The sequence below is a fragment of the Carcharodon carcharias genome, chromosome 7 (assembly GCF_017639515.1).
Source record: "Carcharodon carcharias isolate sCarCar2 chromosome 7, sCarCar2.pri, whole genome shotgun sequence".
Taxonomy (NCBI): domain Eukaryota; kingdom Metazoa; phylum Chordata; class Chondrichthyes; order Lamniformes; family Lamnidae; genus Carcharodon; species Carcharodon carcharias.
In genome coordinates this window covers 18217803-18289891 of record NC_054473.1, presented here as the reverse complement: position 1 = coordinate 18289891, position 72089 = coordinate 18217803, and the positions used below count along the sequence as shown (strand labels likewise).

General features: G+C 43.5%; 1 protein-coding gene and 2 long non-coding RNA genes across 6 annotated transcripts; 2 read left to right on the top strand and 1 right to left on the bottom strand.

Moving 5' to 3' along the window:
* Positions 1–17695: 17695 nt before the first annotated feature.
* On the top strand, positions 17696–19888 carry LOC121280294. The gene is made up of 4 exons (XR_005943584.1): positions 17696–17805; positions 18646–18860; positions 19101–19187; positions 19637–19888. It is a non-coding gene; the product is annotated as an uncharacterized LOC121280294 (long non-coding RNA).
* Positions 19889–23347: 3459 nt separating this feature from the next.
* Positions 23348–27165, bottom strand: LOC121279617. Its single transcript, XR_005943448.1, has 3 exons — positions 27082–27165; positions 25602–25939; positions 23348–23405 (listed from the first exon to the last, which is right to left on the bottom strand). It is a non-coding gene; the product is annotated as an uncharacterized LOC121279617 (long non-coding RNA).
* Positions 27166–39658: 12493 nt separating this feature from the next.
* mon1a (MON1 secretory trafficking family member A) lies at positions 39659–71620 on the top strand. Of its 4 annotated transcripts, XR_005943447.1 has the most exons (7): positions 39659–39924; positions 52978–53123; positions 62156–62608; positions 64372–65137; positions 67095–67242; positions 68937–69211; positions 70577–71620. XR_005943447.1 is itself a non-coding variant. In XM_041190778.1 (6 exons), the coding sequence occupies exons 2-6, from the start codon at positions 52997–52999 to the stop codon at positions 69075–69077; spliced, it is 1635 nt and encodes a 544-aa protein (XP_041046712.1). In that variant the 5' UTR covers positions 39659–39924; positions 52978–52996; the 3' UTR covers positions 69078–71620. The 4 variants fall into 4 exon arrangements, 3 of the variants coding, with proteins under 3 accessions (XP_041046712.1, XP_041046713.1, XP_041046714.1); XM_041190778.1 differs by having other exon boundaries at positions 68937–71620; XM_041190779.1 differs by having other exon boundaries at positions 52953–53123; positions 68937–71620.
* Positions 71621–72089: the final 469 nt, after the last annotated feature.

Genomic DNA, 72089 nt, shown 5'->3' with positions numbered 1-72089 from the left:
GAAAATCAAGGTGATACCTTTTATAAAGATCTCGCATTACAATAACAAGAACAACTTGTTTCTATGTAAGCACCTTTAATATACAGAAACATTGCAAGATACTCCACAAAGGCAGAATCAGTGAATGATGATAGAGCTAGAATAGAGGAAACATGAAAGAAAATAAACCCAAAAACAAAGAGATGATAACAGTCAGCATTTTGGTGGAGTCACTATATAGTGTCATTGGACTAGAGAAGGTGAAACATGGCTGTGATTCTTACTGATCACTTCATGGAAAACACATGTGTTTTGGACAATGGATTGGGTTCTAATGTGATTCTTCACTATATTTTATTCGTAACCAGGATGTGGCTGATAAGGGCAAGGCCACATTTATTTCCTATCCATACTTGCTTTGAGAAATTTGATGACCATCTTAATGCAGTCAATGAGTAACACACCACCAGACTCCCCAAAGCCTGTCCACCACCTACAAGGCACAAGTCAGGGGTGTGATGGAATATTCTTCATTTGCCTGGATAAGTGCAGCTCCAACAATACTCAAGAAGCTCAACAGCATCCAGGTCAAAGCAGCCCACTTGATCAGCACCCGTCCACCAACTCAAGAATTCACTCCCTCCACCATCATCACACAGTGGCAGCAGTGTGTACCATCTTCAAGATATGCTGCAGCAACTCACCAAGTTCCTTCAACAGCACCTTCCAAACCTGCAATCTCAACCACCTAGAAAGATATGGGCAGCAGACAAATATGTGAACACCATCACTTGCAAGTTCCATAAAATCATCCTAACGTAGAACTATATTATGTTTCCTTCCCTTTCACTAGATCAAAATCCTGGAACTCCCTTTCTTAACAGCAGTGTGCATGTACCTAGACCAGATGTACTGCAGCGGTTCAAGAAGGTGGCTCACTTCCACCTTCTCAAGGGCAATTAGGGATGGGCAATACTGGCCTTGCAAGCGACGGGCACATCCTGTGAAAGTATAAAAATATTACCTTGTCTGCCAGTCCCAATGATGGTGAAGGAACAGAGATATCAGGCCAAGTCAAGATGATGTGTGACTGGGAGGGGAACTTGATGTTGCTTTGACATTGCTTGTTTATTTTGGTGGTAGAGGTCACAGTAGAGGATGTTGCTACAGTGCATCCTACAGGTGATGCACACTTCATCCATAGAGTGCTGGTGATGGAGGGGGTTGGATATTTAACCACAAAGACATATAGGATCAGGAGAAAGCCACTCAATGTTTTGAACCTTTTATGCCATTCAATGGCTGCTCCATATCTTAACTCCAACTATCTACTTTTGTTCTGTATCCTTTAATACCTTTGCCTAACAGAAATCTATCAAAATAAAATAAAAGCAAAAAACTGCGGATGCTGGAAATCCAAAACAAAAATAAAAATAAAAATACCTGGAAAAACTCAGCAGTCTGCTAACATCTGCGGAGAGGAACACAGTTAACGTTTCAAATCCTATGACTTTTCAACAGAACTTCTGAAACGTTAACTGTGTTCCTCTCCACAGATGCTGTCAGACCTGCTGAGTTTTTCTAGAAATCTATCAAGTTCAGTTTTGACATTTTCAATTACCTGGCCTCAAATGCTTTTTATGAGAGTGTGTTCCAGATTTCCACTACCTGGAATACTGTGTACAGTTTCAGTCTCCTTATTTGAAAAAGGATACAATTGCATTAGAAGCAGTTCAGAGAATATACACTTACTCATTCCTTGGATGAAGGGCTTATTTTATGAAGAAAGGTTATACAGGTTGGGCCTATACCCCTCCCCAGTGGAGTTTAGAAGAATGAGAGGCAATCGTATTGAAACATATAAGGTAGCTTGATAGGGTGGATGCTGGGAAGATGTTTCCTCTTGTGCGGAAGACTAGAGCTAGGGGACAACATTTAAAAACCATTTAAGACAGATGAGGAGAAATATTTTCTCCCAGAGGGTTGTTTGAGGAATTCTCCTCCCTAGAAAGTAGTGACGGCTGGATCATTGAATTTATTCAAGGCTGAGTTAAATAGTTTTTTAATAGACAAGGGAGTCAAGGGTTATGGGGGACAGTCGAGAATGTGCAGTTGAGACCACAATCAGCTCAGCGATGATCATAATGAATGGCAGAGCAGGGTCAAAGAGCTGAAATAAAAACAAAAAACTGCAGATGCTGGAAATCCAAAACAAAAATAGAAACACCTGGAAAAACACAGCAGGTCTGGCAGCATCGGCGGAGAAGAGCAAAGTTGACATTTCGAGTCCTCATGACTCTTCAACAGAACTTCTGAAATGTTAACTGTGTTCCTCTCCGCAGATGCTGCCAGACCTGCTGAGTTTTTCCAGGTATTTCTATTTTTGTTTAGGCTCAATGTGCTGAATATGCTGAATGGCCTACTCCTGTTCCTAAGTCCTATGTTCCTATGAGAAGTTCTTCCAGATATTATTCCCAGTTGGCCTCTAATTTTAAAATTAGACATCTTTGCCCTGGACTTATCTTACCTAATAGCTCCTTACGTGACTCAGTGCCATATAATTTGGTTTACTATGCTCCTGTGAAACACCTTGATGTTTTATTACATTAAAAGCGGTATATAATTACAAGTTATTGTTGGAAAATGCCCCGATCTATCTTGCTTAGGTTCAAAGTGGATGACTGCACATCCCTCCTACACTGAGCTCTATTTATCACTGTTTTGCCCACTCACCTAATCTATCAATGTTACTTTGTAACTTTCTGATCCTATCTATATTATTTACTATGTTAGGAAATAGAGACAGTTTAAGTAAATTATATTTGTATTTGTGGGTGTTGGAATGAGTTTTAGCTTTAATGTTTAAATTTGATCTATATTTCTGTATCTCTGTGTTAAGATCAAATTGAGTTTTAGTTTCACTTTAAAAAAGTGCCTGCATTTCTAATGAGGTTTTTTTTTAACAACTATTGCAGCAAAGGTAAACAAACAAGGGTGGAAAAATTGGGCTGTTGCCTCAAAATAGGGGCCCAGAGAGGTAGGTCCGTCCCACAGATGCACACAGAAAAGCTAGAAACAGCAGTTTGTTTTAGAAGTTGTTGGATTTCAGCTGGTTTTGAAGATAGCTGCCAGAGGAGCAGCCTAGAAGGGACATATAGCCAGCTCCAAGCTAAAATTGATTGGAAAGTAGCTGCCAGAGAGAGACTGGAGCAAGAGAGGTCAGTTGGCTAGTCCTAAGCTAAAGAAAAACCCCAAGAATCCAGAGGAGATGGAAACAGGGGAAAGTCCCAAGCCGACCTTCTAGTCAAAGGAAGGACAGGAACCTGGAAAAGGTCCTGCTAAGTGAAGTTAAGAATGAAGGGCAGAGAGAAAGGATCCAAGCTTCAGATTTAAAGAGATAAAAGCTGCAGAAAGCAGGTTTAAAGCAAGAACAGCTTGAAAGAGGCAAGAAGGTCCAAAGAGATAGCTGAAAGTCTGTAACTCTTTGCTATGGGCATGTGACACAGTGGTGTACTATTAACACTGAGTTTGTAAAGAGAGAGTGCATGGAAGACAGCTTGAATGCACGTGGTGACCCAGGGGAGAGGAACATCAAAAGGGGAGTTCGAAACCCTGAATGGAAGGCATCTGAGTGAATGCACTGGTTTGAGAGAAGATTCCAAGGCAAAGTCTTAGAGAGTGGAGATTGGAAATCCTCAAGTGAAAGACGAAGTTTAGTGAGACTGATGGGCTCATGGTGTGACAAGTGTCTGGTGGAAGTTGAGGAGAGATCCATTGCATCTGGTTGAGGTGGAATCTGTCACTTGATTTCAGAGTGTGGTGTTTCTGACCACAGGGTGCCTATTGGTACATGGACTGTGTACTTAATGTGAACATTAGAGCATAAGGTAGCTTTTGTAGCTTATGTTATCCTTACAACTCTGTATATATCTGTAAAGGTACAGTTGTGGGTGAAGGAGTATTGTAATATAGTTCATCTTTTCTTGTTTAATAAATGTTTAATTATTTTGCTAAAAGTTCATTAGTTGACTCCTGTGACTTTGTTCAGTAACTACTCTCCACTTATCTACACAAACAAATAAAAATTAGGATCTATCAAGCTGGGTTCCACTCTGGGAACAGGCTTGTCCAGGGGTAACCTCAGCTGGGATTGGAACAACTGTAATAAAAACAAAAATACCTGGAAAAACTTAGCAGGTCTGACAGCATCTGAGGAGAGGAATACAGTTGATGTTTCGAGTCTGCATGACTCTTCATCAGAACTAAGCAAATAGAGAAATGAGGTGAAATATAAGCTGGTAGAGGGGGGTGGGACAGGTAGAGCTGGATAGGGCGCCAGTGATAGGTGGAAGTAAAGAAGAGTTTGCCAAAGATGTCATAGACAAAAGGTCAAAGGGGTGTTGATGGTGGTGATATTATCTAAGGAATGTGCTAATGGGGACATTAAGGGTAGCACGCAGAACAAGCTAGTGGCAGATGGCCCTAGTGGGCGTGGGGTGGGGGAAGGGATCGAAATGGGATAAAAGGTGGAGATAAAACAATAGATTGAAATAAGTTTAAAAATAGGTGGGAAAAGAAAAATATATTTTATTTAAAAATTATAAATTATTGGAAAAGGGGGTATTGGAAAGGAGGTGGGGATGGAGGAGAGATTTCTGATCTGAAATTGTTGAACTCAATATTAAGTACGGAAGGCTGTAAAATGCCTAGTAGGAAGATGAGGTGCTGTTCCTCCAGTTTGCGTTGAGCTTCACTGGAACAATGCAGCAGGCCAAGGACAGACATGTGGGCATGAAGGCAGGGTGGAGTGTTGAAATGGCAAGCGACAGGGAGGTCTGGGTAATGCTTGCGACAGACCGAAGGTGTTCTGCAAAGCGGTCATCCAGTCTGCGTTTGGTCTCTCCAATGTAGAGGAGACTGCATTGGGAGCAGCGAATGCAGTAGGCTAAATTGAGGGAAGTGCAAGTGAAGCGCTGCTTCACTTGAAAGGGGTGTTTGGGCCCTTGGACGGTGAGGGGGGAAGTAAAGGGGCAGGTGTTGCACCTTCTGCACTTGCATGGGAAGGTGCCATGGGAGGGGGTTGAGGTGTAGGGAGTGACGGAGGACTGGACCAGGGTGTCCCGGAGGGAATGATCCCTGCGGAAAGCTGCCAGGGGGGTGAAGGGAAGATGTGTTTGGTGGTGGCATCATGCTGGAGTTGGCGGAAATGGTGGAGGATGATCCTTTGAACGCAGAGGCTGGTGGGGTGATAAGTGAGGACAAGGGGGACCCTATCATGGTTCTGGGAGGGAGAGGAAGGTGTGAGGGCGAATGCCTGGGAGATGGGCCGGACACGGTTGAGGGCCCTGTCCACCACCGTGAGTGGAAAACCTCTGGAAGAAGGAAGACATGTCAGAGGAACTGTTTTGGAAAGTGGCATCATCAGAACAGATGCGACGGAGGCGAAGGAACTGAGAGAATGGGATGGAGTCCTTACGGGAAGTGGGGTGTGAGGAGCTGTAGTCGAGGTAGCTGTGGGAGTCGGTAGGCTTGTAATGAATATTGGTGGACAGTCTATCACCAGAAATTGAGACTGAGAAGTCAAGGAAGGGAAGGGAACTCTCAGTGATGGACCATGAGAAAATGATGGAGGGGTGGAAAATGGAAGCAAAATTAAAAAATTTTTCCAGATCCAGACGAGAGCATGAAGAAGCACCGAGGCAGTCATCGATGTACCAGAGAAAGAGTTGTGGGAGGGGGCAGGAGTAGGACTGGAACAAGGATTGTTCCACATACCTCATAAAGAAACAGGCATAACTGGAGCCCATGCGGGTACCCATAGCCATACCTTTTATTTGGAGGAAGTGAGAGGAGTTTAAGGAGAAATTGTTCAGTGTGAGAACAAGTTCAGCCAGACGGAGGAGAGTAGTGGTGGATGGGGATTGTTCGGGCCTCTGTTCGAGGAAGAAGCGGAGATCCTTCAGACCATCCCCGGGGGGGATGGAGGTGTAGCGGGATTGGACATCCATGGTGAAGAGGAGGTGATTGGGGCCAGGGAACTGGAAATTGTTGATATGATGTAGGGCGTGAGAGGAATCGCGGATGCATGTGGGAAGAAACTGGACAAGGGGAGAAAGAATGGAGTCAAGATAACAAGAAATGAATTCCATGGGGCAGGAACAGGCTGACATGGTTGGTCTGCCAGGACAGTCCTGTTTGTGGATTTTGGGTAGGAGGTCCAAGGTTGGGAGACTATGAGGTTGGAAGCTGTGGAGGGAAGATCTTCAGAGCAACTGAGGTCAGTGAGAGTCCTGGAAACAATGACTTGATGTTCAGTGGTGGAACAACTGTACCACCTAACTTGGCGTCATCAGCAAACTTTGATATACATCTCCCTAGTCCTTTATCCCGTTCATTTCTAAATATAACTGAGGCCTCATTAAAGATCCCTAAGAGACACCACCTACCACAGCCTGCCAATTTAAGTACATGCCCATTACTCTGCTCCTTCCTACCTCCTAAATAATTCTAATCTGTGACAATACCCATGTATGTACCAATGGTACTTATAGAAAATCCTAACTTTCGAATAAAATAGGATCTAAAAATGCCTTCACTGGAAAACAGGGTCATAGTATTTTCACTAACTTTAACATTAAAGCTCAACTAGAACTGTTGCTAAACCTAACATGGATTATTTTATAATAAACATACGATTATTATTACACAACAAATGTTGTGAGGGATAAAAACGCACTCTGACTCAATTGGTGGCACACTTGCCTATGAGTCAGAATTTGTATATTGAGCCCCTTGTTAGGAATTAGGAAGTTAATACTTTAGTACAATTCGAAAGGGCTGCTTTGTCACTAGAAATGGGATGAATGTTGACATGGTAACACACCAACTCTGAGTACAGATTATTTATCTCTCAAACCATCATGATGAAATATAACATGTCTCATTTTAGGGTATGTGCTATTCAAATTATGCCCATCACATTAAACTGTGTGCTTGGGTGTAAGGCATTTTGATAACTCTTTAATATCTCTTGTATTTCTGTTTGTAAGTAAAGCATAACTAGTCAAGCTCACCGGATGATAAGAACATAGAATGGGAAGGACATCGGGACGAAGGGAGAAGGATTCTGAACAAAGACATCATTGCTGTTCACTATTTAAAACTAAAGGTTTCAACTGAATAGACACACACACACAGACACGTCAGGGCTTGTCTTTAAGAGGGTGGCCCAGACTAATTGCACTACCAAAGACTCTGCCCACAACAGCTCTCAGAGATAATGGCCTCTCTGGATATGTATAAATGGCTTTCTTCCTACAAAGTGCAGATATTACACCCATTGCTGGCATGCACCTGGGGACACCTCCCACCTCGCACTGAGAGCAGGAAATGACCACATGCAAGTCATCTTGCATAGATATGGTAGTATTGATAAGGCACTGAAACCCAATTGGATGATTTGATTCCAAGTATTACCTTGTATGTCAAGGGATGAGGATCAGAAAGGGGTATAAAGCGACAGCCCACAAGGACATTGTTGCTGCAGTTATGGAAGCGTGGTCAGTCATGGGACTGAGTGTTGCAGACTGGCACATTCCAAGGTCCAGGACTACATGCTGAAGGATGCACTAAAGTTTCAGGCAGTCGCTGCAAAGGCGCAATGGGGAAAGATCGCTGTCTAAGACCTTTCAGCCATAGTGCACCGAGGGGCTGGGAATTGTATAGGCATCTCGGGCTGTATGACTCATTTTGAAAGTATGCATTGAATACTACATGTACCATAATTGTACTGAAGCGCCTCAGAGTGCAACATGATCTATGTCAGTAACTTGAATATCATTGCACTGACTGTCTGAAATGACCATGTTGAAATGTCTGTAATGTTAATTGACTGTTTGAAGCACCTCATGATCTATGTGGAAAACTTGAATATGATTGCACTTTTTTGATGGCCATTTTGAAATGTTTTGTAATGTTCCAGATATTTTATGAATAAAGTATGTTTTTCCAAAAAAAATTGTGCAGAAGAATTCGTTCGGCAGACCAACCACTAGGAACAAGCTCCTGTATGCAGATCTTACTAAGCAACTGGTATTGTAAGTACATACTATTGCTTAGTGGGTTGATAAAGGTTTTCCATATCAAGTGGAAATCGTATCCAAAGTTGTTTTGTATCGTTGAAATCTGCAGTACTGGCTCCGGACCTTAGAAGGAAGTGAGACCCCCTGTTTAAGAAACAAAAACAGAAAATGCTGGAAAGACTCAGCAGGTCTGGCAATATTTGTGGAGAGAGAACATTTCAAGTCCATATGACTCTTCTTAAGAGCTAAAGAGAAGTAGAAATGTGATGAAATTATCCTAAGAGTCTTATATGGATACATAATCATGATATTTGTAAAGTTATTATTTTGCTCTTATCAGTCAAGTTTGTCAGTAAATTTTGGCAACTGGCAACATGCTGTCCTTTGTGCATGATTGCTCGAATGTTAACATTTTAACAGAATGTTGTAGTACTACTTAAGTCCTCTGTGTCGGCTGTACACCATTGGTAGCAATCTCGTCTTTGAAGTGACACACCGGGAATTTGAGCACAAAATCTAAGCAGTCAGTCTGAGGAAAGAATCATCTTCAAGGTGAACTGGTAAACAAAGGTCCCTTCTGTCCTCTCAGCTAGGAGTAAAAGATCCCCAGGCACTGTTTCAAAGAACAAGGGAATATTCCCCAGTCCACTGTCCAATATTTAGCCCTCACCCAACGTCACTAAAACAGATTATCTGGTCATTATCACATTGCTGTTTGTGAAGCTTGTTCTGTTTCTAACTTTATAATGGTGAATACACTTCAAAGGTGCTACATCAGCTGTGAGGTCCTTTGGGAAGTCCTGTGGTCATGAAAGGTGCTGTATGAATGCAAGTCCTTTTTTTTATCTGTATTGCCTTGTGCAGATTTGCTGTATCACAGAAATGAATGATAAAATAACCTAGGCAGTCTGCAGTTCCCTAGGGCTCCGCGAGATCATCTCAGGGTGTCCTTTAGTTTGGTTTGTGCCATTGTCATCAATAATCTTTCCTGTATGTTGAGACAAGTAGAAGAGTCTCCTCAAAGATTGTGCATGTACAGTCAATTCAAGGTTCTTCCTGTTGGACATCTTTTGCATGTCATTTCAGAAACTGAGCTCCACATCATTGACAACTCCTTTTCTGAAGCATATGAAAAAATGGGCATTTCACTAAACACCTGGAAAACTAAGGTCCTCTTCCATTTCCCATATCTTGAGAACCTCCTTTTGACAAAGGAAGACATAGATGGCAAAATTCATTATTGCTTCCAATATGCCAGCTCAGTCTTCAGCCAACTGATGAAAAGAGTATTTGGGGACCAGAGTTTCAAACCTGACACCAATGTCATGGTTTACCTGGCAGCAGTGATTCTCACAATCCTATATATGCATTGGAGACTTGAAGAACTTGCAGCAGGCACCTCAAAGCACTGGAGAGGTACCACCGGTAATGCCTTCGCAAGATCCTCCAAATTCAGTGACAAGAAAGGCGATCCAACTTCTGCATCCTCTCATGCCCAACATTGAGGCACTAGTCACTAAAAACCAACTCTGCCGTATGCCTGACACCAAGACTCCTGAAACGACTGCTCTACCTTGACCCTCCCAAAGGCACGGCAAAAACACTTTAGGGATGGTCTTTAAACCATCCCTGAAGAGACCAAACATCCCCACCACCTCATTTGGGGGTCCCTGGCTCGTGGCTGACAAAAATGGAGATGGTTTATTTGGGAAGGCAATAAACACATTGACAGACTTTGCTGGGAACACACAGAGTTGATGCCAAGGCCTGGAGAGAGCACACAAACCTTCCAACAAAACTCACCTACTTGACAATTCAAGCACCACCTGCCCAACATGTGGTAGAGTCTGCAGATCGTACATTGGATTTATCAGCCAGCTCAGACCCCACCGAATCGGAGTGGAAGCAACTCGTCCTCACTCAATCCTGAGGGTCTGCCTATAAGAAGTCTTAGACTTTTAAGTTTTCTTTTGATCCGGCCTTAATCATTTGCACATTGATAAATCACGTATTCACCACTTTTATTGATGAAATTAAATAGTGGGAGTTATACCTCCTCTTCTGGGGTCTTTAAAACCTGAGTTGGTGGAGGGAGCTGCACGGAGAAATCTACAAGTTAGTCTGGCATTGCATGGACCGAGAGAGCGCAATTTTTCCTCTCAAGCCTTTTCTTCCTCTTGCGTGGAGTTGTGTTGGTTGGAAGCCTTGACACCAACTGATTGGTGACAATTTCCAATGCTGGTGGGGGGTAAAGTCACCCAGAACCCTGTTTATTTCTCCACTTCTCTCATGTGCCATCAAGCATAGCCATTACTAGCGCTGTTAATTCAAGTCCCTGGCTTTTGTTGCCATGTTGGGGTTTGGTATTGAGAGAACAGGGAAGTTCTGTTTTTGAAATGAAGGATCTGGACTTGGAATTTTAGTCCAGTTTGATCAAGTGTGTACAGAACAAGCCTGTAGTGAGCTTGCTGCTCCTACTTCATTTCCTGTTCAGTAAATGGTTGATGGGAGGTGACCTTGGACATAAAACTAGCAAAATATATAAATTTAGGACTCATAAATTTTTCTTTACCTAAGATGTAATAGAGCTATTTCAGCCGAGGCAAGATAAATTACCAACAAGCAAAAAATAAATTGTTTTAAATGCATACAATAAAAACTAGATATGGACAGTTTTTTAGTGCCTCCATCAACTTCAAAATAGCAGAAAGATGATTCAGACGTTCCTTTATGAAGTTCAACTGTCAGGGCTGAAGAGATAAGCTAGTAAAGTTGTTATTAAACTTACTAAACTAAGGAAAATGAAGACAGCTACTTGAATTTCCACTTTATTTGCACTGGAAGTGGAGATAAACCTCAAACAGGGTGTGTAATTTGTGCACATGTACTGCCTCATGAACCTTTGAAACTTTCCAAATTACAGAGACATTTCATTACCAAGCATGAAGTATATAAGGACAAACAACATTTGTTTTTTGAGTCCACTCAAAAAAAGGCCTCTCACCTTAAGTCCAATGTGCTATCTGCAGATATCCACAGTAGGTGGTGCTTGAAGGGCAGGGTACTTGGGGCGTTTGGAGGTTTGTGCGCTAGCTCTCTATGATGCCTGGACTTTGCCTCTGCATGTTCCAAACAAAGTCTCTAGATGCCTTTGTTGCTTTCTTGAATGAATCTTCTCTGTGTTTGTCAATCACAAAGGGACTCCCATATGTCTGCAGGGATGCTTGACTTCTTCCCAACAAGTGGTTCAATTCTACAAATTTATGACGCCAGGCAAGAGTGTCACTGAATGAGTCATGGAGTTGATCCTTCACACCATTTATTGTGTAATAATAATTGCATGTTTATTGTAAAATAACCCATGTTAGGTTTAGCAGCAATTCAAGCTGAGCTTTTGTGTTAAAGTTAGGAGTAGTGAAAATACTCATGAACATATTTTCCAATTTAGAGCCTATTTTACTCAAAAATTATGATTTATTATAATACCATATAGGACAACTTGATACTTTCATGTGTCATGGATTAGAATTGTTTAGCAGGTATGAAGGAAAAGAGTAGCAATAAAGGGCATGTACTTAAATTGGCAGGCTGTGGTGATGATATTACGAAGCACTTCTTCACACAAAGGGTAGTGCAAATCTGGAACACACTCCCATAAAAAGCAGTTAAGGCCAGGTCAATTGAAAATGTCAAACTGAGATTGATAGGTTTTTATGAGGCAAAGGTATTAAAGGATACAGCACAGAAGTAGATAGGTGGAGTTAGGATGCAGAACTACCATGCAATGGCAGAACAGGCTCAAAGAGCTCAATGGCCTTCTCCTGTTCCTTTGCCTTTGTGGCTAAATATTCACCCCTTCCATCATCAACATTCTATGAATAACGTGTGTACACCTGTAGGATGCACTGTAGCAACATCCTCCACTGTGACCTCTACCACAATGAAGAATAAGCAATGTCATAGGAACATTATCATCTTCATACACTTCTCCTCCCAGTCACACATCTTGACCTGGCCTTATATCATTGTTCCGTCACCATCCTTGGGGCTGCTGCCATCAGACAAGGCCATATTTTTATTCTTTCACGGGATGTGCTCATTGCTAGCAAGGCCAGCATTTATTGCCCATCCCTAATTGCATTTGGGAAGTTGGCAGTAAACTACCTCCTTGAACCGCTGATGTTCAACTGGCGCAGGCGGGCCCACTGTGATGTTAGGGAGGGAGTTCCAGGATTTTAACCCAGCGACAGTGAATGAACAGCGATATACTTCCAAATCAGGGTGGTGAGCGGCTTGGAGGGGAATTTCCAGGTGGTGGTGTTCCCACGAGTCTGCTGCCCTTATCTTTCTGGATGGCAGCAGTCGTGGGTTTGGAAGGTGCTTTCTAAGGAGCCTTGTTGAGTTCCTGCAATACATCTTGTAGATGGTACACACTGCTGCCACTGTGCATCAGTGGTGGATGATGCTTGTGGACGGGATGCCAATCAAGCAGGCTGCTTTGTCTCAGATGGTGTGAAGCTTCTTGAGTGTTGTGGGAGCTGCACTCATCCAGGCAAGTGGGGAGTATTCCATTACACTCCTGACTTGTGCCTTGTAGATGGTAGACAGGCTTTGGGGAATCTGGTGGTGTGTTAGTTATTGACTGCATTAAACTGGTCCATCAAATTTTTCCAAGCAACTATAGTTAGAAAATAAATGTGGTCTTTATCAGCCACATCCTGGTTACCAAAAAAATCAGTGAAGACATCACCATAGAACTCAATCCTACTGCCAGATGTGGTCCATTTTTCCTGTGACGTTATCAGTAAGAAGAATCATTGCCACATTTTACCTTCCCTAGCAAAACAACACTATATAGTGACTCCACTAAAATGCTGACTGCCACTCATTGCTTTTTTTAATGTTTATTTTCTTTCATCTTTCCTCTACTCTAGCTCTATCATCATTCACTGATTCTGCCTTTCTGGAGTACCTTGTAATCTTTCTGTATATTAACGGTGCTTACATAGATACAAGTTGTTCTTGTTATTGTATTGTGAAATCTTTGCGAAAGGTATTTCCTTGATTTTCTATCTCACTGTGTCAAGTATCTTTGATTATAAACTCACATACTCCACTCCACATTAAAATGATTTGGAGCATCAATTAGTACTTGCAAATTCGTTTTAACTGTTTCAATGTGACATTTTACCTGCTAACAGAGAAAGAAACATTTATTAAATCTAACAATGACACCAGCAACAAGTTGTACTTAATGCAATAAAATGTCCCAGGCACTTCACAGCAGTGATAGAAAATAAATGTAAATACCAAGTCACATATGGAGATATTAAGGCCAATGACGAAAAGGTTGGTCAAAGGGGTAGGTTTTAACCAGCATCTTAAAGGAGGAGAGAAAGCGAAGCAAATAAAATTAGGGAGGGAATTCCAGAGCTTAGGGTCTAGGCAACTGAAGGCCCACAAGCACCAGTTGTCCAGTAAACTGAGGATGCGCAAGAAGCCAGAATTAGAGGAGTGCAGATAACTTGGAGGGGTATGGAGCTAGAGGAGATTTCAGAGATAGGGATGGATGTGGCCATGGAGGGATTTGAAAACAAGAACAGGGATTTTAAAATCAAAGTGCTGCTTAACTGGGAGCCTATGCCTTAGTGCCTCATATCATTCTCATAAAATTATATTGGTTTATACAGTCTCACTGTGATCTCAGACAATACTGAAATAATTCTATTCCAAAAGATTTTCTAAAATGGGCAGATTGCTGGTATGACAACTTCAAAAATTATCTGTCAATTAATTTTAATGCATTTGTAACTTTTTAAATGGTTTTCTCTAATTGGAAATCATAACAATGAAAGAGCTGGTAGAAAAATGGTTTTTAAAAGATTTAATCTGATGCAATATTAAAACAATTAAACATTGGTTGAAAATAAAAAGAAAAAAAAGGACTGCAAGGAGCGCAGCAGGGAGATTAACATCTGCAAACAAAAGACAGGTTAGCATATTGGATGGAACCCTTCCTCAGAGCTTCAAACACTACGTGGATTTATCACAGTTTGGATGAGAACCCTGTATTATTATTGATTATTTTATTTTAGTTACTTTCATTAGTTTGTCTCAAAAACCAGTTTGGTTGAACCATCTGTTCTGGAAATTTTAATTATGTTGCACTTGTGGCCTGAAACTATAATCTCACCATCTGACTTTAAGTTAGGATTTTTGCTCTAGATCAGGGGAAGGGTAAATCAGGCATGCCAACTCTTGCGCATCCATCACAAGGGACGCAATTTCTAAGGGAAATTGGGCCTCACCCATATTCTTGTGAGAAGGCTCTATAATCTGGAGATTTTTGACTGATGAGTATATCAGCCCCTCTGAGCACTCCTGAGATCTGGAACAGCCTGGGTCCTGGCCCTGGGCTATTCCTGACCTCAAACCTCTCTCTACACAGCTAGCCAGGCTCCCCCAAGTGGGGGGACACTCCAGATGGAGCTGGCACTGTGTCAGTGCTGGGACCAGTATCTGGTCCATGGTTAGGTCTCCATACGTGTTTTTCATTCCAGCTCCAGCTCTGGATGCCTCTGTTACCTCCATGGCTGGCCAGTGAACGCTTTACTGCCACTGATGCCTGATGTTGCAAGTACAAGTAGTTACTATTGTTGTATCACAAACAGCCAGAGTGAGCGAGCTGGGATTTGAAATAACAGAGAAATAAGCAAATTATCTTCAAAAACAAGACAGAGATACAAACAAATTCAAAAAATAATTGAGATACTGACAAATACATTGCTAACTAATGAAAGATCAAATAGCATTTAGGACTGACAGAGATATGCAAATGCACTAATCAATAGGACAGAACAATATATTTATAAACACAGATAAAATTAAATACAGATAAATACAATTGAATTTATAAATAACTGAGACAATGGATTTTTTTTATATTTTGGGGAATATTGTGTTATTCTGTAAAGATGGCTGGGTGTCTGTGTGTGTGATTTAATTGAGCTGGGCAGAGGTTGATAGGAGTCAGGCTGTCTGGGTGTTTGGAAGCATGAAAAGGTTAAAGGTACGTAAATAGATTAGATCTAACCTTTGCATTTTTATATAAGTTGGGAGGTTGTTTTAATTTCAAAGGAGAGTCTGAGGCGATAAGGAAAATGTTTGCATCTTGCGGGTGTTCATAGGTAAATAGTAGTGGGGATATTATATTTTTATTGACCCAAAAGCAAAGACAAGATGGAAACATAAAAGATCTTATATTTGGATGGGTTTGAGTTTCAAAGGGGTGTCAGAACAGTGGCACTAAGAGAAAAGGGAAAAAATGTATACTAAAGTTACTGTCGATAGCTGGTTGGGGTAGCTATTGAACTGGATAGTTGTCGAGCCATTAAGCTGAAGATGGCAGGAGATAGCTGGAGCTGTCTGAGCAGTTGAGAAGTCTTGGGCTGCAGCAAGCAGTTTTATTCTGAAGTGAATTCCATAGCAAAGTGGAAAAGGGTAAAGATCATGTGGTACACCTTTATTGATATTACTGAATTTCATATTTAAATATCTATAAGGGAGTGCTGCCTGGAAAGTGTTTTTTAATTCATTCATGGGATATGGGCTTCGCTGGTTGGTCCAGCATTTATTGCACATCCCTAGTTGCCCTTGAGGTGGTGGTGAGCTGCCTTCTTGAACCACTGATGTCCATGTGGTGTAGGTACACCCACAGTGCTGTTAGGGAGAGGGGTTCTAGGGTTTACTTACGGATTTGATCAAGTAGAGAGTTTTGGGAGAATGTTTTGTAAGACTTAACTTAATTGTGTAACTGTAAACTTGTGTGCTTAGTTTTCTTTTGCTAAGTTTTCTTTTGGTTAATAAAACTTTTACTTTTAATTTTTAAAAACCCAAAAGGTGTTACTGGACCTCTTACTGCTGAGATTGGTGTGTCTTCTTCTCGCTATTAGAATACAAAAAAACGTTGTGGTCCTTAAGCCAAGGTTCCCTCTGGGATTTGGTTTGTGCAGCAAGTAACACTAGCTGTGGTTATAACAAAACACACAGATGTAAGTACATTGATAATTATCAAATAAGTCCTTGTAAAGGCATTAAAAAGTTACAGCCCACTTCATTAAAGCCTAAAAGAGATGCATCAATCTAAACAGACTGATATATATAAATGCATTAATATGATGAAGCACCCTCTGATCTCCCTGCCCAGCATACAGCAGCTGAGGCCTGAGTTCTGCAATTACCAAAAATTCTGACAGGGAATAAGTTCTAGATTTTTGACACAAAGACAGTGAAGAAACAATGATATATTTCCCAGTGGTGCCCTTGTTCAGCTAGATGGTAAAAGTTGTGTGTTTCGAAGCAACAAGGAAAACAACTTATGATTTGTGAACAGAATCTCTTGATTTTTAAGAGTTTGTGTCTCGAATTATGAGTGAGAATTACTGGGGTATATGCAACAAACATTTTTCTCTTTATGGCTGCTAAAGGGTTTTCGTAGAAACTCTGATATAGTTGAATGATAAAGAGGTATCAAGATAAGATCTATTGGACATGTTGTTCATATGTCTGACACCAGAAACAACTTTCTACTCAGAACTTGGCCATGGCAGGAGGCTCACAGGACAACAGAAAAACACTTTATGGATGTCCTCAAAACATCCCTGAGGACATGAAACATGCCTGTCAACTTGTGGGAATCCCTGGCTAATTGTGACCGACTGAAGACTCAGAGTACATCAAGAGCCTTTATTGGGAGAAGACAGAGGTGAAGTTGAGGCGTCAGAGTGTAAAAACCTCCAAGTACTTCATCTGCCCAGCCCGTCAAGCACAACCTGTATGTGGCAGTTGGTGCACTGGACTTTCAGCCATCTCAGAACCCACCAAACTGTGGAGGGAAGTCATCCTCAATCCTGAGGGGCTGCCTAAGAAGGAGGTCCACACAAGTGGTAAAATATTCCAGACTTTGTTCCACTCCAATGCACCAAAATTTTAAGATATCTGGGAATTCTCCTTCAGGAAAATAATTATGGACTTAATTTGGAAAGGACTTGCAGACAATGGTGGAGGCAACAATCATTTGAGGAAGGACCTTGCTGCAACAAGGGCAGGCTGGAGGGTTTTCTCAATGCTTGAATTGCTGTGAAGCGGCAGCATTGTGACCCTCAAACACAGGACAACAACTGCCACCAACTTGACCCAAATCATTCCCAGCCAGCCATTTTCTTTTCTCAGCCCTGAAGGGGGGTCATACAGACTCGAAACGTTAATTCTGTTTCTCCCTCCACAGATGCTGTCTGAACTACTGAGTTGTTCCAGCATTTTCTGTTTTCAAGCCGTTTTCTTCTTCGGGACACTCAAATATGCAGGCTTCCCCTCCACCTCCTCTTCCCACGTGCAGCGCGTTGACCGGAAACGGGCTGACCTTCCCTCTCCCGGCAGGCAGCGCGTCGCCCTCACCGCCCACCGAGCGTCGAAGGGAATGGGCGGACATCCACGCTTCCCGGCGTGCAGCGCGTCGCCCTCACCGCCCACCGCGCGTCGAAGGGAATGGGCGGACCTCCTCTCTTCCCGGCGTGCAGCGCGGCGCCCTCGCCGCCCGTCGAAGAGAAATGGGCGGGACCTCCTTTCTCCCGGCGTGCAGCGCGGCGGCTTTGGTTGCGATCGGACGCGGAGCCGGCGCCATTTTGTCGGTGTTAGCTGCGGAAAGAGGCCAAGCGGGAGGTAGAGGCGCTTTCTAGGTAATTGGGTAAGTCTCGATCGTTGTGGCGCCGCTTCGAAGAATTATAGCCACCGATTGCGTCCCCCAGCGTCTGTGGTTTAGAGTTTCGCGGAAAAAAGCGAGTGTTCAGCGGGACCGGGAGCTCGCCAGTACATTGGGGCTGTAATGTTGGGAGGATTGAAATCCCGGCCAAGACATAAAGCCTCAGCCACTGGGCACTGCCACACACACCATCTTGCAGCGTATCGTAGCGCAGTGGCAAACTTGTTGGTCTTCCAGTGCAAAGAGTTGTCCCTGACCGAATGTTGCAGACTGGCACATTCCAAGGTCCAGGACTAGGTGCTGAGGGACGCACTAAAGCTTGGGGCAGGTGGAGCAAAGGCGCAATGGGGAAAGGTCGCTGTCTAAGACCTTTCTGTCACCGTGCACTGAGGGACTGGGAACTGTTTAGACCCCTCGGGCTGTAAGGCTCACAGTGAATGTATGCGTTGAATACTAATTGTATTGAAGCACCTCAGAGTACAACATGATGTATGTTGGTAACTCCAATACCATTGCGCTGTCTGATTGCCTGCAATGACCATATTGAAATGATTGTAATATTCATTGATTGCATTGAAGCACCTCGTGATCCATGTGTAAAAGTTGTATCTGATTGTACCTTTTGTGATGGCGATTTAGAAGTGCTTTGTAATGTTCTTCCAGATTCTTTTATGAATAAAGTATATTTTTCAAAAAAAAATCTCAACCAGCTAGCTTGGATTCAAATCTACTTCTATTAAGCGTGAGGGGATTGTTTAAGAGCACACGTCTGCATTGTGTATTTTCTAAAGTACTCAAACTTATTCTGCAATCTGTTCTTTACAGGTGAAGCCATACCACTCTACCCAGCTCCAGATATGCCAAGGTTTAATAAGCCGTGTCAGGTGGCTATGGTGAAGCACACTCGGCCCTCGGAGCACGGGGTGAAGCAGAAAGGCTGAGATTGGAGAACAAATTTCTACGTGCAGAATTTCGGAGACATCAGGTCTATGTGAACTGCATAGCCAAGTGAAGAACATGTCAGTTGAATAACAAACTAGGTAAGGAATTCTCTGTTCCGTGCTGCACTCCACAAGTCAGTGGCCTCCACTACTGACTGTGATTGTTGTAGTCCTGCAAATTATGATGTGTTGTGTTAACTTGTCATTAGCTATCCCTAACCTGAGAAAAAATAAAAAACGCATCATTAATACTGTGTTTCCCCCACACCTTCTGAATTTCTAGCTCTGGCTTACAGCTAAATGATCAAAGTAATGTATGATTTTCTCTTTCCATTGTAGTTCTTACTACTCAAATGTTGCAGTTCCTGCAGGATCTTGTTGCTTTCTTGGAGGATAATGATGACACAGAGCAGGAGTGAAACCAAGGTAAGTACGTATAGAACCACCTCTCCCTCTCTGATGTAAACATGGGTCTCACTGAAATGATACAACATCAAGGCTATTCAAGCTGTAAATATTTGTTTACCAGTAATCAGGCATATAAAAGCAAGTACCTTTATTGCATGTAGAGAATACCTACAGCTAGGTGGTGAAATAAACACACAGTTTTGGGACTGAGCAGTTGAGGTATCAACAAAACTCTAAGCATTGCTAAAATTATGATGAAGGACAGGACATCCAACACACTTGAGAGAGCTTGTAAGGCCTGGAATTTCAGCATTATATGTATTTTCCCATGATTGCATTCACCATAAAATGTAGTCAGCCGCTAGTGAGCTTGCTTTAAAACCTTTCAACCCAATGTTATGCTCATTCAAAGATGAACTCCAATCTCTTGTAATTTTACCAAGTAACTGCATGTGTTATCTTTCCAGGGTTCGTGAGACAGCGCCATTGGACAAATGGAGTGCCAGATTGAACGAATCTGAGCTCAATCACCCCAAAGCTGATGCACAAATACGAGCCACTCAAAAAAAGGGACAAATGGGAACAGTATATAATTGGTTCACATAGCTCCAATGCAAGTTGACTAAGAACTGATGGGGATTTGGGTTTTTATCGTTTTAAGCTGGTGTTGTGGAAAAATCTTTTGGACAATTTTTTAATAAAATTCAGATATTATTTAAGTAATTCTTTTCCTGGTATTTTTCAATGCATTGCATTGCTGATCGAGAAAGATTCCAAGAAGAAAACTTATGGTCCGTTTAGGGACCGGTAACTTTTTTTGCCAAAGTAGATGAATTTTGAAATGCTGTTTACTTCCTAAGAGAATAAAGCCACAAAATTTGAGATTTCAAACAAACAGAATTTTTAATGTACAAGAGGCCACCTACGGCCACAGATGGATGAATGGTCAGCCTATGTCAGTAACTGCTTATAATTTTTATAAAATATACTCAAAAGAGGTCCAATGATTTACTGAAGTCACTACCGATCATTGCTTGGCATGCTGTTGAAACTTTTCATTTTGCACTAATCAGGGCAGCTTGGCAGTTAACTGTTTTGTGGTGAATTCTCCATGGCAACACCTCTACCAATCAGTCCACTTGCCAACCAATCAGCATACTTCTGATGGAGCATAAATTGTTGTTCCCCTTACAATTGGTACTCTTGTGAATCTGTCCTGATGAGTGCAAGACAAAAAGCTTTGACAGCATGTCTCATTTTTCAACACTACTCAGTACAGATTGTCAGGATTCGTGTTGCTAAGTTTGCAGGTTTGCCCCATGCTGCTGGTGGAGTTCGTGGGCCTTTTGGCTTTGGAGCACTGTTCAGTTTGCAGGTTTGCCCCATGCTGCTGGTGGAGCTCGTGGGCCTTTTGGCTTTGGAACACGCTCATTAAATTCTGCAAAAGAAAAAAAATAATAAAAATTACTTAAAAAAATTTATCCTGTGATTTGGATACAGATTTTCTTGCTTCAAACTTCAAAGAGCCTTAGCCTGGCCTCTGGATTACTATTCAGTGACATTACCACTATGCCATAGTCTCCCCATGAAATGGTCTACCAAGTCATTCAGCTGTATTCAAGATAATGGCTAATTACCACCTCCTTGAATGCAGTTAGGGATGAGCAATAAATGCTGGTCTTATCAGCAAGCCCACATACTGTGAAGAATAAAAAAAACTTCAGCGAGGACAGGATTAGTCTCGGCTGTGATAACTTCACGTGATCTAAACCTATGCTTCCCGTGCTCAGGCTTCCATGTGGAGAGTATCAACTTGGGCATGGTCTTAGGAAGGTACCTGATACCTAAGGGGAACTTCTAAAAAAAATTGCTTCAATACTTGCCAGCAGGTTTCCTTCTGGCCTGTAGCAGCTGATTGATTATCTGGAAAAGAAGTAGTGGACAAAATGTGAATACCTTTTGTTTCTGAGACATGAATCCATGATCCAATTGTCTCTGGATTGCTGATGTATATATTTTGGATCACATGAGCCACAGGTAATCAAGCAGATCTCCATTTATTAAATTACATCCCTCACATGCATGTGCTGTGTGTCCGAGTTGCCCATCTGCACATTTCAGTTTGATTGTCACAGGCACAAGGTGAGATCCTGCAGTTTGATCAGGCTGGTTGAATGGGAGAATTCCTCACCTGTCTCATTGGCTGCCATCTGTCTTGGTTGTGCCTATGCGAGTGCAAGATTCTCCCACATAGTAAGTTCCCACTTTTGTTCCTCCTATTGCAGAGAATGAGATGAGAGGGAATCCCTCCTCAGCTACTTATTTGGGCTTAGAAAAAGGATCGGTATTAATTGAGATGTTGGGGTGCAATACTTGGATTTGGAGAAGGGGCAGTATATAGAGAAGAGGAAAATATATTGAAAATTATTTTTAGAAAACTACTGCATGGCGTAGTATCTAAACCAACTTCTGCTTAGGTAATAGCAAAGGCTCTGATCTTGAGTGATTTTGGGCTGGGGAAATGTGCACAAGAGCTTTCATTAAAGATGCTATACAAATCTGGTGAAATGTCCTGAGGTGCTTCACAGAGGCATCATAAAACAAAATGAGACCGAGCCACATAAGATGTTAGGTTATGACCAAAGCTTGGTCAAAGAAGTGGATTTTAAGGCATGTCTTGAAGGAAGCATGGGAGGTAGGGAGGGAATTTCAAAGTTTAGAACCTAGGCAACTGAAGGCATGGCTACCAATAGTGGAGTGATTAAAATTGGGGATGCTGAAACGGTCCGAATTAGGAGAGCACAGTTTAAGACTAAGAGACGTGAGGACATAGAGGGATTTGAAAGCAAGATTGCGAATTTTAAAATCAGGATGTTGCTGGACTGAAAGCCAACGTAGATCAGCGAACACAAGTGATTGGCCAATGGGACTCGGTGCAATTTAGGACACTGGCAGCATGATCTCAAATTTGCCAAGGGTAGAATGCGGGAGACCAGTCTGGAGTTTGTTGGAATAGTCAAATCTTGAGATCACAAAGACATGTGAGAGTTTCAGCACCAGGTGAGCTGAGGCAGGAGCAAAGTAAGGCGATGTTACCAAGGCGGATAAAGGCAACTTTAATGATGGTGCATCTCTGGGTCAAATATGGCACCAAACTTGTGAACAGAATGTTTTAGCCTCTGACAGTTGCCAAGAAGAGGGAACAGTCAGTAGCTAGGGAATGGAGTTTGGAGCCGCAATTCAAAACAATGGCTTCAGTCTTAATATTTAGTTGGAAGCGATTTGATAATTTAGCAACAGCAGAGGAGTCGTGAGAGGTGGTGTTGAGGTGGAGCTGGGTATTGTCAACATACATGTGAAAACAGTGTATATGTCAAGTGAAGCCAAAATTGGGCTTAATATGTATCTGATATTTGTAGAGCCTACTGACACCAACTGTCCTGATACACACACACACACACACGTGCGCGTGCGCACGCACAAGGAAAACTTGGTTGAAAAGCTACAAGCAAAGAAAAATATAGCACATTTATATAGTACTTTCATGACCTCAGGATGCTACTACAAGCTTTAGGAATATGGTACCTTTGAAGTGTTGTAATGCAGGAAACCGGGCTAATTTCTGCACAGTAAGGTTCCACAAACAACAATAATGTGATAATGATCAGCTAATCTGCTTTAATTATATTGGCTGAAGGACAATTGGGAAAACCTATCTGTTCTTCGAGTAGTGCCTTGGGGTCTTTTATGTCCACTTGAGAGGGCAAGATGGGGTTTAATATAACAAAAGACAGCACCTCTGACGGTCTAGTGCTCGTTCATCGCTGCACCGATACTTCAGTCTAGGTTATGTGCTGAATTGGGACTTAAATCAATAAACTACTGACTCAAAATTGAGAATTTCACTGAGACTATCTTAGTAATTAGCATCTGAGGCACCCATTGAATATACAGCAGAATGAGTCAGAAAAGGCGAGCAATGGCAGAAAAATCAGATGCAAGTTGGTGATGGGTGGGAAGTTTAATCTCAAATAAATAAACTCCAATTTATTGTAGGCACCAAAATCTGCTGCACTATATATGGAGAAGCATAGGATGAACAGGGCACGTATTCTTTACATTTGCTGTGAAATCAAGGAAGATAACAGATACTCACAAATCTAAAATTGTTCATGGATGTGCTTTCCATTCCCCCTTCATCAATTGAATTTGAAATGCATCTTGATCTTGGGAGACCTGGAAGCAAGAAAATTCAAAAGCACCAGTAAATGAGAGTGCACCAAAGCTCAAGGACCGGGGAAAATAGGATGGCATCTTTGAGGGTTTTAAGAACAGGAGTGTAATGCATTGTGTAGTAGCTGAAGCCTGATTCTAAGTTTAGAAGTAATCTTTTCTACCTGATATTGAACAGTAATATTTATTAATACATTTTTTTTATGTGCAATGGAATTAAGGAGAAAAAGACACCTTTCCACAATAAACTGAGACAGCCCAAGCCCCTACCTTATAAAGTTCATAAATACTCTGTAGTGTGTAAATGATTAAAAATTTAATGAACTCAACCTGACAACACATGACCTATGGACTTTAATACAAAATGCAGAGTGCAGTAGACCTTTCATTTCGATTATGTAAATTAAGGAGACCTGCATTTTGCAACATATTGTAAGTATTTGTATGCTGATATCATAATTGTGCAATGTTTAATTGTTTTATTTATTTTGAATTATGATTACTTATGTTATTTGTATTGTCATCACAATTCGGCATCTGCCGCCATGATGATTTTTCAATAAAGCAATTATCTACACACCTACCTACCCACCAACCTATCTACCTACCTATGTATCTACCTACCCCTCAACACATTTACCTATGTACCTGCCTACCTATGTATCTACCTACAATCCACCCACCTATCTATCTACATACACGCCCCATACACCTACCTGCCTACATACCTACTCACACACCTACCTTACCTATCTATCTGCAAACCAACCAACCAACTATTTATATTTTCTCCACACTTCCCTGGGAAATTATCCCACATTGTGCACCTTCACTGACAAAGAAGAAAATCTACAGGTCAGCTTTGGGTGATTAACTTTTGAAATGTGCTGCCCTTGCTGTGGTGATATGTTTGATCCCCCATTTGATATGTCCACAGACTGCAAGTGCCAGTATGCCCTAAGGTCTCCTTTCCCCAGTTCTGTGATGGAATAAGGTCTGATTGCTTTCAAATCCTAAGAGTTTCAATACCATAATAATGAATTGAAAAGTGGTCAGGCTGCATTACCACCCTGGGACCCTCTCTGCCTGCTTCCTTTCTCTGTGCAACATCAAGGCAATCCAATGTACCAAGGCACAAGAACAGAAAAATCTGCCCCATTGGTGTCATTGAAGTCTCGCTCAAAAAACAGCTCTGTATCCAGAGATCAGCCGGGAATACACAACAACAACTCACACAAATGGCACCTTAGAGGCCAAAAATTGTCTCAAGGCACTTCGTAGCTGTGTAATGAGAGAAAGTAGCCACTGAGCCAAACAAGAGATATTAGTAAAGGTGATCAAAAGCTTGGTCAAAGAGGTGGGTATGAAAGAGAGTCTTGAATGAAGAGTGGCAGGTGAAGAGATAGGGGCTAGGAGGGGATTCCAGACTGTGGGTTCTAGACAGCTGATTGGTTTCCTTCTGTGACTCTAGACTTAATGGAGCAGGAAAATAAGCATTTTACATTTATCTCAGCTGCTGAACAGTCTTATCTGTTGATAGGTTTTATATGTATCTAGAAATAAATGTGCAGACTTACACATTATAATTTCAAAACATTTTGTGATATTCATAAGCGAAATCCTTGTTGATGAGAATGGCAGGCAGAGTGGCCAGGATAAAAAAATTTTAAATGGTCAAAAACAGTAGAAAATAAAACACCGTCTGTGTTTTTCTTCAGGAGTGAATGAAATGTTTTTCTGGGGTTTTGGGGAGGGTGTCAGAAACCTAATTCTACCCCTGGCACCACATTGTGTCCTTGATGCCGAATACTGCCTCTGTATGAGGACATGATGCCAAGTCCTATGGTCACAGAATGCCACGGTGTGAGCATAATGCCACAAATCAGCAAAATAAGAACACGGTGCCAACCACCACCCAACCACTTTGTGTGCTGTAAAGCTAAAAGAAACTGAATGCAATATTTATCCAATGGTTTCCTGAGATGTATCCTCTGTTACTACATGGTCAAGGAGGGGCACTGGAGAATGGCTAGGCTCATACCAGCCGATTGTATGGCGGCACTGGCAGATACCTAGGAGCAAGCATTTCATCTACACTTGTCGTCTTGGTATATAGCACAGAGCAGGACTACCTGTGGAAAACTAAAATGAAAGAAGGATAATGAGAATTAGTACAAATGCAAAAAAAAACATCTTTACCCAAATTATCCACATTCTGCAGTAACTGTGTTCTTCCAGGTACAGTGACAACATCCGAAGTAGGTTTTATTAAGCTGATGTCTGTCAGGCATTTGTGTGGCTGAATGGGAGCAGCAGGATTTTCTTTCAAATCTACGTGCTCTACCCTTTTGGTGCCTCCCTGTATGTTTGAGTAAACTGGTTCTCCTTCATTCGCGCTCCCAGCGACAACATTGCTCTTTGTCTCTGGTTGTGATATATCTCCAAGATTAGGATTTGACATGGTTTGATTATCAGACTTTTGAACACAGAGGCTGTTACCTCACGATCTTATGGCTGTCAGTTGGCTTCTGCGAAATCTGTGACAAATGGACATTTATAAGTTATATTCTGCTTTTCTCTCTGTTAATCCCCTCAATGTCCTCCCAAAACATACCTGTTGTACCTTTTTTACTGCGTTAAGTGTTCCCTGGCCTTCGCCAATTTTACTCTAACTAAACACCTGGATGTGTTCAATATTATGAGGAAGAGATGCTTAAACACATTTCCTGATAGCAGACAACAACAACTTGCATTTATACGCATCTGCACTGTGCAAGGGTGTTATCAAACAAAATTTGACATCCAGCCACATAAAGAGATATGATGACAGATGGTCTCTAATGGGCCCTACTCTTTCCCTAGTTATCCTCTTGTCCTTAACATATTTATAAAATGTCATGGGATTTTCATTTACCTTGCCAGCCAGTGTTTTTTCATGCCCCCTTTCGCTCTCCTAATTGTAGGTATCCACTTACACTTTCTATAGTCCCTGTTTTCAGCCCTCTGTATCTGCCATAAGCCTCCTTTTTTTCCCCTTATTTAATCCTCTTTATCCCTTGACATCCAGGATTCCCTGGACTTGTTGATCCTGCCCTTAACCTTTACGGGAACATGTTGGTCCTGAACTGTCACTATCTCCTTTTTGAATGATTCCCGCTGGTCTGATGTAGACTTTCCTACCAGGAGTGTGTTAAAGGAGGAAAGAGAGGTGTCGATGTTCAGCGAGGGAATTCCAGAGCTCAGGGGCCTAGGCTACTGAAGGCACACCAACCCATAGTGGAGCAATTAAAATTGGGGGTGCTCAAGAGGCCAGAATTGGAGGAGATCCCGGAGGGTTGTAGGATTGGAAGAGATTATAGAGCTAGGGAATGGCAAGGCCATGGAGAGACTTGAATACGTGGGGAGAATAATGGCACTGTGTGACAAGATAAGCCACATCAATGTATGGGACTCAATATTTAAACATGTAATATTGCTTATTGGACGGCACAAGCAGGAACCTAGGACAGAGCTGCCTGTCATCTTTATCAGAGAGGCAACATGAGAAAGGGAAAGCTTTAAATATTAAGGGAAAGAAATAACAAATTTTAAAAAATAAATAATGTAAAAACAACTTCTCCCTTCACACAGACTCAGTGTGAATTTCTACAACACCAATACTTACTCGTACAGTACTCACCAAAGCGTGTTCTCTTCAAAAGCTGATAGTTATAAAGCATCAATTTGATGATTTCTCCTCACAGTTTTCTGAACAGTTCTGTCCGGCTGCTATTTTAATTTGTTTCTTTGTCTTATTATAAGCATTAATGACGCCCATGACAAATGCAAATTAACCTTTCGGCTGTAACAATCAAACTTTTGTTCAGAACAACATAACATACAAGCACTCAGGCAAGCGCAGAATATTAATAAAAAACATTGTACTGTAATTATACATGGAACAATGGATCTTGGGGAGTCAGTTGCAAACTCCAGCTTAATTAAAGAGTTGAGAAGGTTTGCGTATTAAAGAGGAGACATCAGGAATGGTTACAGGGCCGTATTCCATTTGACGGGTTCAAGTGATTCAGAGCTGAAAGGTAAAAACAGTTTGGATTGGTCTTCATCTCCATCATCTCTCCTGTATAAAATGTGACTACACACTTAATTCGTGGCTATGGTGTAAAGTGAAGTGCTTTATAAATGCAAGTTTTTCCTTTCTCAAAACATGGTTTGATGAGGAATATAAAGCTAATAATCACTGAAAGATTGACAGGGCACAAAAAGAGTAATTGGGATGAGGCAGCAGATACCTCTCCGTATTGTGCTGGGATGCACCTTTTAAGTAGGCAGCCAGGGATAAATCTGATTGTGGGAGCTTGTTGTAGCTTGTTTCTACAAGTATTTTTTTTTTCTTTCTCTCTCTCTCTCTCTCTCTCCCACTCTCTTTCTCTTTGTACACTGTTTGGCACAATGTAGGAAAAGAGACTGGATATAATTTTTGTAACACATTATTTAAATAAATGTTTGTTGTAGAAATCCTCAAAATCACATTCAAGAACTCTACACCCTACCAGCAAATGCTCGGTGAACAGCAGCAATACACCAAACAACTCCCCTGTTCACCGTACCCAACAATTCTCGAGTCCATCAAAATGTTCCAAAATACAGTTAGCAACATCCAGCATGTGCCAACAATGTCATCATGGCATTGCCTCTTCATCACCGGTTCAAGTGATTGGCTGGCTGTTCCGCCAATCACACGCAGGAAAATCATCTTCATTGAGCAAGGAAACAGTCCAAGTGAAAGTCAGGGGAATTTGAGTTCTAAGATAAACAAAACACTAAAGGGTGAATGTTCCCCTTATGTGCCCGTGATTTGGAGTTTTGCCTGCTTGGGACAGTGTACTGAGGAACTGTTGGACACAGCCTTCCAAACTTACAGTTTGTGGATAATAGCTGCTTGTGTGTGATTTCCTGGTTTGTGCTACCAGTGGGCAAGCTTCTGTATGGGGAACACACAAGCAGAAAATTTACCCTCAAGTCGGGGGGCAAACCTCCACCTCTTGTATAACTGTAATGTCCTTTATGTTGGCATTGAAGCCACTCTCATGAATTCCTGACTGTTTAATGTAGTTGGCAGATTACTTGATATTTTCAAATTGTAGAGGTAGGAATTTATAAGTATATGTTAGCTTAGAATAATTACGGAGGATACTGAAGTTATTGATGGTTTGGTCTATGTTAAACTCCAGAAAGCTAATTGGTGAGGGATGAAACAAAAGCCAATATTTACTCTGTTTAGATTTATTCATAGAATGAAATCTGACAAATATACACCTCCTAACTCAACCAGACTACAGTGTCAGCAAGTGTCTCTTTATATGTGCTCAAGTAACAACCCATTCAATTCTCTCCATATTTAACCACAATTTACACACAATTAACAGCCTGGCTTATGTGTCAGTAATATTGGCTACCCACTGGCCATGGAACAAGAGGAACATAGCAAAATTAGGTACAGAAAGCCATTCAGCCACTCAGATCTGCTCCACCATTTAATGAAATCTTGGCTGGTTTGCAGCTCAACTTCATTTGCCCACCTTTAGATTGTAGAATGGTTACAGCACAGAAGGAGACCATTTGGCCTGTCAAACGCATGCTGGTTCTCTACAAGAACAATTTTAAAAAATCTTTCACAGGATATGGACATCGATGGCTAGGCCAGCATTTATTGTCCATCCCTAATTGCCCTTGAGAAGTTGGTGGTGAACTGTCTTCTTGAACTGCTGCAGTCCAAGTGATGTAGGTACACCCACAGTGCTGTTCGGGAGGGAGTTCCAGGATTTTGATCCAGTGACAGTGAAGGAATGGGGAAATAGTTCCAAAATAGGATGACCTGTGCCTTGGAGAAGAACTTGCAGATGGTGGTGTTCCCATGCATCTGCTGCTTTTGTCGTTCTAGGTGGTAGAGGTCGTGGGTTTGGAAGGTGGTGTTGAAGGAGCCTTGGTGAGTTGCTGCAGTGCATCTTGTAGATGTTACACACTGCTGCCACTGTGCATCAGTGGTGCAGGGAATGGTTGTTGAAGGTAGTGGATGGGGTGTTAATCAAGCAGGCTGCTTTATCTTGCATGGTGTCAAACTTCTTGAGTGCTGTGGGAGCTGCACTCATCCAGGCAAGTGGAAATTATTCCATCACACTCCTGACTTGTGTCTTGTAGATGGTGGAAAGCTCTGCAGAGTCAGGAGGAGAGTTACTCTCTGCAGAATTCCCAGCCTCTGACCTCTTGTAACCGCAGTATTTATATGGCTAGTCCAGTTCAGTTTCTGGTCAATGGTAACCCACAGCATGTTGATAGTGGGGGATTTGGTGATGATAATGCCATTGAATGTTAATGGGAGATAGTTGGATTATCTCTCGTTGGAGATGGCCATTGCCCGGTGTGAATGTTACTTGCCACTTGTCAGCCTAAGCCTGAATTTTGTCCAGATCTTGCTGCATATGAGCATGGACTGCTTCAGTGTCTGCGGGGTCGGGAATGGTGCTGAACATTGTGTGATCATCAGCGAACATCCCCACTTCTGACCTTATAATGGAGGGAAGGTCATTGATGAAGTAGCTGACGATGGTTGGGCCTAGGGTCTGGGGTTTAGTGCTGCCACTCTGGCACCTCCAACCAGGGTCTGGGAAAGGGGGTTGCGGACGTTTCCAAATACCGGGGCCGGAGGGGCAGTGGGGGTACTATGGGGGCCCAGGCTTGATGTTTTAAACGGACGTCTCATCTTCCACATGGAGCAGCCAGAGCTCAGGACCTGACAGACCGGCTTTAAAAAAAATCTGGGCTGAGAGCTCCGGTTTTTTGAAGCCGGTCTGTCAGGTCAGTTTCACTTGTTGCTGCGCTGTTGCAGAGGAGGCTGGGGAGTTTGGGGAGCAGGGAAGGGTGAAGGTGTTGGCCGGTGTGGAGGGGGTGGTGGGGGGTAGTGAGTGGGGGTGGGAGGGGCAATGGTGTGTCTAAACTGAGTTTTGCAGCTTCTGCCAGGGAGAAATTGACGCAATGGCTTTCACAGGAGCATTGGCGGAGCTTTAAAAAAACTCCGACAGCAGATCACAAAGTTTAAATAGGATTCGGTCAGGTATGGGGATGAAATGGGGGGTGGGTTGAAGCGGGACTTGGGCTGGGTATTGGCAACTGAAGGGGAACCAGGCTGGGGTGGGCGAACAAAGTTCTTTCACGACAAACCCTTGAAGACTGGCTGAACTAGTGCAGCTTTCGGATATAGCTCGAGGTTGAAACTTTGAGCAGCAGTGAGTACCGGCTTTCCAAAGTTTGGGGTTTATCCAGATCACTCACTGGAAAACCTGTTGCCCAGCTTTTGCTGCTTCTCCGGGCTCTTCCCACAGATTGAAAAACCAGTAAAATCTGGGAAATAAGAATACTGGCACGAACTGGTCTTATATACCTTGAAATGGAACACCAGTAAAAACCAGGAACTAAGGGTACTGGTCCGAACTGTTTTTTTACCCACTCCCTCTCTTGCCATTTGATAAACTCATCCCTTTCTCCTTTCAGAGTTTCCTCTCTGTTGCCCTCAGCAGAATCATGGTGAGAAATGTTAAAAGCTGCCTGATGTGTTAGATTGAACTGACCTCCATGTTGTCAAACATTACACGAGTGGGGGCGCTGTCACCAAGTCCAAATGGGGCTGGACTGTGGCATGCTCCTCCCTCCCTCAGTTTTATGGCCATACCAGAGGCTACCTTTATATAAAAAAAAGGGCATTTCTATTAGCACTGTTCACAATCCCAGGATGTCCCAAAGCACTCGATATGTTCCTTTAGAGTATAGTCACTGTTGTAAATGCGGATAATAGATTGGAGATTTCACATTGACAAATTTTAGAACAAAGATTGGAATGATATGGGTGGAGAGGGGCTGGGGAGAAGGGCATAGGGGGTGTTGGGGATGTTGGGGTCAGGGGTGGGAAGGAGGTTGGAGCGGGTTGGTGTGGAAGGGGTAGTTGGGGTAATTCTCAGTGAAATCCACTCCATTAATTATCTGACTGGACATTCAACCTGTAAGATTGGTGTTGATTTTAATCCTCACTTATGCCTCCAATATTGAAGCTACTTGTTTCCAGGAGTAATACATGCAGAGGGATTTGGCTTATTGATGGCAACAACCAGAACTGGAGACAAATCCTCTTGTAACCACATGGGAGTGCGTGACTTGTGACACAGAGGCGGCCGGAGCAAGGACCATGTTGAGTGAGTTTGAGCTGCATTATTATGTGGGTGTGCAAGGGCAAGTTTGGCCACAAGTTTCTCAAGTTTGAGTTCAGGCCTGAAAAAAATTACAGACCTTACAACCCCTTGCACACAGCTCTCTCATAAACAGGCGTTTCAGGGTCTTTGAAGATCAAGGTTCCTGGGATCTAAAACAGCATCAATATCCCCAAACACCCTGCGGCTTTTGCCTACTGAACATTAATTCCTTGGCTGTGGTGGCCTGGTGATGTGAAACACAGTATAATGTTTGTATTCCTTGCTGGCAGCTTTACACGGAATTTATAGCACAGAAACAGGCCATTTGGCCCACCTCATCTATGTTGCTGTTTATTTTCCACACAAGCCTCTTCCCACTTTTCTTGATTACACTATCACTTCAGCTTCTTTCTTCCTCCTGTGTTTATCACGTTTTATTGAATGTACCTAAACTGCAATCATAGAATTGTTACAGCACAGAAGGAGGCTATTCAGCACATTGTCTCTGTGTCAGTTCTCTGCAATAGCAAATCAGCTAGTCCCACTCCTCCACCTTTTCCCTGTAGCCCTGTAAAATCTTTTCTCTTCAGAAAATTATCCAGTTCCCTTTTGAAAACCACATTTGAATCTGTCTCCAGGCTCAGGCAGTGCATTCCGGATCCAAACCACTTGTTGCATAAAGAAGTTTTTCCTCATGTCATCTCTGGTTCTTTTGTTCATCATCTTAGGGTCCTTGACCTTACGCTGATGGGAACAGTTTCTCCCCATTTACTCTATCCAGACCCCTCATGATTTTGAACACATCTAACGAACCGCTCAACCTTTTTTTATTCAAAGAGAACCGACCCATCTTCACCAATCTATCCACATAATTGAAGTCTCTCATCCTTAGAATCATTCTCGTAAATCTTTTCTGCACCCTTTCTAAAACCTTCATACCCTTCCAGTTGAGGCTGAGCCAGTGTTTTATGAAGGTTCATAATTTACTTGCTTCTGTACTTGGTGTCCCTATTTATAAAACCCAGGATTCAGTATCATTTATTAACTGCTTTTTCAACTTGCCCTGCCACCTTTAATAATTTATGCCCATACACATCCTGGTCCCTCTGCTCCTGCAATTCCTTTAGATTTGTATCCTTTATTTTCTGTCACCTCTTTTCAATCTTCTGACCAAAATGTATCACTTCACACTTATCTACATTAAACTTCACCTGCCGTGTGTCAGCCCAGCCTGTCTATATCCTCTTGAAGTCTATTGCTATCCTCCTCACAGTTCACAATACTTCCAAGTGCAGCTTCATCTTCAAATTTTGAAATTGTGCACGTACACCCAGGTGTAGGTTATTAATATAAATCAATAAAAGCAGTGGTCCCTCTATATACTATCCCCCAGTCAGAAACAAGTAAAGCTTTCTGTAATTCATGTTTTTAATAGGCTTGAATGAAATAATCAAACTGTTGCATAATGAAATTCTAGCTATGCTAAAGACTAATGATTCAAAATACCACATGGTTCAAAATAAAATGCCTACCTACACTAATATTTTCACTTAAAAAGCAGAGCTTTACTGATATTTGGGGAAGCAAATGATTAATACATAGGAAGACAATGTAATAATAGATTTAGAAATGATATGGCCAACACATTTTCTTAGAGCTCCTGCTCCTCAAAATTTCGCATTACACTTCTGCCCTGCCTAGGACACGACCCTGAGGAACTCCTGCAGTGATGTCCTGGGACTGAGATGATTGACCACCAACAACCACAGCCATCTTCCTTGTGCTAGGTATGTCTCCAACCAGCAGAGATTATTCCCCCTGATTCCCATTGACTCCAGTTTTGCTGGGGCTCTTTGATGTTGTCTTGGTGTCAGGGACAGTCAGTCTCACTTCACCACTTGAGTTCAGCTCTTTTGTCATTGCTTGGACTAAGGCTGTATGAGGTCAGGAGCTGAATGACCCTGGTGGAACCCAAACTGAGTGTCAGTGAGCAGGGTATTGCTGAGTAAGTGCCGCTTGATAACATTGTTGATGACCCCATCCATCACTTTTCTGATGATCGAGAGTAGAATAATGGGGTGGTAATTGGCTGGATTGGATTTGTCCTGCTTTTTGTGTACAGGACATACCTGGGCAATTTTCCACATTGCCGGCTGGATGTCAGTGTTATATCTTTACTGGAACAGCTTGGCTTAGGGCACAGCTAGTTCTGGAGCACAAGACTTCAGTACTTGCCAGAATATTGTCATGGCCCATAGCCTTTACAGTATCCAGTGCCTTCAGCCATTTCTTGATATCATGTGGAGCGAATTGAATTGGCTGAAGACTGGTATCTGTGATACTGGGGACCTCCGGAGGAGACCAAGATGGATCATCCACTCGGCACTGCTGGCTGAAAATTGTTGCAAAAGCTTCAACCTTATCTTTTGCACTGATTATGCTGGGCTCCCCCATCATTGAGGATGGGGATATTTGTGGAGCCTCCTCCACCACCATTCAAGGCTCAATGTGGCAGGACTGCAGAGCTTAGATCTGATCCGTGACTATGGGATCGCTTACCTCTATCAAAGCCTACATGCTGCTTTCGCTGTTTGGCATGCAAGTAGTTCTGTGCTGTAGCTTCACCAGGCTGACACCTCATTTTTAGGTATGCTCGGTGCTGCTCCTGGCATGCCCCCCTGCACTCTTCATTGAACCAGGTTTGATCCCCTACCTTGATGGTTATTGGAGAGAGGAAGATATGCTGGGAGTTGAAGTTATAGATTGTGGTTGTATACAGTCCTGCAGTTGCTGCAGGCCCACAGTGGCCAGTTTTGAGTCACTAGATCTATTTGAAATCTATCCATTAAGCATGGCAGTAGTGTCACACAACACGATGGGGAGTATCCTGAATGTGAAGATGGGACTTTATCTCCACAAGGACTGTGCTGTGGTGACTCCACCATGGACAGATGTGTCTGCGACAGGTAGATTGGGAAAGAATAGGTCAAGTGTGTTTTTCTGTCTTGTTGGTTCCCTCACCACCTGCTGCAGACCCAGTCTATGACTGGGCCAGCCCAGTCAGTAGTTGTGCTACCAAGCCACTCTTGGTGATGGGCATTGAAGTCCTCACTCAGAGTACATTCTGTGCCCTTACCACCCTCAGTGCTTCCCCCAAGTGATGTTCAACACGGTGCAGTACTGATTCATAGCTGAGGGTTTGGGGGGAGAGTTGGGCAGAGGGCAGTGCATTGGCAGACAGCAACCAGCAGGAGGTTTCCTTGCCCATGTTTGATCTGATGCCATGAGACTTCATGGGGTCCAGAGTCAATGTTGAGGATTCCCAGGGCAACTTCCTCCCAACTGTATGCCACCTCTGCTGGGTCCATCTTGCTGGTGGGACAGGATATACCTAGGGATGGTGATGGTGGTGTTTGGGGCTTTGTCTGTAAGGTATAATTCCATGAGTATGATTGTGTCAGGGTGTTCCTTGACTAGTCTGTGGGACAACTCTCCTAACTTTGGCACAAGCCAAATGTTGGTGAGGACTTTGCAGGGTCAACAGGGTGAATTTGCCATTGTCGTTTCCAGTGCCTAGGTCCATGCATCTGGTTTTTTTGTAGGCTTTGATATGACTGGTAGGCCATTTCAGAGGGCCTTTGAAGAGTCAGCAACATTCTTGGAGGCACATGTAGGCTCAGTAGGGACAGCAGGTTACTAGTGAACCAACTGGGTTTTATACAATAATTGACAATGGTTTCATGGTCACTATTACAGGGACTAGCTTTTTAATTACAGATTTATTTCCTGAATTTAAATTCCTCCAGCTGCTGTGGTGGGGTTTGAACCCATGCCCCCAGAGCATTAGTGTGAATTACTAGTCTGATGACATTATCACCTCACTAGCAAGCTGGCTAGTCTCACTCCCTTGGCCTTTCCCTTAGGCCTGTTATTTTATTTTTCTCTTCAATAATTCTCCAAATCCGCTTTGAAAGCCATGATAGATTCTGCCTCCACCGCCCTTTCAGGTAGTACATTTCAGGTCCTGATCACTCACTGCAGAATAAAGTTTTTCCTCATGCAGTCTTCGATTTTTTTTGTTTTTACGTTAAATTGGGGTCCTCTAGTTCTTGACCCTTCTGTCAATGCGAACAATTTCTCTCTATCTGCCTAGACCCCTCATGAACACTTCTATCAAAATTCCTCAGGGCAGAGTCCTAGGCCCAGCCATCTTTAGCTGCTTCTTCATAAGGCCAGAATTGTTTGCTGATGATTGCACAATGTTCAGCACTTTGTAACTCCTCAAGAACTGAAGCAATCTATGTGCAAATGCAGCAAGACCTGGACAATATCCAGGCTTGAACTGACAAGTGGCAAGTAATATTCGTGCCACACAAGTGCCAGGTAATGACCATCTCCAACAAGAAAGAATCAAACCAGCACCCCTTGACATTCAATGGCATTACCATCGCAAAACCCCAACATCAATATCCTGGGGAGTTACCATTGACCAGAAACTGAACTGGACCAGCCATATAAATACTGTGGCTACAACAGCAGGTCAGCGGCTAGGAATTCTGCAGAGAGTAACTCACCTCCCGACTCCCCAAAGCCTGTCCATCATCTCCAAAGCACAAGTCAGGAGTCTGATGGAATACTTCCCACTTACCTGGGTTAGTGCAGCTCCAACAAAACTTAAGAAGCTTGATACCATCCAGGACAATGCAGGCCACTTGATTGGCACCCCATCCACAAACATTCACTTCCCCACTACCAGTGCACTGTGGCAGCAGTGTGTACCATCTAAAAGATGCATTGCAGGAATTCACCAAGGCTCCTTTGTCAGCAAATTCCAAACCCATGACTGCTACCATCTAGAAGGACAAGGGCAGCAGACACATGGGAACACCACCACCTAGAAGTTCCCCTCCAAGCCACCATCCTGACTTGGAAATGTATCGATGTTCCTTCACTGTTGCTGGGTCAGAATCCTGGAACTCCCTCCCTAACAGCACTTTGGGTATACCTACACCAGATGGACTGCAGCAGTTCAAGAAGGCATCTCACTACCATCTTCCCAAGGGCAATTACGGATAGGCAATAAATACTGGCCTAGCCAGCGACATCCACATCCACATCCATGAATGAATAAAAAATCTACTCAACCTACTCTTCTCCAGGGAGATCAACCCCAACTTACCCAATCCATGTACGTAACTGAAGTCTCTCATCCCTGGAACCATTCTCAATTTTTTCCCGCACTCCCTTTAATGCCTTCACATCCTTCCTAAAGTGTGGTGCCCAGAATTGGACACAATGCTCCAGCTGAGGCTGAACCAGTGTTGTCTAAAGGTCCACCATAACTTCCTTGCTTTTGTATTTAGGGTTGCCAATCATCCAGGATTGGCCTGGAGGCTCCAGGAATTGAAGATCAATTTCCAGGACACTGCTGTGTAAAACCCTGGGGAAAAAAATCATCGAAATTTTGAAAAAGATTGCTACTTTTGGCATGTTCTTTAAATGTTTCTCTTTACCAGATGTAAAAATATTGAAAATTGAAGGAAAAATGACTGTTTGGCTGACAGTCAAGCATCATCCAATAGGGTAATGAGCCTTTTTTGCTTTTTAATTGGTGTAGGAAAGCAGTGATTCACAAGGATGGATGTGTTGGCCAATTAATGGCTGGAGCATGGGGGGAAAGTCTTGCAATGAAACCTCCAGGAATACATTGAATCACAGTAGGCAACCCCATTTGTACTCCATGCTTTTATAAGACATTTGATAAGGTTATTGCAGAAAATATACGCCAATGGTATAGGGGGTAACATATTTGTATGGGTAGAAATTGGCAAGCTAGCAGGAAACGGCAGGATGTAATGAATGGTGTGCCACTGGGATCAGAACTGCAGCCTCAACTTTTTACATAAATGACTTGGATGAAGCGATAGTTGGCATGGTTGCTAAATTTGCTGATGACACAAAGATAGGTAGGAAAGTAAGTTGTGAAGAGGTCGTAAGGAGGCTGCAATGTGGCATAGATAGGTTAAGCGAATGGGCAAAGATCTGACAAAAGGAGTATAATGTGGGCAAATGTGAAATTGTCCGTTTTGGCAAGAAGAATAAAAAAGAAGCACATTATCTAAATGGCACGAGATTGCAGAGCTCTGAGATTCAGCTGTCCTAGTGCATGAATCACAAAAGGCTAATGTGCAGGTACAGCAGATAATCAGGAAAGCTAATAGAATGTTATCGTTTATTGTGAGGGGAATTGATTGCAAAAGTAGGGAGGTTATGCTTCAGTTAAACAGGGCACTGGTGAGACCACATCTGGAGTACTGTGTACAGTATTGGTCTCCTTATTTAAGGAAAGATGTAAATGCGTTAGAAACAGTTCAGAGGAGCTTCACTGGACTAACACTAGAAATGGTTTTATGAGGAAAAGTTGGACGGTTTAGGCTTGTATCTGTTGGAGTTTAGAGGAGTTAGCGGTGACTTGATCAAAACCTTTAAGATCCTGAGGGATCTTGACAGAGTGGATGTTTCCTCTTATGGGAGAATCTAGAACTAGGATCACAATTTAAAAATAAGGGGTTGCTCATTTAAGATGAAGATGAGGTGAAACTTTTTCTCTCAGAGAGTTGTGCGTCTTTGGAACTCTCTTCCTCAAATGGTGGTGGAAGCAGGGTCTTTGAATATTTTTTTTAAGGCAAAACTAGATAGATTCTTGATTGACAAGGGACATGAAAGGTTATTGAGGGTAGACGGGAGGTTACAATCAGATCAGCCATGATCTTATTGAATGGTGGAGCTAGGCTTGAGACGCCAAGGGGCCTACTCCTGCCCTGCCCTATGTTCGTAGGGCACCATATTAGGTTCATTCTCAACCTGTCCTGCTAGCTTCAACAATTTGTGCACATACACCCTATATATGGGGCATTATATCTCTTGAATCCTTAGTTCACAGAATTGTTATGGTACAGAAGGAGGTCATTCGGCCCATCGTGTCTGCACCTGCTCTCTGAACATTTTAACTTGGTGCCAATCTCCTGCCTTTTCCCTGTAACCCTGCACATTATTTCTTTTTAAATAATCATTGCCTCAGTTGAACCTGCCTCCATCACACTTCCAGGTAGTGCATTCCAAACCCTAACTACTTGCTGTGTGAAAAAGCCTTTTCTCACCTCACATTTGCTTCTTTTGCAAAATACTTTAAAACTGTACCCTCTGGCTCTCCATCCGTTTACGAGTGGGAACAGTTTCTCCCTATTTACTCTGTCCAGACCCCTCATGATTTTGAAAACTACTATCAAGTCTCCTCTCAGCCTCCTCCTCTCCAAGGAAAACATTCCTAACTTCTCCAATCTTTCATCATATTTAGGGGAAGTGATGGTGTAGTGGTATTGTTGCTGGCCTAGTAATCTAGATGACCCAGGTTCAATTCCTGCTATAGCAGATGGTGAAATTTGAATTAAATAAAAATCTGCAATTAAAAAGTCTAATGATGAAACCCATCTGTGGTTCACTAATTCCCTTTTGGGAAGGAAATACACTGGCCTACATGTGACTCCAGACCCACAGCAATGTGGTTGACTCTTAAATGCCCCCTCTGAACAAGGGCAATTAGGAATGGGCAATAAATGCTGGCCTAGCCAGCGATGCTCATGTCCCACGAATGAATTAAAACAAAACTGAAGCGTCTCACCCCTGGAACCACAGCTAAGAGAACAATCTATCAGTCTCAGTGTTGAAATAAACTCTGCCTTTTGGGGCAAAAGATTCCAAATTTCTAAACCCTTTGTCCCCTAATGTCCCTCTCAAATGGACTAGCTCTAAGTTTAAGACCACAGGCGAGTTCTCTGGAGCGGAGAGGAAAAGGGATTGGCTGCTGGAAAAAGTTGGGTCAATGAGTCAATCCCCTGCTGGTTCTGGGTTGACGGCGTGTGAGCTGTGAACTACAATTCCCAGCAAGCTGCTGCAGAAAGGGGAGGGAGACTGACTCTTACTCATTGCGAAGGTTGGCTTTGACCTTTATGATGCAAGGGGTAGGTTTCCGAGAGGCATGGGGCGTCCTTCTGGACCCTGGGCACATCGCAAAGGAGATACAGGGACACGCAGACACGCACAGACACGCTGCAGGGGAAAGGGAGATAAGAGAACCCAAAACGAAACAGCGAGGAACTGGAGGGAAAGCAACCACAGCGCCAGAGAAAAATAGCCAGCAGCATTTCTATCTATCTCCATATAAAACTCAGCCCTTCCTGTCAGAACCTGCAAAAGAAAAAGGCTTGAAGATTAAGCAGGTTTGTGACAGTAGAAAATCGACTGCATTGTCTCAGTGAATGGTATCATCGGGGATTCATGATCAGCAAGGTGGAAGAAAGTTTCTTTTAAATATTTATCCTGTGGGATCTGTCGTTGTTCAGCACTGTCGATTGGACAGGATGGTACAGGGACAAATCCCAGGTACAATTATTGCGTTAGCCTCAGTGTTACATTGTAGATATTTTCTTGCATTAGCGGATACAATAAGAGCCTATTGTAATCCGCCTGAGTGCTCTGTGACTGAGAAGGTAGAGTGAGAAGGTGCAGATCAACAATAGATGGTTGGGACTGTCCCACCCCCCACCCCCTTTAAACCAGCTTATTCCTCTTTTCTATTTTCTATTTTCTATTTTACTTAGTTCTGTTGAAGAGTCATAGGGATTCGAAACGTTAACTGTGTTCCTCTCCGCAGATGCTGCCAGACCTGCTGAGTTTTTCCAGGTATTTTTATTTCTGTTATAGAGGGTTGGGACTGTGCTGGGTGAAGTGATCAGTTTGTTGATGGTCTGCAATCACAACGATTCATCTGGGCAGGGGAGTCAGGAGGTTAAATCATCTGTGTGTGGAACTTTTGATTCAAAGTAATCGAACCATATGGTGCTTGCCTTAGCTGCCTGTTGTGTGCTGGAAGAGGAACTGAGCTGATTACCCTCATCTGCATGGTCTCAGTGGCAGGACCAGAGCTGCTTGGGAGCTAAGGTCGGAAAGGTGCAGTCTCCTTCTTCCCGTTCAATTATTTAATTATTTAGCGTTTGTTCACCCTCTTGATGCCCAGCTGAAAGCTTGGGCAGTGTAATGTTGCCTGCAACTAGCAGCTTCAGATGTGCGTGGGTGATTTGCCTTCTGAGTTATATTTTTAGTCGACCAACTTCCTCATTGTGAGGGAAGCACCTGAACTCTATTTGGCAGTACCACAAGATCAGATTAGTAACTTGGTCCATGCCAAGCTGCTACTGTGAAGTGATCACTTCTGCTGGTTCTGGAGGGTGGCCTCACACAAACTGCCTACAGATAGTTTTTTTTATCTTTACCTGCTCTGGCCGATAATCTGAAAATTTCTTCAGCTCCAGATAGAACTTTGATTATTTGAGGGCCGCCAAACCACGGTGACTACAGGGCAGGGTGAGGAGGCAGGCCCCAAGTTACCTCAGCCGGACCAGGGATTGAACCCCCCCCCCCCCCCCCCCCCCCCCCCCCCACCCCCCACCATGCTGCTGGTGCTATTTTGAACCACCCACTAACTGTCGAGCTAACCAGCCCCCCTAACCTGGATACTGGGCCTTCAGCAAAATTGCCTGGTTTTCACTCCGTGGTTCTCTGCTCTGACAGATTGCTACCCAGGAAGCAAGGGCAAAGATCTACCCTGTCATCTTTTCAGCTCGTAGGATTGTACAGCATGGAAGAGGCCATTCAGCTCATCATTGGCTCTTTGAAAGAGCTATCCAATTTAGTCCCACTACCTCTGCTCTTTCCCTTTTTATGTACTGATCGAATTCCCTCAAGAAAATTACTGTTGAGTCCGCTTCTACCACCCTTTCAGGAAACACATTGCAGGTGTTTTTTTAAAATTTATTCCCTCACGGTATGTGAGTGTTGCTCACATTTATTGCTCGTTCCTAATTGCCCTGAAACTCAGTGGCTTGCTTGGCCAGTTCAGAGGGCAGTTAAGGGTCAGCCATATTGCGGGGGGTCTGGAATCATGTGTAGGCCAGAGCAGGCACGATTTCCTTCCTTAAAGGACAATCGCAAACCAGATGGGCAACAATCGATGATCATTTCACAGTCACCATTACTGAGACTAACTTTTAATTCCAGATTTTTAAAAATTAATTGAATTTAAATTCCACCAGCTGCCTTGGTGGGCAGAATATTAGCCTAGGCCTCTGGATTACTAGTCCAGTGACATTACCACCACACCACCATCTCTCCCAGAACAACCGAATGAGATAAATAAAGTCCTCATCTCTCCCTGGTTCTGTTTTTGCCAATTATCGTAAGTCTGGTTACTGACCCTTCCAGTGAAAACAGTTTCTCCCTATCCACTATGTCAAAACCCCTCTTCATTTTGAACACTAAATTAACAAGCAACCATGTTCCATGTTCATTTATGCAGGAAACGACTTTGTAATATCCGTGCACTGTTTCTTTTGTAGGCACATAGGAACGGGAGGAGGCCATTTAGCTCCTGAACTGTCCTGCCCTTCAGTGAGTCCATGGCTGATCAGTGACCCAACTCTAATTACTCGCCCTCCCCTCCCTCAGCTTTGTCCTGCATGAATGTGGCAGTGTCAATCGCATGGGGAAAGTGCGACACGATGGAAGTGTACCCAAAAACCACAATTTCGCATTGTATTAATGTATATTTGTACACTAAAAGAGAAGGTCACTGATGCTCCTGTATGATTCTGTTTTTGAAATCTAATCGTCAGTCTTGGGAGACAGAATAGCAGAGAATAAATCCATTTCAAGTGTGTAAAATTTCTTTATTTCAAATGCCATCAAATTACTTTGAAGAAGAATGACACTTGATGGGTAATAGACACAATGCTTACCACAGGGTATGATTGTGGTTATTATCTCTGGATTAGTAATCCACAGGCCTGATCAGGAGACATGAGTTTGAATCCCACCATAGCAGTTGTGGAACTTAAATTCAATTGATTAAATAAATCTCAAATAACAAGTTAGCCTCAGTAATGGCACCCATGAAACTACTGGATTGTTCTAAAAGCCCATTTGGTTCACTAATGTCCTTTAGGAAAGGAAATCTGCTGTCTTTACTTACTCTGACCTGTATGTGACTCCGGACCCACAGCAATGTGATTGACTGTAATTGCCCTCTTAAAATGACCTAGCAAGCCACTCAGATGTATTTATGAAGGCAGCTCACTGTCATCTTCTGAAGGACAATTCAGGTTGGGCAATAAACGCTGGCCTTGCAATCAACACTCACATTCTGTGATTGAATAAAAAAAAGTGTAGTGTAGAAAAGCGGTTAAAAAGAAGACCTGGAGACAGTAACTACTACATAGAGGAGCGGGCAAAAAGAGGACCAGGAGACAGAAACCAATACCTAGCAGATCTGCCCAATCCAGTCCAGCCTGTGGCTCCAAATTGGAACGTACGCGTTCTGAGAGAAATCAATGTGTGACATCACAGGAAAATAGATAAGTGATTGGTTTGTGATTATTTTGTTTGTTTATCTTCAAAACTCGTGCAACTTATTAGCTAATTTATGGTCTTATTAGTTGTCATGAGGTTTACTTGCAGTAGTAAAGGTCACTGAGAGTAGCACTGTTTATTAATTATAAATAAATTAAAAATAAATAAATTAATACATAATTAAGATGACAGGGCAGGTGATGTGTTGCGACTGCAGAATGTGGGATATCCAGGGCAAACAACTCTGTAGTAAGTGTCTGTGGCTTGAGCAGCTTCGGCTTAGAGTCATTGAACTGGAGGCTGAGCTGCAGACACTATGAGGCATCAGGGAGGGAGAAAGTAACCTGGACACTTTGTACCAGGAGGTAGTCACACCCCTCAGGATAGGGTCTTCTGATTTGATCAGTGGTCAGGGACAGGAGGGTGTGACTGCAATTAAGACAGGTATGGGGACCCAGAAAGTAGAAGTGGAGGAACCTCAGCCTTTGCAATTGTCCAACAGTTTTGAGGTTCATGCAGTTTGTATGGATGAAAGTGGAGGCTGAGCAAATTGACCATGGCACCATGGTACAGGAAGCCATTCAAGTGTTGGGGAGTGAATAGAAATGTAGTGGTAGTTGGGGACAGTATAGTCGGGGGATAGACACAATTCTCTACAGCCAAGAGCGGAAGTCCAGATGGTTGTGTTGCCAGCCTAGTGCCAGATTCTGGACATCTGCCCTGGACTAGAGAGGAACTTGCAGTAGGAGGGGGAGGATCCTGTGGTCGTGGTCCACGTAGCTACCAATGACATAGGTAGAACTAGGAAAGAAGTTTTGCTGAGGGAGTAGGAGTAGCTACAGGCTAAATTAAAAAAAACAGAACCTAAAAGAAATCTCTGGATTACTACCTGAGCCATGAGCAAATTGGAGTTGGCTTATTCAGATTAGAGAGCTAAATGCGTGGTTCAAAGATTGGTGTGGGAGCAATGGCTTTTGATTCATGGGGCAGTGGCACCAGTTCTGGGGAAAGTGGGAGCTGTAGGGTTGGAATGGTCGTTATCTGAACCATGCTGGGACAAGTGTTCTGGCAAGTTGTATAACTAGGGCAGTAGAGAGGGCTTTAAACTAAATAGGCAGGGATCAAGTTTGGGAAGATGTGATAAACTAAATAGAGAAGACAAGTCAAGAGAACAAAGTAGGAATAAGGGAAATAATGAACAAAGCATTGCAGGAAGGGACAGTGTACAAACCTAAGAGTGCACCAGCAGATAAGGCTAGAGGTTATAAAAATAGTAAAAAGACAGAACTAAAGGCTGTGTATCTGAATGCACACAGCATTCATAATAAAACAGATAAATTCACAGCACCAGTAGAAATAAATATATTTGACCTGAAGGCCATCACAGAGACATGGCTGCAGGACTGGGACTGGGACCTGAATATTCAAGGGTACTTGACATTTAGGAAGGACAGGAAGCAAAGTAAAGGTGGATCGATAGCTCTGTTAATTAAGGATGACATTGGTACAATAGAGAGAGATTACCTTAGTTCCGGAGATCAAGACGTAGAATCAGTTTGGGTAGAGGTGGGAAATAGTAAAAGTAAGAAGTCACTTGTGAGAGTGGTTTATAGGCTCATAACAGTAACTGCACAGTAGGACAGGTACAGGAAGAAATATGGGGGTTTATGAGAAAGGAATGGTGATAATCATGGATAATTCAAATCTACATATAGATTAGACAAATCAAATTGGCAAAGGTAGCTTGGATGATGAGTCCATAGAGTGTTTTCAGGACAGTTCCTTAGAGCAGCCTGCTTTAGCACCAACCAGAGAGCAGGCTGTACTATATCCGGTAATGTGCAATGAGGCAGATTTAATTAATGACTTTGTAGTGAACGCGTCCTAGGTAGCAGTGATCATAACATGATTGAATTTTTCATTCAATTTAAGGGAGAGAGGAGTGGCTCTAAATTGAAATAAGGGTACTTATGAAGGCATGAAGACAGAGCTTATTCAAATGAACTAGGAAATTAGGTTAAGTGATAGGTCGGTAGGGATACAGTAGCAGACATTTAAGGATATATTTCAGAATATTCAGAAAAGATACATTCCAGTGAGAAAGAAATAACCTAAGGTTAGGACTTACCATCCATGGTTAACTAAAGAAGTTAAAGATAATATCAGATTGAAAGAAAGAGCGTAGAATTTCGTAAAGATGATTGGTAGATCAGAAGATTGGACAGAATATAAAGAACAGCAATGACTAAAAGATTAATAAGGAGGGGAAATTGGAGTACAAGAGAAAGCTAGCTAGAGATATAAAAGTGGATAGTAAGAGTTTCTACAAGTATATAAAAAGAAAAAGAGTAAATAAAGTGAGCGTTGGACCTCTGGAGAGTGAGAATCGGGAATTAATAAAGGAAAATAAGGAAATGGCAGATGAATTGAACAGATATTTTGCGTCTCTCTTCACTGAAGAGGACACCAATTAAATCCCAGAAATAATTGAATCAGGAGTTGAAAGGGATTGAGGAACTTTAAACAATTACAATAAGGAAAAGGGTATTGAGAAAATTATTAGAACTAAAAGCTGACAAGTCCCAGGTCCTGATTGACTTCATCCTAGGGCCTTAAAAAAAGTAGCTTATATTTATTCATTCACGGAATGTCGGCTGTGCAAGCTGGGCCAGCATTTATTGCCCATCCCTAGTTGCCCTTGAAAAGGTGGTGGTGAGCTGCCCTCTTGAACCGCTGCAGTCCATGTGGTGTAGGTACACCACAGTGCTGTTAGGAAGGGCGTTCCAGGATTTTGACCTGGCGACAGTGAAGGAATGGCAATATATTTCCAAGTTAGGATGGAGAGTTACCCAGAGGGGAACCTCCAGGTGGTGGTGTTCCCATGTGTCTGCAACCCTTGTCCTTCTTGGCGGTAGTGGTCATGGGTTTGGAAGGTGGTGTTGAAGGAGTTTTGGTGAGTTGCTGCAGTGCATCTTGTATATGGTACACACTGCTGCTACTGTGCATCAGGTGGAGGGAGTAAATGTTTGTGGATGTGGTGCCAATCAAGCGAGCTGCTTTGCCCTGGACAGTGTCCAGCTTCTTAAGTGTTGTGGGAGCTGCACTCATCCAGGCAAGTGGGGACTATTCCATCACACTCCTGACTTGTGCCTTGTAGATGGCGGTGAGTTACTTGTCACACGCTTTCTAGCCTCTGACCTGCTCTTGCAGCCACAGTATTTATATGGCTAGTCCAGTTCAGTTTCTGGTCAATGGTAACCCCCAGGATGTTGATAGTGGGGGATTCAGTGATGGTAATGCTACTGAACATCAAGGGGTGATGATTGGATTCTCTCTTGTCGGGGATGGTCATTGCCTGACACTTGTGCAGCATGAATGTTACTTGCCACTTGTCAGCCCAAGCCTGGATATTGTCCAGGTCTTGCTGCGTATGGACATGGACTGCTTCAGTATCTGAGGTGTCGCGAATGGTGCTGAACATTGTGCAATCATCAGCGAACATCCCCACTCCTGACCTTATGATGGAAGGAAGGTCATTGATGAAACAGCTGAAGATAGTTGGGCCTAGGAAACTACTCTGAGGAACTCATATGCTGGAGCTGAGATGACTGACCTCCAACAATCACAACCATCTTCCTTACTCAAATGACTCCAGTTTTGCCACACTCTTTGAAATGCGGCCTTGATGTCAAGGGCAGTCACTCTCACCTCACCTCTTTTGTTCATGTTTGAATCAAGGCTGTAATGAGGTCAGCAGCTGAGTGCCCTGGCGGAACCCAAACTGGGTGTTAGTGAGCAGGTTATTGCTAAGCAAATGCCGCTTGATGGCACTGTTGATGACCCCTTCCATTACTTTCCTGATGATGGAGTGTAGACTGATGGGGCGGTAATTGGCTGGGTTAGATTTGTCCTTCTTTTTGTGTACAGGACATACCTGCGCAATTTTCCACATAGCCACGTAGATGCCAGTGTTGTAGCTGTACTGGAAGAGCTTGGCTAGGGTTGCGGCAAGTTCTGGAGTGCAAGTCTTCAGTACAATTGCCGGAATATTGTCGGGGCCCATAGCCTTTGCAGCATCCAGTGCCTTCAGCTATTTCTTGATATCATATGGAATGAATCGAATTGGCTGAAGACTGGCATCTGTGATGCTGGGGACCTCCGGAGGAGGCAGAGATGGATCATCTGCTCGGCTGAGGCACTTCTGGCTGAAGATTGTAGCGAATGCTTCAGCCTTATCTTTTGCACTGATGTGCTGGGCTCCTCCATCATTGAGGATGTGGATATTTGTGGAGCCTCCTGCTCCAGTGAGCTGTTTAATTGTCCACCACCATTCACGACTGGATGTGGCAGGACTGCAGAGCTCAGATCTGATCCATTGGTTGTGGGATCGCTTAGCTCTGTCTATCACTTGCTGCTTATGCTGTTTGGCGTGCAGGTAGTGCTGTGTTATAGCTTCACCAATTGACACCTCATTTTTAGGTATGCCTGGTGCTGCTCCTGGCATGCCCTCCTGCACTCTTCATTGAACCAGGGTTGATCCCCTGGCTTGATGGTAATGGTAGAGTGGGGGATATGCAGGGCCATGAGTACAATTCTGCTGCTGCTGATGGCCCAGTGCTCTATGGATGCCCAATCTTGAGTTGCTAGATCTGTTCAAAATCTATCCCATTTAGCATGGTTGTAGTGGCACACAACACTGAGATTGTAGATTGGTGTTAATTTTCCAAAATTCCCTAGATCCTGGAAAGGCCCCATCAGATTGGAAAATAGCGAACGTGACTCCTCAAGTAAGGAGGGAGACAGAAAGCAGAAAACTACAGGCCAGTTAGCTTAACATCTGTCATAGGAAAAATGCTGGAATCTATTATGAAGGAGGTTGTGGCAGGGCACGTAGAAAATCTCAATCCAATCAGGCAGAGTCAACATGGTGTTGTGAAAGGGAAATCGTGTTTGACTAACTTATTGGAGTTATTTGAGTAAGTAGTAAGCAATGTGGATGTGCTGTACTTAGATTTCCAGAAGGCATTTGACAAGGAGTCACATCAAAGCTACTATGCTGAATAAGAGCTTATGGTGTAGGGGGTAACAGATAGAGGATTGGCTAGCTAACGGGAAATAGAGTAAATGGGTCATTTTCGGGTTGGCAAAATGTGAATAGCGGAGTGCCTCAGGGATCAGAGCTGGGGCCTCAACTATTTACAATTTACATTAATGGCTTGAATGAAGAGGCTGTTCTTTTTACTGTGTGGAAATTGCTGACGTACAATTGGCTGACTGCTAAATTTTGCTAACTCACATGTCTTCTGGCTGTGTTTTGTTTACACATTCTTCATTTGTGTAACCACCTTTGTTATATTTAGTACTGATTCACTAGGTTGGTCACTCGGTTAGTCATTGGGTCACTAGAAGGTTCACTAGGTTGATCCCGGGTATGGAGGGATTTTCTTAAGAAGAGAGGTTGAGTAGGTTGGGCCTGTGCTCATTGGAGTTTAGAAGAATGAGAGGCGACCTTATTGAAACATATAAGATTCTTAAGGGGCTTGACAGGGTAGATGCTGAGAGGTTGTTTCCACTTGTGGGAGAGTCTAGGATCAGAGGACATAATCTCAGAGTAGGGAGGTGCCCATTTAAGACAGAGATGAAGAGGAATTTCTTCTCTCAGAGGGTAGTGAATCTGTGGAATTCTTTACCGCAGAGGGCTGTAGAGGCTGGGTCGTTAAGCATATTCAAGACTGAGATAGACAGATTTTTAATCAATAAGGGAATCAAGGGTTATGGGGAAAAGGCAGGAAAGTGGAGTTGAGGATTATCAGATCAGCCATGATCTCATTGAATGGCAGAGCAGGCTCGAGGGGCCAAATGGCCTACTTCTGCTCTGACGTCTTATGGTCTCATGATTATATATTTCTAAAAGCCATTTGTCCTTCATCTGTCTGGTTGCTAAAGGACAGCAGGCCTTTTGAATGATATCTGTCTTATTTTATTGTCCATCCTTTTTGTGTAACATTATACGAAAAGTATGAGTGTATGAGCCAGAGAATCATATTGCCCTATCAGCTAACAGATTAAATTCCTTAATTCCTTTCTCCATATTGTGCTGTTTATTCCTTACTATTTTGCAGCCGTATCCAGTATAGCCTTTGTTGTTAGATTTTAAACTTGGATAAAAATTAATTTATCACTGTAGCATACAGAAGACTTCCCTTCTCAGGCTGTTCCCCAGGATCGAGAATGACTTGCTTCACTCCGGTTCGATGGGTTCTGAAATGTCACGTGTGGGGCTTGAAGGGTTGGGTGGATGGGTTGTTTTGAAGGTTTGTGCGTTCCCTCCAACATCTTGACTACGCCTCTGCACGTTCTCGATGTGTTCGGTACCTTCCTGAATAAACCTCCTCCATTTTGGTCGGTCATGAGCCAGGGACTTGCATGAGTCAGTGGGGATGTTTTATATCTTCAGGGTTGCTTTGAGGACTTCCCCCAAACGTTCCTGCTGTCCTCCTGGGCGTCTCCTGCCGTGACCAAGTCCCAAGTTTGCCAAGCCCACGACTGCTATCATCGAGAAGGACAAGGGTTGCAGACACATAAAGAACAGTTACTTGGGGACTCTGGTGTCAGGCATACGAATGACATGTCCTAATCCTGTGCTTAACACCTCGATGCTGGGCATGTTGATTTGGGAGAGGATGCCAGCTGTTGGACCACCTTTCTTGCCACTGGATATGGAGGGTCTTGCTTTGAGGTGCCTGCAGTAGACTTGGATTACCTACAGAAGTATGTATAATTAATATTTGTTAATACCATTTACAATTTGGCAATAGTGAAGATTGGAGGGTTATCTATCAGACGTGACTTCTGCCTCTCCTAAGCAGTCCCATTTGGTCTAGAGTGTGATCTCAGGCTCTCCTGGATGGTCTGGCATTGCCCGGAGACAGTTCTGGCTTTTCCAGATGTACCATCTGCTGTTACGTTGCGCAGATCAAACTGGGAATTTCTTAGGTTCAATCCCTGGTCTGTATTGGGTTATCTGATTTCAGTAGAGGAGTGTGACAATCAGCCTGAACTGTTCCTGGAGGAGGAAGAAGGAGATCAGTCAGGGTTCCTGCTGTAGATCACTGGCCAGTGGTATAGATTTGAACTTGTGTTGTTTTGGTGGATAATTCAGGCCTCTAGATTGTTAATGCACCAACAGTACACTATATGCTAGACTACAGCACCGTACCCTGCAATGCGGTGACAGGCTATTCAATGGCATCGTTTGGCATTTGCTACAAATGGAAACAGAAAACCCGAGCCGAAATAGTTCACAGGTAGTTGAAGCTTCAGTTTGTCGCATTGTCCAGTTTAACAGGCCTCACTCTTTGGCAACATTTCTTGCAGCAGACTGCGTCCAGAAATTGTCCCTCTAACGCACATGCGTGGACGTGTATCTGCAGAGTTGTTTAATTTAGAACCAAATCCTAAGCAAGTGTATTTCACTGAGGGAGTTTGAAGGGAGGATTTAAGTGTTTACAGTTAAAAGTGCTGTGGCCTGTTATTCCCAAAACTAGCCACAAATGATAGGCCTCAAATCAACCAGCTAGAACCTGGACATTATGTTGTTAAGGTTTTTTGTTAACTTTCTGTCCTGTATTTTGATTGAGGCATTTACTCATGTATTTAACTCCATTAAGGCAGTTGAAGAAAGAATCTCACACGAAACGTTAAGTGATTGTCCACTGACATAACCGACATAATTTCTAGCCTCAGTTAGAATGTTATATATATTGTATCTAGATATTGTACTTATATAGAACCTGATATCTCAGGTTGACCCAAAGTATTTAATATGCAATTTATTACCAGAATGAGGAGCTGCTGTTGTTGTGTGGGTGACTACAGCAGCCAATCTGCGCACAGCAAGATCCCATAAACCGACAAAATGAATCACTGTAAATCTGTAAAATTTTTTTCTATTCATTCAAGGGAGGTGGACTGCGCTGTTTAGGCCAACATTTATTGCCCATCCTTAACTGCCCTTGAGAAGGTGGTGGTGAGCCGCCTCCTTGAACCCCTGCAGTCCATGTGGTGTAGGCACGGCCACAGTGCTGTTAGGGAGGGAGTTCCAGGATTTTGACCCAGCGACAGTGAAGGAGGATGGCGAATTGTTGTTTGAGGGTAAAATGTTGGCCAGGATGCTTGAGAATTCCTGTTCGACTTTGACACTGCTGTGGAGCAGGCAGACAGGGCCTTTGTTTGATATTTTAGTTGGGGAGCAGCTCCTGCAGCAATGCAGCACTCTCCTAGTGCTGTACTCCAGTGAAGTGCCAGTTTAAGTCATTTGCTTAAGTCCTGGACTGGAACCTGAACCCACGACATTGAGAAGGTCAATTGATAGGGGTAAGATGGACACAATGTTATCCTGACACCCAGCAGCTTAGAAAAAAATAAAATAAGTTCTCCAAAGGCCTCCTGTTGACAGGTAGAGTAGATACATCATAAACTGGGACCTTTATGTGCATTATCCAGTTGCCATGGAAATGGTAATGTGGTATTTTTCTTAACCATTTACTCCTTCATGCTTTGTGTTGTGAGATGGCCACAGTGGCCCTCTCGTTCCTTGGTCAGGTTCCCATTCTTGTGCATGTAGGACTAGTGAAAATCTGCTGCTTGTTTGACTCTGGGTCCAGCACAGTGAGTTTGACCCTGCCTCTTGCCCTGCACCTACAACTGCGCAATTTTGGCAGTGCTTACTGGGTGACAGTCTGGACTGGTTGTTCAGGTTTTCTCTTCGACACCAACACACTCACTGCAGGTCTGGCTGAGGTCAACTGACTCTACATGGGCTGGAGATCCAAACTATAACGATCCTGGCCTACAAGAATGAGCGTCACACCATATAGTGCTGACTGAACTAGACAAATTGCTCTTCATAAAAACCAAGAGGCACCTAGTACAATTTACCCATTTGATCAAACATGACCAGTTACTCCTCGGACAAACCGCAATTTGAATGTACAGATTAAACTTTTAGTCCAGATGGTACTGACCATGGGAACACGGCACAAAATTGTCCCGAGTTTGGGATGATGCAAAAATATGCATGGTTCCGTCTTGGTACGCAAAAGATTCCCCAATTCATGATAAAAATGTTATATTGCTGAGGTGAAATGAACAAACACAAGCAAATTAATAAACTTAACCCTTCTCCAGCATTCCTATGCAGATTTTGAATGGTCTAAATAAAAACAACGATTGGGACTGTACCGATTCAAATTGTTATATAATCTTATAAAACGGACATGTGTGTGCTCACATTCTCATCGTAGCTATGTTGCACTTTTAAAACTGATTCTCAGCTATTTTGGGAGCAGTCATTTGGTGTTGCTGGAATCGTCTGAAAAATAAGGAGAGAGTTGGCAGTAATGGTCCCTTATTATATTGTTTCCTTCTTCACTTTTCTGCCTGAAGGCAGGTCTTTGGGCGATTATTTGCGTAGATAGGGCAAGGAAGCAGGCCCTGAGTCTATTGCAGCCAGAATGTGGGTCAAACCCCATGCTGTTTGCATTAACCTGATCCACATGGTAGCTATCTAACCAACTGAACGAACCGAACCCGCCCTTCCTCATCGTATAACATTTACAATTATGGAATTGGCCTGTAGATTTAATTGATAATCTCTGGAATAATGTTGAAATACAGATGAGTTACAGGAAGGATTTAAGTGGAATATGATCCCATTATCGTCACCATCATTACCTTGCCATTGTCATTGATGTAATAGTATCTGATCCCTTCAAACTTTGAAGGTCCATAACTTCCAGGCTTATGAGTTTAGTTATCATATAAGTGAACTCTTCCCTCACAGCTGCTGTCCTTTTGCTTGTCTACAGTCACCCAAGGAATGAGAATATGGAGGCTGATGTTCACAACAGCAAAGTACCTTGGGAGGTCAATGGTTCCTTGGCCCCAGCTGAACCTCAGGTCAGCAACAGGTCGGACAGTCCCACTCCCGGCCTAGTGGAAGGCACAGAGCCTGGTAAGAAATTTTTCTCTGGTGTAAGGGAAAGATTGAGCAAGAGAGGGAGCGAGAAAGAGAGAGAGAGCATTCAAGATTCTCTTTTTAGGAGCATGGATTGTGTCTGAAAGTTAAACTGTACTTTCTAACCCTTCAACTGAAGAAGGAGGATTGAAGGTTCTTGTTGGTTTACTTTATGCATTTCATAGAATCATAGAAAGTTTATGGCACAGAAAGAGGCCACTTGACCCATTGTGTCTGTGCTGACTGAAGAATTAGTCACCCATAGCCCTGCAGGTTACTGGTACTTGAGCTGCATATCCAGACACTGTTTAGTTAAGGGTTCTGACTCTACTGCTCTTTAAAACAGTGAGTTCCAGACCCAGCAACCCTCTGGGTGAAAATTATGTTTCCTCATCGCCCCTCTAATCTCTCTACCAATCACTTTGAAGCTATGCTCCCTATTGACTGATCTCTCTGCTAAGGTAAATAGGCCCTTCCCGTCCACTCTATCCAGGCCCCTCACAGGTTTGTACATCTCAATCAAATCTCCCCTCATCCTCCTCCATTCCAAGGAGAACAACCCCAGCCTATCCAATCTTTCCACATAGCTGCAGTTTTCCAGACCCAAAAACATCCTCGTAAATCTTCTCTGTGCCCCGCTCTAGTGCAGTGACATCCTTTCTGTAAAGAGGTGACCAGAACTTGTTATTGGCAGGTGGATGGTAAATGCTGAGCTGCCCAAACCCCAGAGGCAAAACTGAAACAGCGGCCACAGGGGCCTCTTCGCCAAGGCCTAAAATGGCGTGGGCCGATGTCGGGTGTGTGTCCCTACGTCACTGTGCCTCATTTAGATTTTCAGTTCGGCAGGCGCGCAGCCGACTCAGCTGTGCGTCCACCAAACTGTCAAAGGCCTGTTAAGGCCATTAGTCAACTAATTAAGGCTATTGAGAAAGCTGCCCGCCCAACCTTAAGGTTGACGGGGTGGGGGGGGTGGTGAGGGGACAGACGAAGAGCCCAGACGGCCTTCGCATTTTTCATGGAACCTCATCCACGGGCGGGATAAATTATAAATTAAATACATTTTTTCATTACAGTTCATTGACATGTCCCAGCTCATGTGACACTGTCTTAAATTTTTTCTCCTTCGCTAAATACTTAAAATTTATCTCCCCGAGGTGCCTCTGCGCAAAAGAGCGCGCTCCTGACTCGGGGACCACCACGCCGCAAACCCCCCTCCCCCCAACCCCTCCCAGGGAGCGCACAGCGCTTCTGGGCACACATCATGTTGGGTGGGCCTTAATTGGCCCATCCATGTAAAATGGCGGTGTGGACCTGATCAGGGTCCACGCCTGCCCCTTCGCAACCTCCTCCCCCCACCACACCCCCACCCCAATCCCGACGGGGAGAAAATTCTCTCCTTGATGTATTGATAAAGCATTTTTGGGCGCTCCTTGATTTTGCTGGCTCAGTATTCTTTTATACTCTGCATCCCTCATTTCCTGTTTGATTTCACCCCTCCCACTTTTCAAACTCCTCTCAGCTTTCTGTAGTGTTGAGCTCTCGGTTGCACGATTTCTGTTGCTCGCCTCGTCCAAACCTGAAGAGATTGCCCAAGGGAATCATTTCTCCCTCCCCCTCGCCCCCCAGCCCATATGCCCCTTTTGGCCACTCTCCTGTAAGTTGCCTAATTTGGTCATCATTCTATTTGTGACTCCCGAGAGCATTGGGCACTCACTCAAACATCGGGGCAGTGGAGACTGATCCTTGCCTGCGGTCCCCACTCTTGCACATCCAGCACGAGTTGTTTGATCACAGTCAGGAGCAGAAACCCATTGAAAGTCTCCCTCCCAACCCGTGGACACCTTGAGTCAGTTGTGTTACCCCAGCTGAGATCAGCGAACGCAGCAACACTGAGAATTGAACCAGTGACCTGTTGGACTGTATGCCTTCATTACTCTGTCTCTACTGGCAAAAAAATGTCCTCATCTCCAGCTTAAATGGTAGACTCCTTATTTTTAAACTATGCCCCCTAGTTCTAGTCTCCCCCACGAAGGAAACATCCCCTCAGCATCCACAAGTGTCACTTGTAGGTGCACCTCGGTTAACTGGGAACATAGGTATTGCTAGACAACAAAAGACCAAGATCCATCTAGTTCCCCTTCTACCATACAGGTAACCGGATGATGCAGTAATGGGGTTGTTGACTAATCATAGCAATCAGTCTCAGTCAGTAGTGAGGAAACCTCAGTGGTGGAAATCTTTGGGAGCCTTGCGCGAGTCACCTGTTTCTCCCTCCTCCATGCCACCCCACCAGAGCGCCCTTCTTGACTACTGGACATCCCAAAGCGCTTTACAGCCAATGAGATTTTTTTTTTGGCATGTAGTCACTGTTGTAGTGTAGGAAATGCAGCAGTCAATTTGGACACAGGAAGCACCCACAAACATTAATGTGATAATGATTGGATTATATGATTTTTGTGATAGTATTTGAGGAATAAAAATGGCGAGAACTCCCCTGCTCTTCTTTGAAATATTGCCATGGGATTTTTTACATTCACCTGAGAGGACAGATAGCACCTTGGTTTAAAGTTTCATTCGAAAGTCGGCACCTTCAATAGTGTAGCACTCTCTCAGTACTGTACTGGTGTGTCAACTGTGACTTTTGTGCTGAGGTCCTGGAGTGGGACTTGAACCCATAACTTCTAGCTTAGAGCCAAGAGTGCTACCAACTGAGCCATGGCTAACACAAACAAACAAATCCACAAACATACGAATTAGGAGCAGAGTGGGCCATTAGGCCCCCCAAGCCTGCTCCACCATTTGATAAGATCATGGCTGGTCTGATTGTGGCCTCAACTCCACTTTCCTTTGACTCCATTGTTAATCAAGAATCTACCTACTCAACCTTAAAAATATTCAATGGCGCAGCCTCCACTGCTCTCTGGGAAAGAGAATTCTACAGACTTAACGACCCTCTGAGAGAAAAAAAAATTCCTCATCTCCACCTTAAATGGGAGACTCCTTATTTTTAAACTATGCCTCCTAGTCCTAGTCTCCCCCACGAAGGAAACACCCTCTCGGCATCCACCCTGTCAAGCCCCTTCAGGATCTTTTATGTTTCAATAAGATCACGTCTCAATCTTCTAAACTCCATTGGATACAGGCCCAATCTGCTCAACCTTCCTCATAAGATAACCCTTTCATCCCAGGAACCAGTTGAGTGAACCTTTTCTGAACTGGTTCTAATGCAGTTATATTCTTTCTTAAGTAAGGAGACCAAAACTGTACACAGTACGCCAGATGTGGTCTCACCAACACCCTGTACAACTGTAAAAATAAATCCCTACATTAATATTCCATTCTGCTTGCAATAAACAATAGTACTCCACTGGCCTTCCTAATCACTTGCTGTACCTGCATACTAACTTTTTGTGATTCATGTACCAGGACACCCAGATCCCTCTGTATTACTGAGTTCTGCAATCTCTCTCCATTTAAATAATATACTGATTTCCTATTCTTCCTGCCAAGGTGGACAAGTTCACATTTCTCCACATGATACTCCATATGCAAATTTTTGCCCACTCACTTAAGCTATCTATACCCCTTTTTTAGACTGCAACACAACTGCAGGCACCCACCACCATCCCCGCCTCCCCACATTTCCCCTGGTATAGAAGTCTTCTGCTTAGTCAGCAAGGAGTGTAGTCTTTTTCCCAGCGTCCATATTGTCTGAAATTTCAGATCAGATTGAGACAGGATTTAATTTATCCAAGGATAAATATTAAAATCGCCACCCTCCATCTCCCCTTATGCAACTGCTGAAAATCTGAAATAAAAATGGAAAATGCTGCCTAAAATGAAAGTTCTGCCTCTTTACATCTGCTTAGCAAAATACTGCCTGGGGTTTTCCAATGCTGCAGTTGGTAGCTCACATTCTTCTTGTCTGTTAAAATATTGCAAGCAGAAAACCATGGTCATTGAGTCAAAAACTGTGCCCATCTTTCCTTTCAAGTAAAATGATCCCTGCAGACGACAATTTTATTTTAAACTCAAGTCCTGAATTTAAAAAGTGCTGACACAGGTACTGACGAAGCAGTGCCATGCCCTTGGCTCCTCATAACTGTCTAGCCCCAAAAGACAAAGTACAGGTGGCAAGCAGATACAAGAACAAATAAATAGAGATAGGTGAGGCACACTGGTTCACATCACCCTGCTTAATAACATATGTAGGTAAGTCGATTTATCAAGTGTCTAAAAACCTTTAAACAATGAGAGACAGAGGAGAACTTTTTAAGTGCTTTGATGGATACAGCAGGGATTATAAAATGATATGGCAAAGGCCTAGCAGCAGACCCCCCCCCCCTATTGGTCACTGGTTCTTGGAAGGGTGGAGTGCAGGTATTGTTATATTTATTTACTCTTGGGATGTGAATGTCACTGGCAAGACCAGCATTTATTGCCCATCCCAAAAGACAAAGTACAGGTGGCAAGCAGGTACAAGAACAAATAAATAGAGATAGGTGAGGCACACTGGCATGAGGCACACATTTATTGATGTGTAATGAGGCAGATTTGATAAGGGAGCTTAAGGTGAAGGAACCCTTAGGAGGAAGTGACCATAATATGATAGAATTTACCCTGCAATTTGAGAGGAAAAAGCTGGAATCAGATGTAACGGTATTACAGTTGAATAAAGGCAACTACAGAGGCATGAGGGAGGAGCTGGCCAGAATTGACTGGGAGATGAACCTAGCAGGAAAGACAGTGGAACAGCAATGGCAGGAGTTTCTGGGAGTAATTTGGGAGACACAGCAAAAATTCATCCCTAGGAAGAAGAAGCATACTAAAGGGAGGACGAGGCAACCATGGCTGACAAGGGAAGTCAGGGACAGCATAAAAGCTAAAGAGAAAGCATACAATGCGGCGAAGAGCAGTGGGAAACCACGGGATTGGGAAGCCTACAAAGACCAACAAAGGACAACTAAAAAAGAAATAAGGAGGGAGAAGATTAAATATGAGGGTAAATTAGCCAGTAATATAAAAGAAGATTGCAAGAGTTTTTTTAGATATATAAAAGGTAAGAGAGAAGCAAAAGTGGACATTGGGCTGCTGGAAAAAGACGCTGGAGAAGTAGTAGTGGGGAACAAAGAAATGGCGGAGGAACCGAATAGGTACTTTGCGTCAGTCTTCACAGTGGAAGACACGAGTGACATCCCCAAAGTTCAAGAGAGTCGGGGGGCAGAGGTGAGTATGGTGGCCATTACCAAGGAGAAGGTGCTAGGAAAACTGAAAGGTCTGAAGGTGAATAAATCACCTGGACCAGATGGATTACGCCCCAGAGTTCTGAAGGAGATAGTGGAAGAGATAATGGAGTTGTTAGTGGTGATCTTTCAGGAATCACTGAAGTTATGGAGGGTCCCAGAGGACTGGAAAATTGCTAATGTGACCCCCCTGTTTAAGAAGGGAGTGAGGCAAAAGACGGAAATTACAGGCCGATTAGCCTGTAAGATTTTAGAGTCCATTATTAAGGATGAGATTTCAGAATACTTGGAAGTGCATGGTAAAATCAGGCAAAGTCAGCATGGTTTCATCAAGGCGAGGTCATGCCTGACAAATCTGTTAGAATTCTTTGAAGAGGTAATGAGTAGGTTAGACAAAGGAGAGCCAATGGATGTTATCTATTTAGACTTCCAGAAGGCCTTTGATAAGGTGCCGCACAGGAGGCTGCTCAGTAAGATAAGAGCCCATGGTGTTAGAGGCAAGGTACTAGCATGGATAGAAGATTGGCTGTCTGGCAGGAGGCAGAGAGTGGGGATAAGGGGGTCCTTCTCAGGATGGCGGCCAGTGACTAGTGGAGTTCCGCAGGGGTCAGTGTTGGGACCACAGCTTTTCACTTTATACATTAATGATCTAGATGAAGGAACTGAGGGTATCCTGGCTAAGTTTGCAGATGATACAAAGATAGGCGGAGGGACAGGTAGTATTGAGGAGGCAGGGAGGCTGCAGAAGGATTTGGATAGGTTAGGAGAATGGGCAAAGAAGTGGCAGATGGAATACAACGTGGGCAAGTGTGAGGTCATACACTTTGGTAGGAAGAATAGAGGCATAGACTATTTTCTAAATGGGGAGAAAATTCAGAAATCTGGAGTGCAAAGGGACTTGGGAGTTCTAGTCCAGGATGCTCTTAAGGTTAACTTGCAGGTTGAGTTGGTAGTTAGGAAGGCAAATGCAATGTTGGCATTTATTTCGAGAAGACTAGAATATAAAAGCAGGGATGTGCTGCTGAGGCTTTATAAGGCTCTGGTCAGTCCACATTTAGAATATTGTGAGCAATTTTGGTCCCCGTATCTCAGGAAGGATGTGCTGGTCCTGGAGAGGGTCCAGAGGAGGTTCACGAGAAAGATCCCAGGAATGAAAGGCTTAACATATGAGAAACGTTTGAGGACTCTGGGTCTATACTCGATGGAGTTTAGAAGGATGAGGGGGGATCTGATTGAAACTTACAGAATACTGAAAGGCCTGGATAGAGTGGACGTGGGGAAGATGTTTCCATTATTAGGAGAGACTAGGACCCGAGGGCACAGCCTCAGAGTAAAGGGAAGACCTTTTAGAACAGAGATGAGGAGAAACTTCTTTAGCCAGAGAATGGTGAATCTATGGAATTCATTGCCACAGAAGGCTGTGGAGGCCAGGTCATTGAGTGTATTTAAGACCGAGATGGTTGGTTCTTGATTGGTAAGGGGATCAAAGGTTACGGGGAGAAGGCGGGAGAATGGAGTTGAGAAACTTATCAGCCACGATTGAATGGCGGAGCAGACTCGATGGGCCGAATGGCCCAATTTCTGCTCCTATGTCTTATGGTCTTATCCCTTATAGCCCTGGAGCAGCTGGGTGGTGAATGACGACTACTGAGTGGCTTGCTTGGCTATTTCAGAATCAACCGCATTGATATGGGTCTGGGGTCGCATGTAGGATGATAGATTTGGTCCCCTAAAGGGGCATTAATGAACCAAATGGGTTTTCACAAAAACCTGATAGCTTCATGATCATCGTTAATGAGACGAGCGTTTTATTCCAGATTAGTTAAATATTCACCAGGTACAATGGCAGGATTTAAACTCTCACTAAGGCATCAGTTTAGGTCCCTGGATTACTGGGCCTGTAATATTACCATTATGCTGCCATCGCCCCAGGGGGAAGGGCGAAGAATTATGATTTTTAACTTCATTCACACATCATTAATTAGGAAACATTTCTGTTGTAGGGGGTGCCGCCCATTACTATTGGGTAGAATAATCCCTTTGGTTCTGGGACTCGGGTTTGGCTGAGCTCAGACTTGTGTCAGATTTCCACATGGAATAAATTTGGACAAAGTCAATCCCACAACCCAATCCCATGATGGGTACGGAAGCACATTGGTAATGGGAGGATATTAATAACCCTGACCTGGATTCGGGCCCTAGAGTGCATGAGTTCCAATCCCACCATGGCGCCTTAATTTAAGTTCAGTGAAATAAATAAATCTTGATTTTGTTTTTTTAAAGATGCTGGTATCAGTAATGTAACCAGGTCATTATAAAAACCCAACTGGTTCACTAATGCCCTTTAGGGAAGGAAAGCTGCCGGTCTTACCTGGTTTGGGCTATTTGTGGTTGATAGTTAACTGCCCTCTGAAATAGTCTGGCCAGACACTCAGTCGTCTAGATGGAAGTTCTAAGGGTAATTGAGAATGGCTGAGAGATGCTGCCTTTGCCAGCGATGCTCGCATCCTACACATGAATTAAAAACAAGATGGCTGATACTAACCCACGGAACAAAACTGTCCTGTAAATTAATATAAATTGGCACGAAAGTGCCATCATGGGAACTGGAAAACTGAAGCTGGTGGAGCGAAGTTGCTTTTGAACCCGATCCACGTTATAATTACCCTGTCTACGAGTCGAGGAAAGTATTTCACTTCCCAGAATTGATATTCTTCCTCTTAGTGACCAGAAGGGGTAAACCAAAAATGTGAATGAAATAAAAATGCACCCCAGGTATGACACAAATGTAAGATCCTGGGTGTAAATGGATCTTGCATGTGTAAGCACAAGTGCTTATCACATGCCGGTTGCTTACACAGTTAAGTATTTCTCTTGTTGATGTGTGAGGATATTTGCACTGAAGAGTTGACGACTATAACAAAATCATTGCAAGATTACCCAGCAATAACCCCAGGTTTTCACTGTTCAGCAACCTTCCAAGGCATCCTTGCTCCTCCGACCCTGGCCCCTTAAGCAACCCCGATTTTAATTGCTCTGCCACTGGTGGATGTGCCTTCCATTGCCCAAGGCCCTTAGCTCTGGAATTGTCCCCCTAGACTTCTTCCACTCTATGCCTCCCTTTCCTCCTTTCTGACCCTCTTTAAAACCTGCCTCTGCAGCCAAGTTTTTGTTCGCCTGTCCTAATATCTCCTTTTTGTGGCTTGTTGTTCAATTTTATCTGATGAGGTAATCCTCCTGTGAAGTGCACTGGGACATTTTTAGTATGTTCAAGGCGTTATATAAGTGCAGGCTGTTGTTGTTGATCGCCAACATACGTTTAGCAGGAAGTTTACTGCAGCCTTACACTTTTCTGCCAAATATTCAGTACTTCACCAGAGCAGCTGAACTGCTCAGTTTGATTGCAGCCCATAACTCAATCCCAGGTATATAATTAAATATATTCTGGCTTTTTATATCTGTCTCCCGCTTCACTTTTGGAGGCCTCTAATTCTTGACCTATGAACTCTATGAGAGACATATTAACATACTAATTAAAAGGGCCATATTCTGAAATGATTGCTTCTTGCTCCAGGTGCTCATTGTTCAAACAGAAACCACCTGAATCCCTTGACATGATTATAGTCTGTAACTCATTCCCAGCTAGGTATTAATCTATATCTACCAACCCTTTGAACCCCTCCAGTTTAAAGAAACTCACTCTCGGTTAGTCATTATCAGTTACTTACTGCCAGCTATGAGGCAGATGCCAGATCTGTTTTTATATACTCCTATTCCTTTGCCTAGGTGCTGGGCAAGAGAGTGCAATGTTTGTCCACACGAGATCATATGAAGACCTAACTGCAGCCGATGACGTGAAGCGGTGTCCTGACTGCGTGGACCAGGCCGACACAGAGCAATCCCAAATCGAAGAGATCAGCAAAGATTTCAACGAGCTGAGCACACAGCTGACCGGCGTCGCGATGGACTTGAACAAGGAGATGAGAGACAGTGAAGCAGAGGGAGAGGGGCCGTCCGGGAGGTCACACAGAGAGTCGGTGCTCTCCGAGAAGGAGGAGGACGTAACAGCCGAGTCCTGGAGGCAGCACCAGAAGCACATCTTTGTCTTCAGCGATGCCGGGAAGCCCATTTATTCCCGCTACGGGACGGAGGAAGCTCTTTCCTCCATAATGGGGGTGATGGTCGCGCTTGTGTCCTTCATTGAGGCAAGCAAGAATGTGATCAAATCCATCCATGCAGGTGTGTTTAAGCGTTTACATTATCTTTTGGTTGGGTTTCGCTGTTCCAGTTGAATTCGTGTCCCCTGTACTGGACCCAGCTGGAGAGTTGTGTGGGTGAAAGTGATGATGAAACCATTCCCATTATAAACCATCTAAATTATGGTTTCCAAATCTACCATTCTACTGCGATGCAGATACAATGATTATTATTCAGCACCATAATATTGTACTGGATACTATTTATGTTATTCCTCGGTTTTTTTAAAATTATGTTGGAACACATCCTGTCTGGAGCTGAGAAGGTTGGGGGTCTTTCTCTGACTGCCCAAACAACATCTCTCAACCAACCATCAGAAAGCATTCAGGAATGACCAAAGGGATGACTCTCCCTCGCTCTCTCTCTCTCTGCCTCCTCTAGTTTTCCCTACCCACTGCCACCTCTGCTCTTTGACAAACATCCTGTGCCACAATGTGCTCATCAGGAACACCACGCTGTGCAGAGTAAATGCTCTGTGCTCCAACCTTCTGAAGGTCTTGTGATGCAGTGGGTAGTGGTCCTCTGAGCCAGAAGCACTAGATTTGTGACCCACCCCAGGGCTTTAAGGCCATGGAAGGTCTGTTCTTAACACGGCCAAACAGGTGGAGAATCAACCTGTAAATCCTTCCGACACATGCCAGTGGCAGGTGGTAAGAGCGGAAAAGATTTCTGGTCAGCCATGTGATGGAAAGAATGTTGGAGCCTCTACCATCACTATCCATAGCTCCAGACTGCAACATGGATGTAAAAGTGTATGTTGCCATAGCAACTCAGATTCCATGGGTGAACTGGAATACATCAACACTCCAACATTCCAGCATTGTTCCCTATTTCTCCCCTCTTCGCTACACCCTTTTGAGTTTCTTCGTGCCGCACCCCAGTAGGTGAAGAATTGCTCCCAGCTATCCGTAAACAATTTCCACAATCAGCCATCAGGGCTAAGGTGACTGACGGTTTCCCATTTTGAAACTCCTCATAGGTTGAGACATCTCTGTGTGTGATCTGAGCCTCTCATGAAAAGACCTCTAGTTATCCTAGTCGGTTTACATAACTCGAACCTCTCATTCCCTGGTATCATCTTAATGGATCTCCTCTGCACCCTTGCGAAGACCTGATCATTTTCTGGAAAGTAAAACACCCAGAACTTGCCACCATATTTTAATCGTGCCCTGATCTTTATCTAAAATTGCCTGTGTTGTTAACGTTGTGTCAACTATGCTGCTAATGTCAATTACATTGTTAAGGTTAAGAGAAGTAGGTGATGGGTATTCGTTTTCCTGTGGGCATGTATAAATAGGGGATAGCTGGGACACTGGGCTGAGTGGAAAGGAGAGCTGTGAGACTGACCAAGTCAATAAATTCGCTCAATGAAGAAAAGCTCTGTGTCTTGGTTTCTGCTTTACCAATCGGTTTTCATCCTCTTGACATGTGTGGCTCATGTAATTTAGCCTGTAAATGGAGAGTAGAGAGTCACTCACTACCTGCGAGAGAAGAGGAAACCGAAAAGACAGTGGTAGTCGGTCGGACCGCTGTTTGTATTTTTAAAGAAGGAACACCTTCTACCACCAAAGCCTTTAGTTACCGGCAGTACATATGTGGCAGGCATTTTGGGGATTCTGAGCAGTCTTTTGTCATTCTTATCCAATGAAGTGATTGTGCACGGTTGCCCAGCACTGACAATCCTTTTCTTAATCATCTGTTCTCAAGACAGTGGATTGATTAAGCCTATGCTTTTCCTTCCGCAGAGGGTTACAAGGTGGTTTTTATTCGGCGAAGCCCCCTGGTCCTCGTGGCTGTCGCTCGTACCCGCCAATCGGAACAGGAGGTGGCGAAAGAACTTCTGTACGTTTACTACCAGATTATTAGCCTGCTGACTTTAACCCAGCTCAACAGAATCTTCGAGCAGAAAAAGAACTATGATCTTCGCCGGCTGCTCTTGGGGTCTGAGCGGATGACAGATCACCTCCTCAATCTAATGGAGAAAGATCCCAGCTTCTTAATGTGCGCAGTGAGATGCCTGCCCTTGCCCTCTTCCGTGAGAGACACAATTAGCAGCAGCCTCCAGCAGGCCAAAGGCAAAAGTCTTGTCTTCTCTATCCTGGTTGCCCAGAACCAACTAGTCACGCTGGTGAGGAAAAAAGACCAATTTCTGCATCCCGTCGACCTCCATCTTCTCTTCAACCTCATCAGTGCGTCCACCTCCTTCCGGGACGGAGAGGCTTGGACCCCCATCTGTCTGCCCAAGTTCAACTCCAGCGGTTTCTTTCATGCCCACATCTCCTACCTTGATCAAGCAAGCAGCCTGTGTTTGCTCCTCATCTCCACCGACCGGGAGCACTTCTTCACCATCTCAAACTGCAAAACCAAATTCCTGGAACGCATGAAGAGACGGAATACCTTGCAGACGTTGTTGGAAGAGTTACGGACACCATCTTATAGCGTTTCTCAAGTGGGCATACAAGACTTGCGGCACTTCATTTATAAATCAAAAAGCTCGGGTCTTTTCACCAGGTAGGAAGCCTGTTAATCTCTACACCACCAGCTGAGTTATCGAAATTATATCAAAGAAAGGGTTGCATTGACGTAGCGCCTTTCACACCCTCTGGATGTCCAAAATCGCTTTATAGTCAGAAGTAGTCACGGTTACATTGCAGCAGCCAAATTGCTCACAGCAACCTCCCAAAAAGCAATGTGATAATGACCAGATAATCTGTTTTTGTGATGTTGATTGGGGGATAAACATTGCCCAGGACACTAGGGATAACTCCACTGCTCTTCTTTGAAATAATGGAATCGTTTAGGTCCTCCCAAGAGAGCAGATGGAGATTTTGTTTATCGTCTGATCTGAAAGAAAGCACCCCTGACACTGCAGCACTCTCTCCGTACCACGCTGGAGTGTCAGCCTAGATTTTGTGCTCAAACCCTGGAGTGGGGTTTGAACCCACACTTTTCTACTCAGATGAAAGAATGTTACACAACAAGTGGGCATAAAGCATGTGGGGTAATATTTTTGATCGCCAACTGCGCCATCTTTAAACTACTCAGATCTGATGGGGCAATGGATATTGAAATGGATTTCGGGAAGCTTCAGTTCAATTTTGGTTCATGCAAGTTCCTCAGTCTAAAGGTTACCTTTAGATTCTCATTAATTGACTCTCAGTACAAAAAAATAAGAAACCTGTTCTTACTGCTCCACTAAGACTTACTGAAAAACACGGAACAGATTTGCTATTGAGTAGAATTGGCACTGTGAAGGGTGTTTTACATAATTAGCCAAAGTACACAGTAATTTAATTGCTATTTTATCAGCAAGATTGGAGTAAATTGCTGGTTTACCCTCCTGGTTAACATTTTCATTTTCCCTTGCTTCCTTTCTCCCTGTCTTTGAGTAAATGATAATTCACAAAACGTTTCAGAGTGTTTTCTCTCAGAGCTCAATTCGACAGTCATCTCTCTCCCCATTCCCACCCTTCAGGGTAACTTTCCTTTCCTGAAGCCTTCTTGTTACGAATAGCCGTGTTTTACAAGTTTTCCTTGACTCTTTTGTCTGCTCGCTGGACCTCCTGCTCTTTAGGTGTTTGACTCTGCAGCCTGTTCCTGCCACTTCCCCTCACACCTCCATAATTGCATTGCCACCAAGACTTTGGGGACAGTTTGCTCTGTCCTGCCCTTCAATGAGCAGCACCATGGGAGATCCACCAGCACCAGACCTTTTGGGGAAGTCCAAAATTAATGTTCTTATATTTGTCAGAAAATATATAAATATAGCATGTCTCCCATTTCTCAAAGCACTCCATAGTGAGTTACTTTTAACGTCAATGAACATTTTGCACACAGACCCCACAATGAGATTCTTTTCCTTTATTCTTTCACATTGGGTGTGTGTGTCGTTGGCAAGGCCAGCATTTGTTGCCCATCCCTAATTGTTCCTGAACTGAGTGGCTTGCCAGACCATTTCAGAGGGGTGGCTAAGAACCAACCACATCGCTGTGGGTCTGGAGTCACATGTAGGCCAGACCAGGTAAGGAGGGCAAATTTCCTTCCCTAAAGGGCATTAGTGAACCAGATGGGTTTTTATGCCAATTGATGGTAATTTCATGGTCACCGTTACTGAGACAAGCTTTTCAGTTAATTAATAAAACCTGGAATTGATTTAAATTCCACCAGTTGCCTTGTTAGGATTTGAACCCTTACCCCCACAGCGTTAGCCTGGGTCTCATGATTACTAGTCTAGTGACGTTACCCCTACACCACTGTTTCCCCATGCCAACAGCACACAAACTTTATTTCAATAAAGAAAAGTTAATTTCCCTCAAATCTATTTGGCAGTTCTGTGAAGATTTTTTTCTCTGCAAACTCACACAGAGGAACGGATATCTCATTCTTCCTGTGCCTTACCTTAAAATTGTCTTTGAAATTTTTTGGATCCAAGAACGGCGTAATTGTATTGTGCATTTTCTTTTGGTAGCCCAGAAGTTGAAGCTCCTTACTTAACCGAGGAAGAACAGGAAAGGCTACTGGAATTGTATCAGTACCTGTATAGTCGCATCCACAACTCTGCAAGACCTCTGAAGTACATGTACTATGCAGGAGACAGGGAGAACCTATTGGCATGGGTAAGAACCAAGTAACATTCTAGTACGTTACTTTGAATTTGCAGCAGATGCAGAGGCCCTTTGGCCTAACGGGTCCTTGCTGTATTTATGCTCCCATATGAGGTATTTATGCTCCTCCCACCTTACCTCATCTCACTCAGTACGGCCTCTAGAATCTTAATTAGATCCCGCACAAAAGTACAAATGTACAAAAAGGAAAATGAGCAGGATTCCTCTTGGTGCCTCTTACCGATTTTGCTGGATCTAGTTTAGCGGCCAAGTGTACAGTAGAACAAGGAATTTGTTAAAATGGCAATTAATTAAAATGGTGGCCTGATGGGTGGGGGAGAGGTGGGCGGGGTGGTCTGACATTGAACAAGGCTGACAGGAAATCGGACGACACTTTGAGGTGGAACTCTACTTTCACCTGTGGATTAGAAGTGCTGGAATAAGAAGTTTGTCAGTAAATGTTCTGAGAGTGAAGTACGGGCGTGATCAGTGCAATTCATAACAGGCATGTAAACAGCAGAAAATGGGCAATTTTATATTAGGAGAACAGCAATATTGCTAACCTTCCTTCACCCCACCCCCACCTTTAACAATCTTGGCGGGGGAGGTTGGGGGGGGTGGGGGGGGTGGGGTGATTTCTGACCAGCAGTTTTGGCAGCTGTGTCTGTGCTCTGGGAACACAACCTTGTAACGTTACCATTGAGTTTGGCATCGATTGTTGCTAAGCTAAAAATATCACTTGAACCCCACAGTCGGTTGCTGTGAAAGAAATGGAAACATGATTCTGTTGCAGTAAATAGCACTCTCTTAAGGATGCATTGGAGTATGTTGCTGAGGGAGAGTCAAGAGAGCATTGGGTGTTAAAAAAATGACCCACAAACAATGGGGGCAGTGTAAAACGAGACATACCCTGCACTTAGCCCGTGTAATACTTGATCGAGGAATGCTAGGTAGTTAAATGTAGTGGGAATTAACCCTGAAGCCAATCTGTGTTGAACCTGTCCTGAGATTACTGAAGTAGAGAGAGTGTTGCTGAAAAAAGACATTTTGTCCAAGCTTTTCATCTTGCACTCATCAGGACAATCGCAAGAATACCAATGTCAGGGGAACCAATCAGCACTCTCTCCTCATACAGTATAAAGCTGTTGCTTCCCCTGACATTGGTATTCGTGTGACTGTCCTGATGAGCGCAAGATGAAAAGTTTCGACAAAATGTCTTTTCTTAGCAATACTCAAGTAGAGAGAGCTATGTGGTGCATCAAAATAGAGACTACTTGGTAGGCAGTATCGAGACATCTCTATTCGGCACCTAACTTGCAATTTGCCTCAGCTGGGAGCAGCGTAGAAGAATGTTTACTTGACATTTAATCCCAACTCACTGGGAGTGTTTGATGGGACAGTTTGGCAGATGCTTCATGCCACCCTGAACCCTGCGTGCCACACCTCAGCTGGGAATGCTCAGTGCCATCACAAGAGACCGTAAGGTTGGCGAAGCCGCTTATATTAAATGGGTTACCACTGGCGTTAAAGTTATGCCAGTCAGAAGCTCTGGACTCCTGCGTCCTCTGTGTGAAAACCTCTCACCTCAAGTGTCATAAGGGGGGAAGTTAAAATAAACCAAAATGTTGGTCAATGTGGACGTGACTGAATTATGAGAGTTCCCCCCTGTTTCCTAACTCCTGTTCTGTCCCTCACTCGCTGTCCAGGTTACAAGTGGATTTGAGCTCTACATGTGTTTTAGTCCATTGGGAACCAAAGCTACTGCAGTAGGTGCCATTAGCAAACTCATGAAGTGGATCAGGAAAGAAGAAGACAGACTCTTCATCCTCAACCCAGGGACGTACTGACAGGGTGGCTGTGGTCAACTGTCTCCCTCACTACCTACCAAAAACACAAACTGACAAACTAGTGAGAACTGATGCGTGGGTGGACTGAAAGCTTAATGATCACTAATGTTTGTCACAGAGCTTTTAAATTAAAGGTAAGATGTTAGCCATTTATAGAAAAAAACCCCACTATTTCTATTACAAATACTTTACAGCAATTAGCTGTCACCATCGGTAAGAATTTGTCTCTTCCCCCCTCTTCACCCATCCCCGACTTTCCTCCACCTTAGCCAGCCCTGAAGCCTCGAGCGAGGCTCACTGGTTTATCGAGGTTTATAGTGAACAATCTCATAGGATCCGCCGCACTGATACAAAATGGTTCCCGCTCCAAGTTGCTCCGGGGTGCCTGGGAGAAGGGAATGTTCCCAATCCTGGTGGAAACCTAGTGGACCAATGCGCTTCAGCAAGTACGGCACCAGTGAACCCCGAGACTGAGAGTGAAGCCAAGGCTGTTGTCGGCTGTGACAGTGGGACATGGGAATGGGAGTAGGCCGTTTAACCCCAAAAGGCTGCCCTATCAAAGGGCAGAGATTTCTTTTTTGGGAGGGCCTTACTGCAAGTTTTAAACTAAACTGTGAGTTATATTAAAAACAGAAGCCTGAACTTTGACTTCACTCAGAAGAGATCACTTGAGGTGGCTTAGAATATCTCAAAGTAAATCTGCGTAAAGGCTAATAGCTAATAAATCACCTGTTGCAAAGCAATGTTAAAAAAAATATTGACATAAGCAGCAAAAAGAGTAAATTGCCTAAATGTCAATGCTTCTGGGATTGTTGCAATGTTTGGTGCAAAATCTGTGATAGAGGCAGAGGGAGTTTCTGTTGTTTAAAATTGACAGTGTCCAGTAGGACCTGTGATTCCTCCCATATGATTTCCATCTATACTGTAGTCCAGCCAATAACTCTGCCTAATAGGTAATGCAGCTAAGGTTTGATCTATGGTGGCAAAAACAACTTGCACTCCTATCGCCCCTCTAATGTCATTAAACAATCCCATGGTGCTTCCAAGTGTTATCAAACATGATTTGACACCAGACCACAGAAGGGGATACTCTGACAGATCAAAGAGGTAGGTTTTAAGGAGCACCTTGAAAGGAGGTGGGAGAGGTGGGACGCCGGAGCGGTTCAGGGAAGGAATTCCGGAGCTGAGGGCCTCAGCCGCTGAAGGCACGGCCGCCAATGGCGGAGCGATTAAATTTGGCGACGCTCAAGATGCCAGATTGGAGGAACGCAGAGACCTCAGAGGGTTGTGGAGCTGCAGGAGATGATAAAAGGGAGGGAGGGGTGAGGCCTTGGAAGGAATCAAAAGCAAGGGTGAGAATTTTAAAGAGTCAGCCGCAACAAGATATTTATTTTACGCTGACTGAACGCTTAAACTCTGTTCTGCCTCTGTGACATTTCCAGGGACATTCAGCAGTGCTTTCAGGATAGTGTTGCCTGATGTTGCCTGTTTTCCCGCAGAAACCTCAAATGAGTAGCAATACCCTGGAAGTGGTGAACGGAACATGCGATTAGGGAAGAGCAACATGGCTTTAACAAATTCTTCAAGTGCTTAAGCATTATAGTTTCAAAATGTGACCCATTAGAATTTGAAAGGTTTGCAGTTAGTAATTTACTTTAATGGCAGCTTGGTCTCAGAAAAGCTATAGAATTGAGCTTTTTGTGTGTTATTTTTAGAACGGTGTTCTGTGCATCCCTGACTTCCAGTGAAATGTTGGTCCAGTGCTTGTTGCGAAAGAAAGCCTCAATATTGCACCCTGCTGGAAGAGTAGCACACTGCAGAAATAATCCTTTATTGGAGTCAGCCATCGGCTTTGACCTGAGTGAGAGACTTTGCATTCTGCTTCTCTAAAACCAAACACTGGAAGAGGAGGAACTGTTGGAACAATAAAACATATAGGTCGCCTGTAATAACAACATCATGCATTTATATAGCGCCTTTAGTGCAGAAAAACATCCCTAGACGCTTCCCAGGAGTACTATGAGGCAAAAGTATGATGCTAAGCCATGTAATGAAATATTAGGTCACATGGCCAAAAGAGGCAGGCTTTAAGGAGCATCTTAGAGGAGGAAAGAGAGGTGGAAAGATTTATGGAGGGAATTCCAGAGCTTGGGGCTTAGGGAGCTGAAGGCATGGTCACCAGTGGTGGAGCGATTAAACTCAGGGATGCACAAGAGGCCAGCGTTAGAGGAGCGCAGATATCTCAGTAATTCTAAATTCATTCAATGTAAATAGGTGTACAGTTTTGTTTCACATAGTGAATGGAGAAAATCTTCCCCAGTGGCACTGTTGCTGAAAGTGGTGTTTATCTTTATTTTTATATCATGCTGTTTGCCAACTCAGGATGGACTGATCATGTTAAAAACTTGTTGCAAGCTTTCTCTAGAATAATTTCTCCAAACGGGATTAGCTCTTGTACATTCTGTCTCTCGCCTCTCTCTTTCTCGATCTCTCTCTCTCTCTCTATTGGCCTCTCTCTCGATCTCTCTCTTTCTCAGTCTCTCGCTCTCTTCTCTTTCGATCTCTCTCTTTCTCAGTCTCTCTCTCTCGATCTCAATCCCTCTCTCCCATGGTTTCCCTCTCGATCTCTCTCGATGTCTCTCTCTCGATCTCTCTCTTGGTGTCTCTTTCTTGATCTCTCTCTTGGTGTCTCTTTCTTGATCTCTCTCTTGGTCTCTTTCTCAGCCTCTCTCGATGGCTCTCTCTCTTGATCTCCCTCTCTCTCTTGATCTTCCTCTCTCTTGGCCTCTCTCTCTCTCGATCTGTCTCTTTCTCAGTCTCTCTCTCTTGATCTCTCTCTTGGTCTCTTTCAATCTCTCTCTCTTGGTCTCTCTCTCTATTGGTCTCTCTCTCTCAGTCTCCCTCTCTCTCTCGATCTCTCTCTCTCAACCTCGATTTTTCTCGATCTCTCTCTCTTGGCCTCTCTCTCTCGATCTGTCTCTTTCTCAGCCTCTCTCTCTCATGGTCTCTCTC

What these genes read in the sequence shown, in the direction of transcription:
- mon1a (XM_041190778.1), top strand. Translation starts at nt 52,997, where the DNA reads ATGGAGGCTGATGTTCACAACAGCAAAGTACCTTGGGAGGTCAATGGT. An exon ending in GATCAAATCCATCCATGCAG is followed by an intron (nt 62,609 to 64,371) that starts GTGTGTTTAAGC and finishes TTCCTTCCGCAG; the next exon opens with AGGGTTACAAGGTGGTTTTT. An exon ending in GGGAGAACCTATTGGCATGG is followed by an intron (nt 67,243 to 68,936) that starts GTAAGAACCAAG and finishes CTCGCTGTCCAG; the next exon opens with GTTACAAGTGGATTTGAGCT.